The 71,228-nt window shown below is 48.4% G+C and overlaps 2 protein-coding genes across 3 annotated transcripts; one reads left to right on the top strand and one right to left on the bottom strand.

Moving 5' to 3' along the window:
- Nucleotides 1–28,886: 28,886 nt before the first annotated feature.
- On the top strand, nt 28,887–46,809 carry ZNF488 (zinc finger protein 488). 2 transcript variants are annotated; one of them, XR_007728645.1, is made up of 2 exons: nt 28,887–29,010; nt 32,414–32,554. XR_007728645.1 is itself a non-coding variant. In XM_050803159.1 (2 exons), exon 2 carries the CDS (start codon nt 43,530–43,532, stop codon nt 44,499–44,501), a length of 972 nt encoding a protein of 323 aa, XP_050659116.1. In that variant the 5' UTR covers nt 28,887–29,010; nt 43,370–43,529; the 3' UTR covers nt 44,502–46,809. The 2 variants fall into 2 exon arrangements, 1 of the variants encoding a protein (XP_050659116.1); XM_050803159.1 differs by lacking the exon at nt 32,414–32,554 and adding an exon at nt 43,370–46,809.
- Nucleotides 46,810–54,445: 7,636 nt separating this feature from the next.
- On the bottom strand, nt 54,446–64,381 carry RBP3 (retinol binding protein 3). The gene is made up of 4 exons (XM_050803183.1): nt 61,207–64,381; nt 59,198–59,388; nt 56,806–56,948; nt 54,446–55,233 (listed from the first exon to the last, which is right to left on the bottom strand). The coding sequence occupies exons 1-4, from the start codon at nt 64,258–64,260 to the stop codon at nt 54,878–54,880; spliced, it is 3,744 nt and encodes a 1,247-aa protein (XP_050659140.1). The 5' UTR covers nt 64,261–64,381; the 3' UTR covers nt 54,446–54,877.
- Between the last annotated feature and the right edge of the window lie 6,847 nt (nt 64,382–71,228).

Below are 71,228 nucleotides of genomic sequence, written 5' to 3'. Positions count from 1 at the left end.
AAGAAAGACAGAACTAAATAAGAAAATTATACTTGGACATAGACAACCAGAAGTCATAGTACATCCTGAGTGACAAGTGACTGACGAGAGGGACAGACCAAGCCCTTGGGCTGCAGGGAGTCAGAGGGGCTGGTCATCAGGGAAGGCTTCCAGGACGAGGTGTCCTTCGAGCAGGACTGCCAAGGGCAGGTGGGCTCGGCCCTTCACGTTGAGGCAGGGCTTGCAGAGTGCCTATGCCCCACCTGGTCCCACCTCTGCACAGGGTGCCCAGAGCAGGGAGTGGCCCCTGGAGAGCCTCACTGCTCCAGGCTGGTCCTGAGCCCAGCAGAGGTCTCTGCCAGGCTGGATATGAGGCCCAGGGATAAACGGGAGAGTCTGGGCTGCGTGCCTTCCTCCTTGGCCTCCTCCCTGGGCTCCCCGGAGCCCTTGTGGCTTGTTGGTGGCGGCCTGCTGACAGGGCTCATTCTGTTGCATTTGGGTTCCAGGCTCCTGCCTTGGTCTTTCCCTACTGTGACTGTCACCCTCCATGTGGGGGGGCTTTGTACAAGTCGGCCAACAGCTGACAGGTCAGGGCTGTGACTGCCAGGTCACGTGGGCAGAGGCAGCGGGCCAAGCTGGAAGCTGGTGGGCAGAGGGCACCTGTCATCTCCACTCAGCTGCCTCCAGGGAGGATGACGACTCACATCCTCACCTGGGGTTGACAGGGCTGCTCAGATGCCACAGGCTGTGCATGTCCAGGGGACATCATCAGAGGAGCACAGCTGTCACCACTGCTGCACGGCTGAACGGCTTTAAACCAGGAGCAGCAGAAAGAGACCCTGAGGGGAAGGGGAGCTCTCTACTCCACCCCCACCCTCAGCTCTGCGTGACGGAGAGGCGTGGTGGGGGACCAGAGTCCAGGACCAATCATGGAAGTGTCAGCGTAGTTCTTGCTTTGGGGTCCTACCAGCTCCCAGCCTTGTGCCAGGCCCAGCACAGCCCAGTGCCTTGGGACTCACGACGGGCCTGACAGCGTCCTTTCTGTTCATGGGAGGCACCTCTGGAGCTCGCTGGAATTGGACTATTTGCTCCTGGTTGTGTGCTCATGGAGAGCAGAGCTCAGATATGGACCATATGTCTGTCCCCACAGCATAGTGCCAAGGTGCTCTGCAGTGAGGAACAGGCAGGCCAGAGTGCAACTGCTGGAGGTCCTGGTGGTCTTGCTAAGGGCCTCGTGCTGTCCTCCCGGAGGGAGTACGCCCAGGGCTCTCTTCCTCTGCCCAGTAGCTGCAGTTGTACAAATGTCAGCCATGCCCAGCCCCAGCCCACGTCCTCCAGCTCAGGACAGACAGGGGTCATCACAGAGGCCCTCACAGGGCTGTCACCACCGATGCTGGGACCCTGGCTGGCAAGAAGACATTCTCTCCACATCCCAGACAGCATGGATGTGTGCTGGGATTTATCCTTTGGGGCCTAGGAGAATCAAGGGTGTTTGTGTGGACGACTTTTTCAGGCTATGGAGGTTCCCTTCGGCTCCCAGGGTGCTGTGGGATGTTGACACCCCCACTTCTTGTTCCTCATCCCCTATTACCTGGTTCCTCTTTCCCGTTTTGTTTATGTGGTAAATTACACAGATATTTCAGCTCCCACACCCACCTGGCATTCCTGAGATGAACCCTGGCTGCTCCTGGTCTATGGGCCAGGTTAGCTGTTGTGCATGCCCACACCACATACACACAGATACAACACCCACACCACAAACACACTATACCGCATACAACTAGCACACATATACCACAGACACAATATAAACACACTGTACCAGAAACATGCATGATCTACACACCATGTACATACCACACACACCACACACCATACATGATGCGCAACACACACTCACACAGCACATACACACACACAAACCCCACATGCAACCAAACACAACTTCTACAGCACACACCACACCACGCACACTCACATACCATATACCCACTATGGCCAACACACACACACACACACATCACAAAACACACCCCACACACCATATACCCACTATACCCAACACACACACATCACAAAACACACCACACACATCACATACCGCACATGCAGCACACACCCTTCTTACTACAGCGGGGCCTCCTCAGCGCTCACCTCCTGTACACACAACGGAGGGCTCCACACAGACTTCACCTCAAGACACCTGTGTTCTGATCTGGAATAGAGAGTAGGGTATAAAGGGGCAGGGAGTGTGAGCCTCAGGGCACGGCAGCCAGGCCCCCACCACCTCTCAAATCCACCCCACTCACTCTGTCCACTAGGTCATGCTGTTCCGAAACTCCATTGCCCACTGCAAACACGTGGTCCCGGCTGTGTGCAATTACTGTTATCAATTGCTGGGGGTGGCTTGGACCCCCGCCCAGGAGGTGAGGATGCAGCAGGTCACAGGCCCAGGGGACAGTGTCTTGCCCCCATGCTTTGGGGGCAGCAGAATGTCAGGCTCTGAGGGCCACAGCCTTCTCTAGCCTGCAGCCCACTATCAGGGATGACAACACGCTGTCAATCACTTTTGCAGTGGCCATGGGTTGGGCCAAATCACTTGGGGCAAGTTAGATGACTGTCCTCTGGGTGGCCCTGGGAAAGCCGCCTGGGACGCCTTTCTCCACTCAGCTCCAGAGTGGTGCTTGGTTACCAGTTCAGAATGACCTGGTCTATCTTATAATCAGCCACACCCAGGGTGTAAATGATGGCCCCCAGGCTCCAAGCCTTTCAGCCTAAGGCAAAGAGGCATTGAGTATTAGTCATCAAAATAGATGGAGCAAAATGCTGGTAACTGTGAACCCAGCTGGCTTCTTTGAGAGTCTCCTGAAACGCATTTGAAGGCATTAAGTATTAGTCATCAAAATAGGTGGAGCAAAATGCTGGTAACTGTGAACCTGACCAGCTTCTTTGAGAATGTCCTGAAATGCATTTAGCACCAGTGCTCCATCGGTCATAGCAATAATCATGCTGGTAACCTTGTTGTCTGCAGAAGAAGCAAGGAGTGACCTGCTCAGCAAAGGCACCAGGACTGACCTCCAGAAGCTCCGGGACCCCTGCAGTTGGCTGGGCCCGCAGCACAGCTCATTCCAAGGCATGACCAGGTACCCCCACTTCATCTTCCAGGGCAGAGGTTACGAAGACCCAAGCACCTGCCACCCAGAGACCCCTAGAGTGATGGGGGGCCTCGGCCTGGTACCCGTTTTACAGAGGAGGGATGGAGAGGGGTAGGGTCCTTCCCATCACTCCACCTGAACCCTCACCCACTAGCAGCCTGCACCACCTCTGCCTGAGGGCAGCTCCAGCCAGGACTCCACAAGCACAGGCCTGTCCCACAGGCGGGGGGAGGAGCAGTAGGGCTGTCCTGTGGGCAGAGCCTGCTGGCAGCTCTGCTGGCATCTCTGGGTCCAGGAGTTCAGGACTCCAGGTCAGTGGCACCTGGGCAGGGAACCCCATGGCCACCTCAATGCTTTCCCCATGAGCCCCGCCTTTTCCTGAGCAGAGCTGCAGTCCTGCAGTGGGGAGGGGAGTCGGGGGCCATGGACAGCCTTCTGTACCATCTGAGATACGGTCAGGGGATGAAAGTCACTCGGAGGGGAGACATAGAAAGGAGCAGGAAGACTAAGGTGTGTGCAAGGGGGCAAACCCCTTGGCTCTTCTCTTTTCCTTTTCACACAGCCCAGCTGGAGGGCAAGCACCTCAGGGTTATGAGCACCAGTGGTGCACACGCAGGATCCCACACAGTTCTCAGAACTCCATGGGGCGGGGGCTTACTATGCTCACTGCACCGGGGAGGGACCTGGAGTTCAGAGCAGGTTGAGCAACTTGCTGGAAGAAGCAGGGCAGGAATCTGCACACAGAGCTCTCTGAGGCCCACGCCCAGCTCTGTTCCCGCTATGGGACCACCATGGGAATAGCAGGAGCGCTTACCTCTGGAGTTGACACATTGAATCTGCTAATTTGCTTGTAAAGAAGTGAAGGTAATGCACAGTGAGCGACCCCAGTAATACCCTAAGAGCCTGAGGAACTAGAACACATTCTGTGAGCTCTAGTGGTCTGTACCATTTTACCTCCTTCCTGCATGACTGTGTGCCCGTGAGACTCAAGCTCCTCTGTTAAGGTAAGATGTTCATGGATTGTTTTTCTGAGAAAACTTTAAAAAGGTGATTGAGGCGGAGGGGATGGAATGTTACAAAACAGCTCCCGAGCTCTCCTGGAGCCACTGTCCACTGTGAAGACCTCCCTGAATGGAGGAGGGTGCCAGGCACATACAGTGTCGTGCTCATTCATTGCTGTGACTTGGACTAGAGATATTTTTGTTTTCTCTGCCTCTGATCTGGTAAGCATAGAGGGAGGAAGGGTGTGGGGTTAGGAGCTGCTTAGCTGGTACTCTGGGTATGGCCAGGCTTTCCCTGAGCTCATGCCTGTCTCAGGGCACTTAGGCTTTGGAGAGCTCATAAAGGCCCAGCATGAACCCTTCATGGTGAAGTGGGAGCATCCCATAGATGTGCAACTACAAATCAGGCCCTTCCAATGGGACCAACTTTCTTAACCCAAACTCTAACCCTAACCCTAACCCTAACCCCTAACCCTAACCCTAACCCCTAGCCCTAACCCCTAACCCTAACCCTAACCCAAGGGCATGCAACTGAGATTCAAGGACAGGCAATGGGACTGGCATTCCTCATCTTAACTCTAATCCTAATCCTAAACCTAACCCTATGGGCTTCCCTCGTGTTGGACACTGTATCCTTCAATATGCAGGGCTGAGTTTGGAAAAGGTCATCCTGCTAAGCCCTCAGCCCTGCGCCCAGCACCCACAGCTCCAGATCCCTGACCCTGACTCAATCTCCCCCACTCTCTTTATCCTACCAAAGTAGCAAATCTGCTTAATAAGAGTGCTACGGCTCCTTGACTTCCTGTGCTCCTGAAACAAAAAGACCAAAGGCTGAGAGAAGCGGCCCCAAAGGGTGTGCAGGCAGCTGAGCACTGCAGGCTGGCTCAGGGATTTGGCCTGTCAGCCTCTGTTAAAGCAGACAGGACTGGTTGGGCCAGGCAGAGCTGGCTCTGGTGGCAGGACTGGGACAGGCTAATCCAATGTGATGGGCTGAGCCAGCAAGGCTGGGCCGAGCATGGACCCTGAAGGCTGACTTCACACTGCGGGCGAAGAGTCCCTGCCATGTGGGGGAGCTCTAAGAGCCCTGGCTCAGGAGGGAAGGTGGCCAGGCCCTGCACAGCCCCTGCTGCCCCTCTCGGCCAACACCCAGAGTCCTTCTTCGTGAACTTGCTTTCTTCGCCCTCATGCCCACCTAGGTCTCCCTCTCCCAAACCCACAGCACACGATGCACAAACTCAAGCCTCCCCCCAGCTCAGGGAGCAGCTCTTCATCAAAGCTATAAGTGGGGCGCAGACCCCCATCCAGTCCTCAGGATCCTTGCCTCTCTGTCCGGAGCTGCGCGCCCCGGCCATAGCGAGTAATAATTGACGATTGACGCCTGAGCTAAATACATTTCCTCTCTATACCTCCTCCCTAGTTTTACCTTCTTCCCTGTACTATTATCTCATAAAAGATGGCGCTCTTCCTGCTGCTTCTTCACCCATTTTTCCCGCGCCCGCGAAAATCACTATCTGACGGCGCAGGCGCAACATGACGTCCGACCGAAGAAACCGAAACCTACCTAGCCACGCCCACTGCGGAGAGATCATCACCGCCTTAGCCCAACCCCTGCCCCTCCTAACGTATATAAGGCATTGTATTGCCGCCAATAAACGAGACTTGATCAGGACACTGTCTTGTCTCCATTTCTCGTGTCTCTTGCTCCCCAAATTCCCACCCCCTCTTCCAGGGCCTACATTGACGATCCCGCGGGAGGGGACACCTCTCTTCTGCGCTTCACCCTCTCGGTGCCCAGTTCCAGGCATTTGCGTCGGAAGTGTTCTTACCTCCCGCCAATCAGGAGCTGTGCAGTGCCTCCTGCTGGGCCTGGGCTCCCCTCTAGGCCAACTCCAGCTGCCTGAGCTTTCTCCTCCTGCCTCCCTCCAGCTCCCCAGCCTGGCCTGGGGCTCAGGACCCCACCCATAGGCTCCTCTGTCTGAGACCCACCTGGGGACCAAGCTCTTCTGCACTAAACTCTTCAGCACTCCGCCTGACCCTGACCCTGTCTCCCTCCCATAGAGAGGGCCAGAGCAGAGAGGGGCACACAGACAGCAGCGGCCAGCACAGGCAGATGTCTACAGGACTCACACACCTGCCCACTGGCCCCTGCACTCTGGGAAGGAGGCAGGGCAGAGGAAGGGCAGGGGACAGAGAAGGTCCAGGAGACCAATAAATTCGGGAGCACAGGGAATACAGGTAACAGTGCAACCAGTGGTCAGAGGCTTCAGGGGAACAGGCATTGGGGTCAGGGTGGGTACTGTGAGATGCCCTGACCAGCCTGTCCTATGTGCTGTCAGGCTCCCAACCAAGGTCTCAGGGAGCCCCTCAGCTCCCTGGAGCTCCCTCTGGCCCAACCTCTCAGGCCTCCCTTGGGGGCTCAAAGCAGCACTCCCCTGCCTGGGATGAATGTGAGCTGTGGGACGATGCTGCCCTGTGTGGAGTAGGCAATGAAGGACAGCTGCATTCTCAGGCTGGGGAGCAAGCACGTGGCCCTGAGAAGCCAGAGGCACCTGCTGAACAGGACCCAAGCGCAGCCAGGGTAGTGAGGCAAACTCCCCGCCTCCCACCCCAACTCTTCTGTCTTGGGGCCCCTTGCTGGACACAGTGAGGTGAGATAAATGCAGTGAAGGACTCTGAGGCCCATGGAGATGAGGGATCCACAAAAGAAAGTCAGGACGGCAACTTGCTGCATCCTCACAATCCCAACACCCCCCAAAGAAACTCGAACTCACACACATGCACTCACACACACACACACCACATACTCATACAGACACATGCACGTACACATATGCGCACACATGCATGCATACTACACACACACAGTTACACATGCACACACACACACCCCCCCCATGCTGAACAAGTGGGGAGATGCACACACAGCCCTCCCAGCTGGCCTCCCTTCTACTGGAAAATTCTTTGCCTCTTCACCCCATTCCCTCCTCCCCCTCCTCTCCCTCATCCCTCCTTCATCTCAGAGGAGTGACTGTCCCTATTGGCAGCCATGCACACAGCCTCCCTTTCCTCTCCCTGACCCTCCTTCCTGCCGGCTGACCCTCAGTAGCCCTCAGTGACAGTGCTACCATACGCCCCCAACGGAGCTCCCCGTGACTCCTGCCCTTGTTGCCCATTCATTTTACCTACAGTCGTCAGACTTTTCTTCCTTTCTTTTTTTTTTGAGACGGCGTCTCACGCTGTTGCCCAGGCTGGAGTGCAGTGGCGCGATCTCGGCTCACTGCAAGCTCCGCCTCCCAGGTTCCCGCCATTCTCCTGCCTCAGCCTCCTGAGTAGCTGGGACTACAGGCGCCCACCACCGCGCCGGGCTAATTTTTTGTATTTTTAGTAGAGATGGGGTTTCACTGTGGTCTCGATCTCCTGACCTTGTGATCCGCCCGCCTCGGCCTCCCAAAGTGCTGGGATTACAGGCTTGAGCCACCGCGCCCGGCCCAGACTTTTCTTCCTTAAGTGCCATCTTCATCATCCCACTCCCCTGCTCAAGAGCCTTCTCTGGCTCTCCATGGCTCACAGCAGGAAATCTCAGCTCCTTGGCCTGGCACAATGAGCCCCTGTGGCTTTGTCCTCAAGCTGACCTGCCCAGTCCTCTCCCAGCCCTCCGTGAGCTAACCTCATTCCCAGCCAAGCAAGACCACTCACTCCACCACAGGTCCCCTGTGGTGGGAAATATTTCAGGTTTTGCAGGGAAAATGTGAGGCTTGTGAATTAAGTGTTTTGTCTTTTCCATCCTGCAAGACCCAGTTCAAAGACCCACGTCCCTGGAAGCCACCCATGACTTTGTCTTTAGGAGTTCCTGCTTCTTCCTTTAACCTTCCATGTGAGTTCTTTGTCCCTTTCCTTGAGCCCTCAGCACTGTGTAACCCGGGGTTCTGAGACTGAGTCAGTGATTTACCTGCCTAATGTCCCTTCCCAGCCTGTGATGTCCCCAAGGGCAAACTGCAATCTTCCTGGGGCTCACAGGCAGGAGCCAGCCAAGCCTGCAGAGACCCAATGGAACCAGTGAGCGCTGGCCTCATTCCTGCTTCAGAATGCCACCTTGTGCTCTGTGTCCCCCACCGAGGGACTCCCACGCCCACCCCATCTGACAGGATGTGCTTTCTGCCTGCCAGAGGAAAAGCTTCCTGCAGTGCAGGGGAGGCTGTAGCTTTACTTTACATATTTCTCTGCAGTCTCTTCTGTATTGCAGAGCCATAAAGGTCAAGGCAGGAATTCAGGCTGCTGGGCCGGAAAACAAAGGAGACATGTGTCAAGGAGTTGAGGCACATCTGTCCGGTGGGCAGGAGTCTGCCCACTCCAGCCTCCTAGCAGTCTCTTAACAAGCTCCTCCGACCGCAGCACAGCTTTGGCTGGGGTACACCCCCAGCAACCATAGTGGCTCATCTGGGTGGTGACTTTCATTAGGGTGACCACCCAGACCTGTCTGTCTGGGACCAACAGGCTTTCAGGGATGAGGTGCATTTTTTGGCTAATAGTTGACTATTACCCTAGTCAGCTGACTAGGAGGATAGTTGACTGGTTACCCCAGCTGAGGGCCGTGTAGATAAGAACTGTGGGAGGATGTCCCAGCTGAAAAGCCCTGAGCAATTCTGATATGCTGGCTCTCCTTATTCCCACTTACCCGGGGGTTTATCCATCCCCTGCCGTCTGTGGTTGGATGGGGCAGAGCTCTTGGGAATCACCGTCCATCAGAATCCCCTTGAGAACAACAGACCCAGACCTGGTCTGTCACTCCTCTGTTGGACTCTTGGATTCTTGGGCATCAGACCTGCCTCTGGGGTTGGGGATCCTCTGGCAGCCTGTGCGTGACCTGCTAACCTTATTCATGACACCTCCAGATCCTGCTCACTGCCCCACATTTCCCAGCACCCACATAAGCAGGTAGTGATGTTCCCTGTGGGAGCCTGGGACTCAGGCAAGGGAAGATGTGCACTTTAGGCCATTTTACTTCCCATATTTCTTATCAGCCTGCAAAGCCAAGCCACTCTGGGCATGGAGAGCCTTCTCCAGCAGACACCACTGGAGAGGGAAGAAGCACACCTGGCCACTGCTGTCCTGGCGTCATCATCTCCCCAGCAGCAGGGAGAGCCACACGCCCTTATTGTCCCGACTTTCAGATCTTACTGCTAATATTCTCCCACTTAGTCCCCAGACAGAGAGTAAGCAACCTGAAGGGGGCTGGAGCCTTGTGAGACTTCCATCTAGGTGGGGTTCAATCACATCTGCCCTAGCCGCCCAAGATGCAAAGGTCTTTGCAATCCCACAGCTCCGTTGGTAAGTACAGCTTTGCAGAAATGGGAAATATTTCAAGTTTTGTAGGGAAAATGTGAGGCCTGTGAATTAAGTGTTTTGTCCAAGGTCTTGGAGATGGCATCAGGTAAAACTAAGGCTAGTGCCCTCATCTGAGTCCTTTCTCTGTATCTGCGTTGCTTTATGGTCTTTTGTGTATTATGTGCTCAGGGGAGCCTACCAGGAGGCTCTTCACCCCTCCAGCAAAGACCATGTCTATAAATGTTTACCTCCTCAACATCATGCTTATATGTGGTGGTTCTAATGCATCCAAGAGCAGCCTTCTCCCTTCCACTCTTCTACTGCTTCCTCTAGCCCGCATCTAAATCCACATACTGTATTTTCATTTTACTGATGAAAAACTTGAGGCTCTGACCGGTCAAGCAATTTGTCACAATTTCCATAGCTGGGAGGTGCGTCTGTCTGCTAGGCAGATGTCTGTTCTTCCTCACCTACTCCACTGGGAAGGGGATCAGGGTGGGCACTGACCCCATCATGGAGGATCTAGGCAGGGCCTTTCATAAGCTCTCCAAAGCCTGAGTGCCCTGAGACAGGCATGAACTCAGACAAAGCCTGGCCATACCCAGAGTACCAGCTAAGCAGTCCCTAGCCCCACACCTTCCCTCCCACTGTGCTCACCAAATGTGGGATCTGCACATGCAGCTCGCTGAGGCCCACACCCAGAGGTAGATGCACCAACAGAGGCAGGTAGTGACATTCCCTTGTGGGAGCCTGGTCCTCCCTTGCCTGAGGATCTAGCTCCACAGGGAATGTCACTGCCTGCCTCCACTGGGGCAAAAGTAACTACGGTTTCAGACTGAATTTTAAATCATTATAACTAGGCTCAAAGACATCTTTATTATTTAAAATGGAAACCGTTACAATCAACACATTTTTGCCAATGAGAAATAAGTTTGTTTATTCCTGCAGTGTAAAAATCCATGCTTTGGGATTGGACAAACTCTTGAAAAGCATTTTCTGCATCCTGCTGGTTGTGAAATCATTTTCCCTGCAAAAAGTTATCGAGATGCTCGAATAAGTGGTAGTCAGAGGTCAGGTGAATATGGCAGATGAGGCAAAATTCTGTAGCCCAATTCCTTCAACTTTTGAAGAGTTGGTTGTGCGATGTGCAGTCCAGCATTGTCATGGAGAATTGGGCCCTTTCTGTTGATCAATGCCGGCTGCAGGCATTGCAGTTTTTGGTGCATCACAACCACGAGCTGAGCATACTTCTTAGATGTAGTGGTTTTGCCAGAATTCAGAAAGCTATAGTGTATCAGACCAGCAGCAGACCACCAAACCATGACCATGACTTTTTTTGGGTGCAAGTTTGGCTTTGGAAGTGCTTTGGAGCTTTTCCTTGGTCCAGCCACTGAGGTAGTCATTGCTGGTTGTCATATAAATTCCACTTTTTGTCACACGTCACAAGCAGATCGAGAAATGATTCATTATTGTGTAGAATAAGAGAAGATGACACTTCAAAACGACCATTTTTAAAATTTTTTCTCAGCTCATGAGGCACCCACTTACCCAGCTTTTTCACCACTCCAATTTGCGTCAAATGCCGAATGACTGCAGAACAGTTGATGCTGAATTCTTTGGCAACTTCTCGCATCATTGTAAGAAGATCAGCTTTGATGACTGCTCTCAGTTGGTTGTTGTCTGCTTCCAATGGCCAGCCTCTATGCTCCTCATCTTCAAGGCTCTTGTCTCCTTTGCAAAATTACTTGAACCACCACTACACTGTACATTACTTAGCAGTCCCTGGGCCAAATACATTGCTGATGTTGCAAGTTGTCTTGGCTGCTTTATGACCCATTTTGAACTCAAATAAGAAAATCACCCGAATTCACTTTTTGTCTAACATCAGTTCCACAGTCTAAAATAAATATAAAATAAACAGCAAGTAATAAGTCATTAGCAAAAAACATAAAGTGAGAAATGCACATTAAAATGATGTATAACATAACCACATTTATTTAAGAATGTATTCCAACATCAAACAGCAAATTTTAAAATGCAAAAATCAGAATTACTTTTGCACCAACCTAATAGCATGGATCTGAACCCAGGTCTAGCTGCAAAATCATACTTTACCCATTGCACTTAGGGTGTCTAGGTGACACTGTAGTATCCAACAATACTGGAAAACAAAGCACTGGACTCTCAAGACTCATCCACAACACAGACTTTGCCCTTGGCAGTTCCCACACTAACATGCAAGACAATCCCTTTTCCTGACTAATGATAACAGTTTCCAATTTCCTTCTCTTTACACTCTCCTCTCTTTTTCCTTCAGCAAAAAGGATCTTCCAATGAAGGTTTATGGGGAGTGAGAATCTTCATCCCATTCACCGACTCTGGTAAAATTTCCAGTTTGAGATGATTTTGAAGAGGGGTCTACATTTTAGACCACAGTGGAAGCCAGTGCTCTTGGGTGGTGAAGGGCCACATGAACTGACAGGTCCCTAGAAGGAGGTGACATGGGCTCCTGTCACACAGAACTCTACTTATGGTTTAGTGCCCCAGTCTTTCATGAGAACAGAGAGACTGGGATCACCAAACATTTGAGAACACCTCTACCATTACAATGTGAGACCAAAACATCATAGTGATATAACCACACCACAGAGATGGAAGTGGGTAGGATTGAATCCTGTAGGAAAACTCAGCTATGAGAAAGCTAAATACTCTTAGCCCATAGGAAGAAGTCAACAGAGAATACATAAGCTGCCAGCAGCAAGAAACAGCAGTCAGTACAAGCATATTTTAAAAAACAAGGATGTAAAATCAGAAGTAAAATCTAAAATACTCGCAAGTGGCTGCTTCTGGGGAGTGGGATCAGAAGTGGGAAAGAGTCGAATCGAGCAGGAGCCTTGGGTTTTTTTTTTTTTCCCTGAGCCTTCATAGAGTATTTGATATTTACATTTATCTTCAAGCTTTTCCTTAATTAATGTAAAAATGAAATTACAAGCAAAAACTAGCAGTGTGGAATGATGTCAGCAAAATGGTGGCTTGAATGCTCCAAGCCCTTGCTCCCCCATAGAAACATTGAAAGAAAAAAATCAGAATCTGTGTGTGCCAACTTTTCAGGGACTCAGGAAACCACTAATCAAAGATTTACTGCAATATACCAGGTGCCCAACTGAGAAAAAGCTACCTTCAAAATCACAGGAAAGTTTTGTGGTGTTTTTGTTGGGGAAAGGAAGAGAGATCAGACTGTTACTGTACCCTAGAACTTAAAGTATATATATACACATATATAAAAGAATAACAATAAAACAGAAACAGAAGAAAAAAAAAAGAAAAAGGAAGACATAAGAAACTCCATTTTGATCCATACTAAGAAAAATTGTTCTGCTTTGAGATGCTGTTAATCTGTAACCTTAGCCCCAACCCTGTGCTCACAGAAACATGTGCTGTATTGAATCAAGATTTAATGGATTTAGGGCTGTGCAGGATGTACCTTGTTAACAATTTGTTTGCAGGCAGTATGCTTGGTAAAAGTCATCGCTATTCTCCATTCTTGATTAACCAGGGATACAATGCACTGCGGAAAGCCTCAGGGACCTCTGCCCAAGAAAGCCTGGGTATTGTCCAGGTTTCCCCCAACCGAGACAGCCTGAGATATGGTCTTGTGGGAAGGGAAAGACCCAGCCCGACACCGTAAAGGGTCTGTGTTGAGGAGGATTAGTGAAAGAGAAAGGCCTCTTAGCAGTTGAGATAAAAGGAAAGTATCTGTCTCCTGCTCATCCCTGGGAATGGAATGTCTTGGTGTAAAACCTGACCATACATTCTACTTACTGAGATAGGAGAAAACTTCCCTATGGCTGGAGGTGAGACATGCTGGCAGCAATACTGCTGTGCTACTCTTTACTGCACTGAGATGTTTGTGTAAAGTTAAACATATATCTGGTTTATGTGCACATCCAGCCACAGTACATTTCCTTAAACTTATTTATGACACAGATTCCTTTGCTCACATGTTTTCCTGCTGACCCTCTCCCTACCATTACCCTATAGTCCTGCCACATCCCCCTCACCAAGATAGTAAAGACAGTGATCAATAAATACTGAGGAAACTCAGAGACCAGTGCTGGTGCAGGTCCTCACTTGCTTAGTGCTGGTCCCCTGGGCCCACTTTTCTTCCTCTGTACTTTGTCTCTGTGCCTTCTTTCTTTTCTCAGTCTCTCATCTCCACCTTGTGAGAAATACCCTCAGGTGTGTAGGGGCACCCCCTTCAGTTTTCACATATCCTTTCCGCAACGCTTTCACAGCATATTGGCCGTTTTGGTCTTGAGTAGTGACCCAGTTCCAAGTGGTTGTCTATGAACTAGAGGGAGCAGGGTAGCTCTTACTTGCACATTTCTGTGTATATCTGTTCTAACCTGGCTGGAGGACACTCAAAAGACTAGCTCCTTCTACTCTATCTCATATAGCTCAGTGAGAACACAACTAGAAAACGTGGTAGGCACTTCTTGTAAAAGTGATGACAAATCTACAGGGGACAAAAAACCCCATAGAAACCTGAGGAAAGAGAGTTTGGGTGAATACACAACAGACCATCGAAGACCCCCAGGAGAAGCTAGGTGTGACTCTTTGGGAAGTAGGATGTTTAGGATAAGTTGTGTACACAGGGGAATTTAGAAAGTCATGGACATGCCCAGGCAAAATGTATGCTTAGAGAAGTCCACACTTGAAGCTTTCCATAGACTTAGAGCAAATCTAGTTAAGTTGTGAAGGAGTGCCCAGAACAAAACCAATCTGCAGAGACAGGGAAACGTGGCTGTTCTTTCTGTTAAATTTTTTAGTGGTTTTCCTTTTGTCTTAGCTCCTGGCATTCAAATAAATCTATCAAAACATCACCTGAACATGAACTACAGAAGAAAAAATTTCAGTGATCCTACACAACCAGGAATGGTCTTTGTAAAAATAGTTTGAAAAATTTTCAAAATAAACAAACTACTACAGGATTCTACAATTAAAAAACCAAAAATAAAAACAAAAACAATCCATTAACTCATGGGGAAGTGGGAGGGATATAATTTTTAGAGTTACTACTTTATAATAATCAAACACCCAACTTTCAACAACAACAAAAACAAAATAAAAAACACAAGACTTAAAAAGAAATAGGAAAACATAGTTCATTCAAAGGAACTAAATAAATGGACAAAACCTGTCCCCAAAGAAGCCAATACTTTAGACATACTGGACAAAAACTTGAAACATCTATCTTAGATATGCTCAAAGAGGTGAGGAAAAACAAGAAGAAAGAAAGAAAGAGGCTAGCCATGGTGGCTCATACCTATAATCCTAGCACTTTGGAAGATCAAGATGGTAGAATTGTTAATTGCAGGAGTTTGAGATCAGCCTGGGCAACATAGTGAGACCCCATCTCTAATTAAAAAAAATAAATAACTGGGTTTGGTGGTGCATCCCTCTAGCCCCAGCCACTTGGGAGGCTGAGGTGGGAGGATCGCTTGAGCCTGGGATGTTGAGGCTGCAGTGAACCATGATCATGCCACTGCACTTCAGCCTGGGAGACAGAATGAGACTTTCTCCAAACAAACAAACAAACAAAAAAGAAAGAAAAGAGAAATAAAGGAAATCAGGAATTATTGATTTGTTTAAAGAACTGAGATAAAAAAGCTATTAATAAAGAATTCCATGCTCTGCAATACTGTCTTCTAAAAATAAGGAATACATTTGACACATTAACAAATAAAAGCTGAGGGACTTCATTACCACTTGTCTTATAAGAAATGCTAAAGGGAATCTTTTAGGTGAAAATTCAAGGGCACTAGACAATAGCTAGAAGCCATATGAACATAGGTTTCTGGTAAGAATAAATACATGAGAAAATATAAAAGTCAGTAATATTGTAATCTTGGCTTGTAACTCTATTATTTTTCCATAGAATTTAAAAGGCAAATGCACAAAAATCATTATAAATTGGTTATTGGGCACATAAAGCATTGATAAAGAGGGGCACAAAGCTATACTCAAGTCTGCTGTTTACAATTAAAGTGAAGTTGAAGTTGGTAGCAACTCAAATTAGATAGTTGTAACTTTAGGATGTTACAGGTAATCACATGTAATAAAAAAGGAAATATCTATAATATGATATAATACAATATACACAAAAAGGAATAAGCAAGGTATCAAAATGTGTCATTGCAAAAAGTTACCTAAACACAACTGAAGACAGAAATGGAGAAAATGAGGAACAGAAAATCTAGAACATATACAGAGAACAAATATAAAATGACAGAAGTAAGTTCTTCCCTAGCAGTAACTCATGCTCTAACTACATGCTGTCCAGAGACTCATTTCAGATCTAAAAGCACAAATATGTTGAAAATTAAAGGATGGAAAAAGACATTACATTCAAATGAAGACCAAAAGAGAGTAAGGATGGTCACACTAATATTAGACAAAATGGAATTTAAGTTAAAAAAAAACTGGCAAAAGAGACAAAGCAGGACTTATATTAATAAAAGGGTCAATTCACTAAGAAGATAAAACATACAAACAGATATGTAGCAAAAATCAGAGCTCTGAAATTTATTAAACAAACATTGACAGAATTAAAGGGAGAAATAGAAAGACTTACATTAATAGTTGGAGACTTCAGTACCCTACTTTAATCAGGTATAGAATCAGACAGAATGTAAGAAAATATAGAAGTAAGAAAATATAGAAATATGAAAATAGAGGACTTGAACATCTCTTTTAACTAAGTGTACATAACACACATATACAAAACTCTCTGCTCAAAGATAGCAGAACACATGCTTTTCTCAAGTGCACATAGGATATTCTCCCAGATCACATGTACAAGTCTTTAAAAGTCTAGAAAATTTTAAATCATACAGAACATCTTTTCCAATCACAATAGAATAAACTAGAAATCAATATCAGAGGGACAACTAAAAAATTCATCAATATGTAGAAATTGAACAAAATATTCTCAAATAAACAATAGGACAAAGAAGAAATCACAAAGAATATTAGAAAATACAAATGCTTCTTGGCGTACAATGGGGTATATCCCATTAAACCCACTGCTAAGTCGAAAAGTCGTTATTGGAACAATCATAAGTCAGGGACGGTCTGTACCTTGAGATTAATGACTATGAAAACACAACATACTAAAACTTATGAGATGCAAGGAAAGCAGTGCTAAGAGGGCAATTTAAAGCTCTAAATGAATAAGTTAGGAAAGCTCTTCAATCAATAAACTGACTTTACATCTTATGTAACTAGAAAACCAAAAGAAAATTATATCCAAAGATAGCAAAGGAAAAAAGAAAAGATTATAGCAGAGATAAATAAAAAAGAGAACAGAAAAATAGAGAATATCAATGAAATCAAAAGTTGGTGTGTTTTTCTGGAAAGGTCAACAAAATTGGCAAACTTCTATCTTGGATGACTTAGAATAAAAGAAGGATTACTCAAATTACTAAAATCAGAAAACAAGAGTGGGACTATAACTACCAATTTAACAGAAGTAAAAAAGACTATAAGCACATATAATAAACATCTGTACACCAACAAATGGAATTAAATAGATAAAATATCTTTTATGAATTTGGGTGTTCTTTTGAATCTGGGTGCTCATGAAGAATATGTTGCTCTTTTTGAATATGGGTACTCATGAATAATATTTTGCTCTTTATGAATCTGGGTGCTCATAAAGAACATGATTTAATTTTGATAGACTGTGTGTTTCTAGGAATTATCCCATTTCATCTATTTAATTCTATTTGTTGGTGTACAGATGTTCATAGCATGTCGTTATAATCTTTTTTATTACTGTTAAATTGGTAGTCATTTTACCACTCTCATTTTCAGAAATAAGACTGCACACCTACAACCATCTGATCTTTGACAAAACTGTCAAAAACAAGCAAAGGGGAATAAATTCGCTATTTAATAAATGTTACTGGGATAGCTGGCTAACCATATGCACAAAATTGAAACTGGACCCCTTTCTTACACCTTATACAAATATTAATTCAAGATGGACTAAATACTTAAATGCAAAACCCAAAACTCTAGAAGAAAATCTAGGCGATACCATTTGGACATAGGCACGGGCAAATATTTCATGACGAAAACACCAAAAATAATTGCAACAGAAGAAAAACTTGACAAAAGAAACTATCATCAGAGTAAACAGACAACCTGCAGAATGGGAGAAAATTTTTGCAACCTATCCGTCTGACAAAGGTTAAATATCCAGAGTCTACAAGGAACTTAAACAAATTCACAAGAAAAAAACAACCCTATTAAAAAGTGGGCAAAGGACATGAACAGACACTTCTCAGGAGAAGATATTCATGCAACCAACAAACATATGAAAAAAAGCTCAACATCACTGATCATTAGAGAAATGCAAATCAAAACCACAATGAGATACCATCTCATGCCAGTCAGAATGGTGATTATTTAAAAGTCAAAAAACAATAGATGCTGGTGAGGTTGCAGAGAAAAAGAAATGTTTTTACACTGTCCATGGGAGTGTAAATTAGTTCAACCATTGTGGAAGACAGTGTGGTGATTCCTCAAAGACCTAGAGGCAGAAATACCATTTGACCCAGCCGGTATTCCATTACCGGCTGTATGCCCAAAGGTATATACATCATTTTACTTTAAAGTGTCTACTTTAAATGTGTCTACTTTAAAGACACATGCATGTGTATGTTCATTGCAGCACTATTCACAATAACAAAGACATGAAATCAACCTAAATGCTTATCAACGATAGACTGGAAAAAGAAAATGTGGTACATATACACTATGGAATAATATGTTGCCATAAAAACGAATGAGATCATGTCTTTGCAGGGACATGGATGGAGTTGGAAACTATTATCCTTAGCAAACTAATGCAGGAACAGAAAATCAAACACCACATGTTCTCACTTATAAGTGGGAGCTGAATGATAAGAACATATGGACACATGAGGGTGAACAACACACGCTGGGACCTGTCGGTGGGGTGAGGGAGGGAGAGGATCAGGAATAATAGCTCATGGATGCTGGAGTTACTACCTAGGTGATGGGATGATCTGTGCAGCAAACTACCATGGCACACATTTACCTACGTAACAAACCTGCACATCCTGCACGTGTACCTTAGAACTTAAAATAAAAGTTGATGAAAAATGAAAAATAAAAAATTTTTAAAAATTGTGAAGAAATAGAAAATCAGAACAGACCTATAATAGTAAGGAGACTGAATTAGTAATAAAAACCTCTCAACAAAAAAAAAGTCCAGGACCGGATGACTTCACTGGTAAATTCAGCCAAATATGTAGAGAAAAATCCTTTGCAAACTCTTTCAAAAATCTGTAGGTGGTGGAACACTTCTAAACAAAATCTATAAAGGCCAGCACTGCACTGATACAAAAGCCAGACAAAGACACTGTACGAAAACTATACACCCAAATCCCTTATCAATATTAGTGCAAAAATCCTCAACAAAATACTGCAAACTGAATTCCATAGTTTATTAAAAGATTTGTATATCCCCAACAATGAGATTTATTTCCATAATTCAAAAATGATTCAACATTAAAAATAAGTATTATATACTTCATTAGTAGAATGAAGAAAACTACATGATCTCCATTGATAAAGAAAAATATTTGATACAATTCAATACCTGTTTTGATTAAAACACTCAAATTAAGGGCATAGAAAAGTTCTTCAACATGAAAAAGGCCATATATGAAAACACACAGCTAAAATACTCAAGGTGAAAGATAAAAAATGTTTCCCTAAGATCAAGAGCAATACAAGGATGTCCATTTGCATTGTGTTCATTCAACATAGTATGGGAATTCAAGCCAGAGCAATTAGGCAGGAAACAAAAATAAAAGGCATCCAAAGTGTAAAGAAGAGACAAAATTGTCCCTGTTTATGAATGATATGATCTTACATGTAAAAACCCTAAAGATTCCACAAAAAACTGTTAGAGCCAGTAAATAAATTTAGTAAAGTAGCAAGATACAAAATTGGCATGCAAAAATTAGCTGCATTTCTATAGACTAAAAATAAAAAATCAAGTGTAATTAAGGTAATAATTCTATTTACAATAGCACCACACAAATAAAATACTTAGGAATAAATTCAGTGAAGGAAGCAAAAATAGGTATATTGAGAACTACGAAACATTGTTAAAAGAATTTAAAGATAGAAATAAATTGAAAGACATTTTATGTTTAAAGATTAGAAGACTTAATGTTGTTAGATTGAGAATAATAGCCAAAGACATTTACAGATTCAATGTAATCTTTACCAAAATCCCAACAGCATTTTTGTTGCAGAAATAGAAAAATCTATATAAAATTCACATGGAATCTCAAGAGATTACAAATACTACCCCTTAGCCCCCCTAAAAATCTTTAAAAGGAGAAAGTAGAGTAATTGTATTTTCTGATTTCAGTATTTATTACAAAGCTACAGCAATCAAAACAGTGTGGTACTGGTCTAAAGACAGACATATAGACCAATGAACAGTATAGAAAGCATAGAAATAAATCTTTATGTATATGGTTGATTGATTCTTCAAAAATGTTGCCAAGACTATCTAATCTGGAAAAGCACAGTAGTTTCAACAAATGTTGCTGTGAAAACTGCCTGTCCACATGTAAAAGAATGAAATTGGGCCCTTACTATACACCATTACAGAAATTAATCCAAAATGAATCAAAATGTAAATATATGAGATAAAACTACTAAAATCTTAGTAGAGAACATAGGAGAACACCTTTATGACATTGGATTTGATAATAATTTTTTGGATATAACACCAAAAGCACAGATAACGAAAGAAAAAAGTCAAAAATTGAATTTGTCCATGGCAATTACATTTTTATGCATCAAAGGATAGTATCAAGAAAATGAAAAGACAGTCCACAGAATGGAAAAGAGCATTTGTAAATTAAGTATCTGATAAGAGATTGATATCCATAATATATAAAGAACTCCTACACATCAACAACAAAAATCAAACAAGTCCAACAAAAAATAAGCAAAAGACTTAAGTAGACATTTCTCCAAAGAAGATATACAAACGTCCAATAAGCACATGAAAAGAGGCTCAACATTACTAGTCATTAGGGAAATGCCAATGAAAACCACAATGAGAAGCAACTTCACATCCATTGGGATGGCTAATATCAAAAAAGAGAAAATAACAAGTGTTGGAGAGACCATAGAAAAATTGTATCCGCTGTGCATTATTGCTAGGAGCATAAAATGGTGCATCCACTGTGGTAAACAGCTTGGCAGCTCCTCAGAAAGTTAAACATAGAATTGCCATATGATCCATGAATTCCACTTGTAAATATGTGTATGCCCAAAAGAAGGGACAGCAGAAACTCAAACAGATATGTGTATGCCAGTTTTCATAGCAGCATTATTCACAATAGCCAGATGGTAGAAGCAACCCAAGTGTTCATCAACATATGAATGGGTAAACAAGAAGTGGTACATATACATACAGAGAAATATTATTCAGCCATAAAAACGGATGAAATTTGATAGATGGCATAACATGGCTATACCTTGAAAACCTTTTGCTAAGTGAAATAGGTCAGATAAAAGAAGTCAAATATTGTATGTTTGTATGTATGTATACAATTGTATATATGTATACAATTGTATATTGTATAATTGTAGAATATATACAATAATATATACAATTATGTATGTATAATATTGTATGTATGTATACAATTATATATCTTATAATTCCACTTACGTGAGATACCTACAGTGGACAATTCATACATACAGGAAACAGAATAGAGATTACCAGGGGTCAGAGGAGGGAGAAATGGGTGGTAATTGTTTAGTGAGTACAGACTTTCAGTATGTGAGGATGAGAAATTCTGGAGATGCACGGTGGTGATGGGTGCAAAACTGTGAATATACTTAATGTGAAGGATTGTATACTTAAAACTAGTTAAAATGATCAATTTTATGTTGTATATATTTTATCACAATTAATAACTTTAAAAACCTAATAGCATGGATTGTGGATCAGGCAGACACAAGTTAGAAGACCCAAGTCTGAATCTACTGAATGTCTAGGGCATGCTACTTAACCTCTCTGAGCCAGTTTCCTCCTCTCCCCAGGGCTAAACATCTTCCCCAACCCTACTTCATGGCTAGTGGTAAAGATAAGCGGGAAATGTGGGCTGGTGCAGGGGACCCCACAGCGCAGGCCCCAGTGCACGGTCACTAGGTCAGCCCGAAATCAGAGACCCAGGCTGAAAGAAGTGAGCAAGGAAGCCAGTAGGTGAGCAAGGCGTGGAGACTGAGGACTTGTCAGCCTGGAGCAGGAAACATTCCTGGGGAACACAACAGTACTAAGCAGGAAAACAAAATGAAATGAAAAAGAAACTTCCTGCATTAATAAGAGGACAACAAAGTCTATTTATTCTAGATGAGGTCATTTTTGGGGAAGGATAAAAATGGTGCTTCGTGCAAGGAAGTATCTCTCCAAAAGAGTGGGCTGGCTCAGAAGGGTGTGTGCCCCAGGTCACTGGGTTGCATGAGCAGAAATAAGGGGTCCCTGCCCCACGCAGGATGGGAAGAGATTGGGCTTGACCAGCTTTAAGGCCCTCACAGTCTCCAGGCCCTAAACATTCTCTGAACTGTTAATCTTGAAATCCAGCAAACAAGGCAGAGCAGAGGGAACACCATTCAGGCAAAACCCCAGTTTCCCCACCCCATCTTCCCATCACCTGCATTTACGGAGGTCGGACCATAAAAGCTCTCTGGGGCCACCACCTAGTTAGGGAGTCCAGTGAGCTGTCGGGGTCCTGAGCAGTTTGGGAAGAGGCCCCTGGAATCTTGTGGGCAGCAACACCTGGTGCAATGGCAGCCCGGGGCAGGCCAATGTGTGGGGCAGCCAGCCAGCACCTGCTGTCCAGTACCTGAGGTTGGGAGCACTGGAGGACAGAAGGACAACAGGGCTCAGCCAGGACCCAGGGGTCCATCCAGTCCTCACCCTGTGCACAGGCTGGAACACCTGGTGCCTCACTACCTAGCACATAAGCATGGCTAGCTCCTTGAGGGGTTGGATGTGCTCAGCACCCTGCTTGGCATGTGGCAAGTGCTGAATGTTATTTCACATTCCCCACCTGTGCCCAGAGACCTTCCCCATCCATCCCAGGCCTGAGCTGTACCCCCACTGAGGTCCCAGGCAGAACACTAGGGGAGTGGGTAGGGGACATGTAGCAGAGGGCAGCTGAGAGGACCCTTTGGACCCTCACCACCACTCTGGAAGAATGGACTCAACAAGGCTGCCAGCCCCCCATGAAGTCCATCTGCTGTCTAAGTCCAATCAGATGCCCAAGAGGGGAATCACCACCCCGAAGGATCAAGGGGCAAGGCCTGTCCAGGGCATCTGTGCTAAGGATCAAGGGGGCAAGACCTGTCCAAGGCATCTTGGAAGTCCCTAAGCTGAACAGGCAGGAGGGACTTCCAGCAAGCAGGAAGCCCCAGCCATTGTTGGCTTTCCTTAGGAGCTGGTGGGTTGGGGTTTGTGTTCCCCAAGCATCAGCATACAGGGGGAATTATAAAAATCAGAGGGAATTCGACCTGCGATGCTGGAAACAGCCAAGCACAGGAAGCCTGAGTCTTGTCCCACTACCTGCTTCTGGGGACTTCTCCAACCTCCAGGGGTCACCCCTGACCAGGAAGCCAGATAGAAAAATACCTGAGCTACTCATAGTCCAGGATTGTAGTGAGGTTGCCAGAAGGGCAGGGGAAGGGCTTTGGAGACCAGAAAGGGCTTCAACATTCTCCTGAAGATTACACCACTGCTACTAGTGAATAAGCACAGCGTGTATTCCCACCCAGCAGGAAGAGTGGGAAAGGGAACCAAGACAATTTCTCCAAGGCTTAACACTGGCCCCGTTTCCTACTTTGAGAGCCAGAAGGTGCCTAATGCACAGCCCAGCTTTCCCAAGGCCACCCCAAGACAGACCAAACTGTTCCTGAAAGTGCAGGGACTGTCACATGGCTCTCCAAGTTGTAGAAGGAGCGCTTTTATTGCAGTATTCCAGAATCGTCTCCTTGTGGCCTTAGCTATGGATTGCACTCTGATCTTGGTAGTCTTGGAAGTTTATGGAGACTGGGTGCGGGTGGTGGCAGAAGATTCTCCACCCAGGGCTGCAGTACTTGAAGCTCCCCAAACTAAGTGGCAGAGAAGGCAGCAGCAACAGCAAGAAGAGTGCCAAGAAGGGCTCACTATGGCAGTAGCTCCCCATTTTCTGGCTGCTCCTGTGACCCCACCTCACTCTTGGGTCCCTGTGCCAGGGCCCAGGTTGGCTAAGCACAGGCTACCTCTGGCCACCTTCTCTGCTGCCTCCCCTTGTGCCCAGGGGCTGCAACCCTCATGCTCTGTCACCAGTGCACACTGAGGTCCTCCACCTGGAAACTGCCCAGGTCACAGAGACTAGGGTCAGCAGCTGGCTCTGGGAGACTTGCCTCCAGCTACCTGCCTGGCTCTCCCCCTACCCTGGGGGCAGAATTCTCTATTATGATTGATAGGAAGGGTGACATGGTGACTGTGACCTGCAGCTCTGCCCAATGTTCTGCATGTTGACAACACCAGGGGGAGTCATAGGATCTATAGAGGGGGTGTAAGACGAAACCTCTATTTCCCTTACAATAGCCCTGACACTGTCCCTTAAACCCCTCCCCCCCACCCCAGATCCTGCCTTTTTGTTTACTGGAAGAGTTAGCCCAGGTGACGTAGGTGAGGACGTCACTGTGCGTGAGGAGGTCAAGGACTGGGAGGCCAGAATGTTGGCAGCGAGAGGTCATTTGCATGATACTGAGGTCCCCCAGGGGATGGCAGACCTGGAGGGAGATGGAAACTGCAGTGTTACCAGTGTCCTTTGAATGAAGGACATTCTGGTTCTGTACTGCTGTGCACCAGACCACCCCACACTTAGGGACACAGAACAAGGCCCATTTTATTACACTCACAGGTTCTGAGGGTCAGGCACTCAGGCAGAGTGGGGAGGGCTCCACATGTCTGGAGCCCCCAGTGGGAAGGCTTGAGCAGCCTGACATGACTTGAAGGATTGGACACTGGAATTTCTGGAGGCTCCTCCACTCACACTCAAAAGCTGGGCTCAGCTGGAACTGTGAATGGAGACTCTGCATGTGGCCTCCTTGTATGACCTGGGCTTCCTCTCAGCATGGTGGCTTAAGGATGTTTGGGCTTTAACAGGTGGCTCAGAGCTCCAAGAGTAAGTATTTTCAGTGAGCAAGTCAGAAATTGTAGTGCCTTTTATGGCACCACCTTGGGAATCACACAGTGTCACTTCCACTGTACTCTATTAATCCAAGCAGTCAATGGGATACAAGAGTCAATGGGAGGGAACACAGGCCCCATCTCTAGGGCAGGAGTGTGAATGAGTTCACATTCCAGTGTCAAAACTGCTGTATGACCAGGGCTTTGAATGGCAGAGAGGGTATAGTGGGTGGAAATACACGAGCACAACCAAGTGGGATTCAGAAGTCAAACTATTACTGTAAAACATTTGTAGAGATACCTTAATCAATTTTATTGTCTCCATTTTTGTATGCACAAGAGTGACATATAATTTTAGAAAATTTCTAGCAAGTCTGTATGTTCTGGCTCTGTGTTCCTACCCAAATCTCATCTTGAATTATAATTCAAATTGTAACTCACATGTGTTGGGGAAGGGACCTCATAGGAGGTGGTTGAATCATGGGGGTGGTGTGCTGTTCTCATGATAGTGAGTGAGTTCTCACAAGATCTGATGTTTTTGTGAGGGGCTTTCCTCCCTTCATTCTGCATTTCTCCCATTATTCTCCTTCCTGCCATCGTGTGAAGAAGGACGTGTTTGCCTCCCCTTTTGCCATGATTGTAAGTTTCCTGAGGCCTCCCCAGCCACGCTGAACTGTGAGTCAATTAAATCTCTCTTTCTTTTATAAATTGCCCAGTCTTGAGCAGTTCTTTACAGCGGCATGAGAATGGACTAATGCAATAAATTGGTATCAGGTAGTGGGGTGCTGCTATAAAGATACCAAAAGATATGGAAGTGACTTTGGAACTGGGAAACAGGCAGAGGTTGGAACAGTTTGGAGTGCTCACAAAAAGACAGGCAGGATGATGTGGGAAAGTTTGGAACTTCCTAGAGACTAGTTGAATGACTTCGACCAAAACGCTGGTAGTGATATGTACGATGAAGTCCAGGCTCAGGTGGTCTCAGTTGGAGATAAGTAACTTCTTGAGAACTAGGATAAAGATGTCTCTTGCTATGTTTTAACAAAAAGGCTGGTGGCATTTTGCCCCTGCCCTGGAGATCTGTGGAATTTGGAACTTGAGAGAGATGATTTAGGATATCTGGTGGAAGAAATTTCTAAACAACAAAGGGTTCAAGAGGAAGCAGAGCATAAAAGTTTAGAAAATTTGCAGCCTGAAGATGTGATAGAAATGCAAAACTCATTTTCTGGGGGAAATACAAGCCTGCTGCAGAAATTTGCATAAATAATGAGGAGATGAATGTTAATCATCAAGACAATGGGGAAAATGTCTCCAGATCATCTCAGAGACCTACAGCAGCTCCTCTCATCACAGGCCCAGAGACCTAGGAGGTAAAAATGGTTTTGTGGGCCAAGCTCATTGGCCCTCACCTCCGCTATGCAGCCTTGGGACACAGTGCTCTGCATCTCAGCTGCTTCAGCTGCCAAGGTAGAGCTTGGGCCATTGTTTCAGAGGGTTCAAGCCCCAAGACTTGGAAGTTTGCACATGGTGTTGGGCCTGTGGGTGCAGAGAAGTCAAGAATTGAGGTTTGGGGTCAGACGTGGTGGCTCGCACCTGTAATCCCAGCACTTTGAGAAGCCAAGGCTGGCAGATCACCTGAGGCCAGGAGTTCAAGACCAGCCTGGACAACATGGTGAAACTCTCTGAACTAAAAATACAAAAATTAGACTGGCATGGTGGCAGGGGCCTGTAATCCCAGCTACTTGGGAGGCTGAAGCAGAGAATCACTTAAACCCAGGAGGTGGAGGTCACGGTGAGCCAAGATCATGCCACTGCACTCCAGCCTGGGTGACACAGTGAGACTCCATGTCAGGAAAAGAAAAAAAAAAAGAATTGAGGTTTGGGAATCTCTACCTAGATTTCAGAGGATGTGTGGAAACACCTGGATGACCAGGCAGAAGTTACTGTGAGGGCAGTGCCCTGATGGAACCTCTGTTAGGGCAGTGCAGAAGGGAAAAGTGGGGTTGGAACTCCTACACAGAGTCCCCATTTGGGCACTGCCTAGTGGAGCTGTGAGAAGAGGACAACTGCCCTTCAAATCCAAAAATGGTAGATCCACTGACAGCTTGCACCTTATGCCTGGAAAAGCCACAGGCACTCAAAGGCAGCCCAAGAAAGCAGTTGAGAGGAGAGCTGCACCCTGCAAAGTCAAAGGGCCAGAGCTGCGCAAGGCCATGGGAGTCCACATCTTGCACCAGCATGACCTGGGTGTGAGACATGGAGTCAAAGGAGGTCATTTTGGAACTTTAAGGTTTAATGACTGCCTTGTTGGGTTTCAAACTTCATGGGGCTTGTAGTCCCTTTGTCTTGGCCAATTTCTCCCATTTGGAATGGGTGTATTTACCCAATGCCTGTACTTGCATTGTATCTAGGAAATAACTCTCTTTTGAGTTTACAGGCTCATAAGTGAAGGGACTTGCCTTGTCTCAGATGAGACTTTGAACTTGGACTTTTGGGTTAATGCTGGAATGAGTTAAGATTTTGGCAGACTGTTGGAAAGGCATGACTGTGGTTTGAAATATGAGGAAATGAGATTTGGGAGGACCGGGGTGGCATAATATGGCCTGCCTCTGTTTCCCCACCCAAATCTCATCTTGAATTGTAGTCCTAATTGTAATACTCATATGTAGGGGGAGGGACTTAGTGGAAGGTGATCAAATCATGAGGGTGGTTGCCCTGTGCTGTTCTCATGATAGTATAAGTGAGTTCTCAGGCAATCGAATGAGTTTGTGAGGGGCTTTTACCCCCTTCACTCTGCACTTCACTCATTCTTCTCCTTCTTGCCACTCTGTGAAGAAGGACCTGTTTTGCTTCCCTTTCCACCACAATTGTAAGTTTCCCGAGGCCTCCCCAGCCATGCTGAACTGTGAATCAATTAAACCTCTTTCCTTTATAAATTACCCAGTCTCAGGCAGTTCTTTATAGCAGTGTGAGAATGGATTAATACAGTCTAAAATATATCTTTCTTTATATAAGTTAAAAATTACAAGTGATGAAAAGCATTGAGTTGGTTGGTTGTCAGTTTTTCCCCCCTCTTTTGGAGTTGTATTTAGTATAATAGAATATCTTAAATTAGTGTTGTTTTATAATCAATGAAATTGGGTGTACTTCTATGCTGTACTAATATGGGTGTTACTATATGCTGGGGGCATATTAGGGTTCTCTTGCTTCATGCCTTCCGTGACACTTGTTATTGTTATATTTTAACACTTATACCTAATGATTAAACATCTCCTTGTGGTTTTAATTTGCATTTTCTAATTACTCTAGAGACTTCCTTCGTTCACATGATTTTGGTCGCTAATGGTTCCTCCGAAGTGCCTATTCATGTCTGTATCCATTCTTTGCTTTGGGTGTTCCTCTCCTTCATTAAAAGTATATATCCTGGATACTAATCTTTTATCAATTGCTGCAAGTATCTTCTTTCAGTGTGTGGCTTGCTTTTTCACTCCGTTTGTTGTTTTTTTAATCAAAGTATAAGTTCTTAATATTAACGCACTTGAACTGTCATTTTCCACCACGGCCCGAGTCGCGGAGCCCGCCTTCCTGGCAGAGCGCTGCGTGGTCACAGCTGGGGTCTGGGGAGCAGAGGCTGCGGGCGCTCCCGGGGGTTGGCGGGGAGAGCTGGGCGATTTCGGCGGGGGGAGGTGCCGCTCGAGGGGCCGCCAGGCTGCGCGGGGAAGGAGGGCCTGGAGGCCGCGGGGGTCCTCGGCGCAGACTGGAGCCGCAGGCGCCGCGCGCAGCCCCCGTCCGCCTCGCCGAGGCCCCGCGGGCCCAGGAGCGCGAGGTCTGGCGCCCAGGACCAGAGGGGGTCGGCGGGAGCAGGCGCCGCCTCCAAAGGACGCCCTCGCCCTCCTGCAGGCGCTGGCTCCAGACCCTGACCAGCCAGCTGGGAGCTGAGCCGGGGTAGGGCCGGACAGCCCAGAGGATCAGAAGGGGGTTTTCTCCCGGTGTTGGGCGTTCTTTGGCCAGCAGCGCCCTCCCACGCCGGGGTCGCCCACCCGCAAGCCCCGCCCCGAAGGCTGGAGCTTCCCTGGGGATGGGTGAAGCCGAGGCCACGCCCTGAAGGCGGGAGCGGCTTTGGGGCGGGACCTGGCCGCCCTCAGGGCTCCAGCGCCAAGTTCAGAGCCACGCGCTGTGCTCTTGGCCGGGAGGAGGCTGTGCTGCCCCAGCACCTTTTGCTTCACATCTCCAGAGAGCCCAGGTGAGGCGCGCCCTCCTGTCTGCAGGGACAGAGCCGCGAGCGGGCGCGGGCGGCCGGGTCCATCTCACTTCCACTGCCTTTCCCCAGGACAGGGTTGTTGAGTCCTGCCTTTGACTGTGGGGTCCTTTCCTTCCCAATGTCGCCAGCTTCCTCTAGCTCTCTCGTGTCGTCTCCGAGTCTCATCCCCGTTTCTGTTCCCTTTCTCCTCTCTCACTTTTTCTCCTCTATCTCTTCTTTATTGTCTTCCTGTTTTCATTTCCTTCCGTGTCAGTCTCTCTCCCTCTCCCTCTTTTCCTCTCTTTCTTTATCCTTCTCCCTCACCTTCCCCCTCTCCCCGCTGTTTTTTCAGCACTCAAGAATTCTGCCTATGATTTTTTTTTTCCTCCTAGGGTGACTTTCAGGCTGCAGTTGTTTTCATCCCTCCCTCTGCCCCTCCCGGGGTTTATCGTGTATTGCTCTGTTATTCTCAGCCCAGGCTTGCGCTGGGCAGTAGGGTAAGAACCATGCATCAGCCCCAGATCCTTTCTCCAACAGATTATATCCAAAGATCTGGACGTGTAACCTGTTCACTGCCTTTCCTGGGAAACAAAACAATGCCAAATGATCACATTATACTGAGTTTTTAGAATGAGCTGAAAGAACATACCTGGTTTTAGAGGCAAGGGGTTGATTGAATCCTTTCCTTGACATTTTGCCTTTACTAATAGACACAGACAGCACAGCAGGAAGCTAAGCCGTGCAGAAGCATTTAAGGGAAGTTCCCACCCACACCTGCCTTCTGGGCAGGTTATGCAATGCCAGGTGCAGGGGAGGGAGGGGACAGGATTCAGAGCAGGGTTGTGGGAAGACAGTGGGAGGCCAGAGCTTTGCACCTGAAACATCTGAGGGCCCCTGGAAATAAGAAATTAACAGTAAATTTCTAAAATATGTAGTTGCCAATGCCACTGATGTACAGAAATGAACTTACTTAATTACTCCTGAGGGAGACGTTAGGCATTTTATGGCAGTAATTATGGCATTTGAAATTAATGATTTTATGTACATTAAATAGGAGGGCCAAGGGGAAAATAGTTCCTGTTAGTGTCAAAGATTGTCATAGATGCATAAAGGACGAACTCTAGAAAATCAAGCCTCATTCATTTTTGAGGGATAAAATAGAACTATATCGAGGCAATTTTTTGTTTCTTGGTTAAAATGTAATCTTATCAGAGATATGTGATTTAATTTTTAATGATATTTATGACACATAATATTTATGTGTTCAAACACACACAAATACATAATATATATGCACTAAGTTATAAAAGAGCCTTTGTTTGTTTGTAAAGATCTTAATTACCAATAAAGCTTGAAGCTTTTGCTTCTTGGAAATAATTTAACATGATATTGTAGTTTATTATGACCTTTAATGAAAATTCAACTCATTTACTTTTGATTGATACAGAAATGGAAATTTGGCCATAGATAAATCACACAGAATTAAACAGAAATTAAGTATGATGAAGGTACATTGCAGTGTGTTCAGTGAAAGAATTTGCATGTGCTAGATATTTTGGACAAATTCATAGGTATGTGTGTGGAACTGTGATTTGTGAGGCTCTTTTCTGGTTTAAAAAGTTAAATTGCCTTTTATATCTAATCCCTGATCCCCAATATGTGAGGATTCTCGGGGGAGGGGTAAAAGACTTTGCAAATGATTTAGAATCATCATGTCTGCTTTGCTTGGCAGATTTCTTTTCGGGTATCCAAGAAGTGGCAACTTTTGTTTGAAACATGTAATCACACCAATTTTTTTTTTTAAAAAAGGATGAATTTCAATATTTTTAAACTGATCGTTCCTCATTAGTGGTCAGTGTCTCTGTAAGAACATCATTGTCTTTTTATCCTTAGATGATGCTATTGTTGGAACCTGGGAATGTCAAAAGGAGTAGCTGAGGTAAAATCATGGACTTTTTCCCAGAAGGCTGCCAGTGGAATTGGGACCACCGTCTCAGGCTCCACCTTTATTCTCTAGTTGTATTAGGAAAAGAGCTGCTGTTCCTTGTGCTCTTGCTGCCTGGCATGTACAGAGCCCTGTTGAGTCCCGTCCGTGAGTGCCTGAAGTGAAGATCACTGTTCTTGTTTTACTTATGAAGAGATGGAGACCCAGAGTATTTGTCTGAGGTCAGGCAGGTAGTAGCAGGGCTGATTTGGAACACAAGTTGTGCCCTGGAGCCTGAGTGACCAGGGCTAATTCAGTCCCGTTATGTGACTTCCATGTTGCTGCAGCCCTGGCACATGTAACATCTAAAATATCACTCCACACAGCACCAGCCATTGCCTATTGGCATTGTTTGGCAGAACACTGCTCCCTGTTCTGTGTCCTGGCCATCCTCAGTCATATCCATGGTAGACTCTCCATCTGCACAGCAGGGCCCCATTGAAGCACTGGATTTGCCCTCTGCTTTCACTGGCCCTGCTTCTGCACAGTCTCAGGTATCTGAGTGGGTGATGAGATTGCATCCACCCCTATGAGGGTCCACATGGCCAAGTTATGTTGCACTAGGGCCACTCTCCCTGCTTCCATGGGTACTGGCTGTGTCCGCAGTCTCCTGCACTTAGCTTTCCTGGAATGCAGCAGGCATTGCTGCTAGAGGGGTCCAGGCATAGCTGGCCACAGAGCTTGTAGGGGCTGACCAGGAATTGCTCATCTCCCCAGTGCCACCAGTCAGCCTCTGGGAAAGCCTGGATCACCTTCCGTGTTTAATTTCTTCAGTGCGCCAGAGCCAGGAGAATTCCTGGAAACAGGTGTATTCCCTTTCTTAGGAAACCCCAGGACCTCACAATCCAAATGCAGAAAAGACCCATAGATGATTGTCCTCTGGAATCTTCCAAAAGGGTCTGGAGCTTCTCCAGAGACTAGGGACACCGAAGGATTGGAAGACAGGAGGCATTTTCTGCTGTTGTGTGTTTTAGCTGAAGAGAAAGGCAGATGCAGCAAAGCACTGCATGGGGGAGTTGGGGGTACATGGTGTCTCTGAACAAGATCTGGTGCCTGACCTGCAGCTCAGAACAGCTTGAGGCTGGCTAGTTGGCTTGGGTCAGGGGGTGACTTCAGACATCTCAGGAAAAAGAGGTTATCCAGCTGTTTGCCAAGAGTTCTTTCTTCTGTAGGTGTAGTGGGAAGGAGAAAAATGCCCAGGCTGTGTGGTCATTCATTAAACACTGTTGTGCGCTGGTCCCTGAGAGCTCAGGAGTAATGGGAAGGCCGCCATAGGGTGGACTCTATCCCTTTGCACTCTGTGATAAGAAGTGATACCCCTAATGTTTACGGAGACAGGTTTCTTAGCACTTTCTCTATATTCATTCTTCTAATCTTTCCAACAACCCAGTGAAGAAAACACCAAGGTCACCCTCTTTATAGATCAGAAAACAGAGGCCTGGAGAGGACCCACACCTTGCCCAAGGTCACAGGTTGGAGAGAGCAGAGCTGACCCTGGAGCCCGTGCACTTAACATCTATGTGGATGGAAGACTCCAAGGTTACCTGAGACAACCTGGTTAAGGTATAGACAGGTAATGTGGGAGAATGTGGCCAGTGGTTCCTAGATGAGTGAATGATCAGTGTGCGGTCAGGGTCCAGAGGATGGGTGATAAACTGAGAACCACAAGCTCTTAACACCGTGGGGTATGTGAGGCTTCATCTCCCAGGATGCAGCACCTGCTGAGTTGGGCAATAGGGGATCCTGGTTGATGGCCCAGCTGGGTTGGGAGCCTTGGGGAGATGTGCTCTGTGTTGGTGGGGAAGGCCAGGCATGGTTAGATCCCCTGTAGAAATTGGGGAGCTCAGTTTCAGAAAGTTTCAAAGATCATCACTTGATTTCCGTGATTCACGTGATCTGAGGGCTCTGAAAGTGGTGGGTTAGTCCTGGAATGAAATCTGCTTTTTTTCAAGTAGGAAAGACATGGGGTGGCCATGAGAGACATCTGTGTGGCTCAGAAAGATGTCTTGCTGAGGTCAGAGGGACAAGAGCCAAGGAGGACAAGAGGAGCCCTTCCCAGGACACTCACAATGACAGAGTGACAAGGGCCAGTAAAGAGTGTCAGGGGGCGAGAGCCCGGGTGTGAACTGAGCCTACTGAGGAGAGCTGACGACCACAAAGCATCTTTTCATATCATGTTCAGAGCCAGGAGAATAGGGCTTCATAGATCCATCGCCGTCTAGGGCAGCTGGTGTCTGTGAAGGGGAGGAAGGTGCAGCTGCACTGTGCCCACAGTGGTCTGGACAGAGGAGGATCTGCAGGTGCAAAGGGTGCAGGCCGGTCCTCGGAGGAAAGCAGGAGCCTGGCAGCCCTGGGCTGCTGTGGGTGTGCCTCGGGGCCCTGACCCAGAGAACGCCCTGGCCAGGGCATGGTGTGACCTGGAATGGTATTCCCTCATCTGAGGTGCTGTCTGAGAGGTGTTGAAGTTGAAGCCTGGAGGTGGATGAGACTCAAATCTGATGTTGGCCCTGGGAAAGATCATAGAGTAAGAAAAAGGCTGTGAGTCTGTAGGCAAAGGAGAGACGGGCATGAGGAGCTGGCAGGGGCTCCCTGGGGACAAGTCATGCCAGACTCATGTCATTTTCCACCTTGCAGGTCTTCAGTCTGGCCCTTGTTCTGTCGGGGTTCTGGAGGACATCCTGTGCCCTGGCCTCTCTGACCTTACTCCATGCGGTGCTGATGCAGTGACAGCAGTGACCCTCACGGGTCCCGGGTGGGATGAAAGGTCCCCGGATAGTTCCCAGTTTCATCTCCTCATTTTCTCCATCCTCCTGCTCCTTCTTATTAAGATCTGGATGTTAACATTGATGGATTATGAAGCTGGGTGGGATATTTAATTCAGCAGTTGGCGGTGTCCAGATCCACAATGGTCTCTAAAAGCTGAGATGCTGCCCTGAGTTTATCAGGATGGCATTTGGCAGATTGGAGATAAGTGCACCTGAACTGAGACACATAGCTTCCCTCATATGGTTTTTATGAAAATGAAATGAACAAGGTGCCTTATTTCATTTATTAATACTATCGTTTGTCATGTCGACACTTACGTAGCCGATAAATGGTGACTCCTGTTCTCATACCCTGAAGCATCCTGATGGCAAATGTTCCATCCTGCTGTAAAGGAGATTGGCTTCATCCCGTTAGTCACACATGGGAAGGTCTGGGATGGACTGGAGAGACAGCTTAGCCCGAGCCCATTTTACAGATGGAAACCTGAGGCTCAGAGAGGTTGAGCGCTTTGCTCGGGGTCACAGAGAGGAGTGATGTTTCTGCCTCTGCCTCTTTGGGAGACACCGGCTGACATTAATCTCTGACGTCGGGCACCACCTCTGAGGAATCCACTCAAAAAGGGCATCAGGAGTGGTGCAGAGCCTGCTGCCGCGTGTGGTTTGCATCCTCTCCATGCGACAAAGGACCTGGACTTCCAGAAGTCACACAGGGTGGTTTGCAGGGCAAGGCGGGGTGGCGATGTTCCACAGGAGCTGGGCAAAAGCTTGTGACAAAAGGGCACGCTGAGGTTTTGTGTTCACTTTTCTTGCTTTCTCTCTGATTTAGCCTGTGCTTTCACTCTGTGAGAGGGTTGGCCTCTCTGTCTCGTCTCCTTGAGAGCTCCTGCAGGAAGTGACTGGACACAGGTACATCCTTTCATGGGTGGGCAGGAAGCAGGGAGAGGAAGAAGCTGATTTGGCCCAGGTTATATTTATGCATAGCAAGCCATGGAGGCCCCATTGAATAAGGCTCTCATCCACTCCTAGATTCTCCCTGAACCCTGGGATAAATATTTTCTAAGGATGAAAATTCTGGAATGCTGAGTGGGGTCTGGCTTTGCCAGTACCGCTCACCAGCGATGGGGGCACTTGGAAGAACTTGAGTTCTGGTTTCCAGAACTTGAGGGTGGGGCTGGTGAGGGTGGGTAGGGATGGGATGAAGGCATCCCAGCTGGCTGATGCCACTTCCCCATGGGTGGCACCTTCACATGTGGTCACTGCATGTCTTCCCTTCCACACCATGGGCACTTCCAGGGTGAGGCTGAAAGCTGGTCCACCCATCGGTGTCCAGTTTGGCACAGGCAGACAGTTCACAAACCTCTGACAGGGGAGCAGAGGAGAAGCGAGTGGATTCATGTGTGGGGAGAACCAAGAGTGAGCACTTCTGGTGAGTGGAGATGAGGTTACACATGCTGTCTCTAGGGGCAGGGCCAGGTGGTCAGGTGACTGCCCCCTAGTGTGCGGGTGGGGGCCAGGCACAGCCAGACCCATCCTGCCAAGCCTGCATGTGCATTGCTCCAACGTTTGTCCTTCTGTGCACCTATGCCTGCAGAGCCCCTGTCCCCAGGTGCCTGAAGTGGCCTGGCACTCCTGAGGGTCAGGAGAGAAAATGAGTATGGCAACTAGCAAGGAAGGAAAACTGCCCTCAACCAGGGTGCAAGCACAGTCGAATTAAGTCAGAGCTGGCAGGCGGAAGCCCTGTGTGCTCTGTGAATGTGGCAGCTGCTGCTAGATGCTGACAGGTGCAGGGGCAGGGCTGAGCCAGCGCCTCTGGGTGGCAGCCGTATGTGGTGTGTGTGTGTGTGTGTGTGTGTGTGTGTGTGTGTGTGTTCCGTGAGAGAGTCCTGGAGGCATAGCGCTCCAAGCTGAGGTGAGTTGTCACATTCATAGCAATCAGGATTCTTTGGATGCAAACCACAGCGACGGACTCTGGCCAACTTTGTCAAGAAGGAATTAATTAGAAGGTTATGGTGGCAAGTAGATCACAGTGTCAGAGGGAGAACTGGAGAAATAAGCTCAAAAAAGACCAGGATTGAGCTATTCAGAGAGTTCCAGTACCAGGCACACATAAGCAGCTTCTCAAACTGAAACTGGGTTTGGTTAGGAAGGATGCTGAGTAGCATAAAACAGAACCAAGCCATCTGACTGTTCTCGTCATAGAGATTGTGTATTCCTCCTTTCCTGACAGCTGGTTTAAAAACCTGGGCAAAGGGGGACCCTGCAGTCCACCCCACTCTTCCTGAGATGCCCTGTGGGGGCTGCAGAGATAGATCAGACACAGGCTGTCTCTTCCCCACGAACCAACAGAATAAATGAATGACTGTCTCCCCTAAGAGATATGGTCTGGCTCCCTGTGGCTAGACCATGTGGTCTTACCCGTAAACAGTCCTCACACTCTCGATTTACGTCTAACCCACTCTTGTCAATGCCTGGCATTGGTGTGTGCCGTTCTCTCTGCTCTCTCTTTTCTTTGTATCTGTCTGCCCTTTGGAGGCCTCCTGCCTCTTCCAGGAGGGCCTCTCATTATTCTGGTGCCCAGAATTAGAAAGTATATGGGGTACACGCTGTGGTGTGCTGGTAAGTGTTTAACAACTGGTTCTCAGCATGTAGCTCCAACATGAATTTTGGGTGATATTTTCATGTACAATAAAGTGTAAGATGAAAGTGGAACAATGAACATATGTCAGAACTTCACTTGTTTGTCAGTGATCTAAATAACTTCTTTCGTAAATCACATAATAGTTTCAGAATACTAGAAGAATAGTCCCTCAGCTTTTTGTGAGCTATTCACAATATAACAGCTATCGACAAGACAACAATTTCAGTTTAATCTGCATTATTGACAATTTTTTTCCCATTACTTTCTTAAGTCCAGACACTGAACAAAACAAGAAATCAAGCCTTGATTTATAGCATTTCCATAAATGATCCCATTCTGACTGATTTCCTGATTTATGGCCACTCACGATATCCCTGGATGTGGTGTGACGAGGAGTGGACAGTGGCAAGCTCCCGCACCGGCAGGCAGAGCGGCGTCCACAGCGTAGGCAACCGGAATGTGTAGTAGAATGCCTAGGAAGTGGTGGGTTCTGACTATGTATTACTTGTGTTTTTAATACAATTTCTATGACTGTAAGTTTGTATAATTTAGTTTTGAATAATGTCTGAGTTAAAACAGCTAACTCAAAACATTCCTGATCATCTCACAAGCCAATGTGAGCTGGCTCCAGCACACCACTGGCCACATGCCAAGAAAATCAAGTTGCAGGCAGAGAGGAAAATCTTCAGACAGAGTTGCATGACTGTGTCCTCTCAGTTTCCTCAGGGGGTGAGCTTTATTAAGTGCCACAGTAACAGATCCTGTCATTGGTTCAATCAACAACCATTTCTAACCCCATCACACTTGGTTTTCCTGCACTGCAGAGGTTGGGAAGCTGAATCCATGTTTCCCAGACTCCTTTGCATCCGGGATGCAGGCCTTTGGCATAGATCCCCACAAGCAGCCAGGTACATCACCCAGCCCTGGATGTGCAGTCGAGTCCCATGAGCTGAAGTCTTTGGCAGGCAGGTGATGTCTGTCATTCACAGTGGCAGAGACATCTGGTCTTGTGGGGTGGCTGTGGTGGAGTTTGTAGGAGTTTGATCCCTTGTGATAGGTGCTGATACCAGCAGAGTTTCTACTAGACAGTGCCAGGGCATGGTTAGGCTTTTTTCTCTGGCTATCCTGACCCTTGGAGAGCACCCAAACTTGGTCTGTGTCTCTCACAGAGATTTAATGAGCTGCATGATACCCTTTAATAAGTTCCTTTCTGTTTAAACTACCTGGGTAGAGGTCGCTGTCTGCAGCTAGGAAGCCCTGATTGCTGGAACCTAAGGGATGTGAGAAATCACTGTGGAGTGTCAAGGTAACCAGGGATCTGCTCCTGGGGCCTATTAATCCACCTCTTTTAGAAGGAGTCTGCAGTCCTGTTTGTGTTTGAATATTCATGAATGTTAGAAGAGCAGCTTAGTCTGGGTATGGCTATGGCTGACAGAAGTATCAGGCTATTGCACAGTTGATTATTAGATCTGCATTTTTTACCCTTTAGCTTGTCAAAATAATGTCTAAAAAACCAGATTGATCACAAGAGATGCATCATAATGCCACATAAACATATCACTTGGCGCCTTATGGTATTTAGGACCATAGAGGCCACCTGGTCCAGCCTCCTCATTTTGCAGCTGAGCAAGGTCTTTGAAGGACAGGGACCTGTCCAAGGCCCTCTCGAAACACTGAAGCTGAGACTCATACCCGAGTGTCTTAACTTTTGCCCACCCCACGCTGTTTCTCAGTCTTAACCAGCAAGCTTTCCTTGTTATTTTGGTTTGTCTTATGTCTAGGTTTGATTTGGCAGCACGTTTCAACATCTGGTGAAGGCGTGGGAATAAAACAGTGTAGGTGGGTGGAACACCTAAGAGCGGAATGTTTGGTGTTCTCTTAGGGTATACTGGGCAAGGCCTGCTGGGCCGTCCTTCCTCACCATGCTGCCTGCGTTTATTCAGTTAAGAAAGTGGCACATTTTGTGTCTTTGAGAATGCAAGTATTTTAGTTAGGAGAGTGATGTTCCGTCTATGGAAGACTTTGTCTGTCTCCATCATAGGCTTGGAGAGGGTGTCCCGTGTCCCAGCAGCATGGCTCTATATAGTCGTTGATTCTTTTGTTTACTTCTCCATGTCATTCATTTTGTTCCTGTCCCTTGACCACAAAGAAATAAATGAACATTCCTGAGGCCCTGACATGGGCCGGGCGAGGTGGGAGCCTCCTTCTGGATATTATTATCCTGTTTAAATGCATTATTTTCCCACTCATTTCACGATTGCCCAATATTCAGAGAAGTTACATTACGCAGCTGAAGCTCCATAATAAGTGCATGGAGGTGAGATTCGAACCCACGTCTTTCCCATTCTACTTTTTGTGCCTTTCTGTTTTATTTTGCTTCTTGGTATTCCTGTGTATTATTAATAGTCTGAAGCTTGGTAATAGATGCAATAGTCATTAGAGTAAAGCAAATACGGTATCGTGCTCTCTGAAGGATAACAGGGACATTTTTGTTTAATTGCTATTTTGATTGTTCTTTTAAGAGTGTTCTCGAGGAAGGAAAACAGAGGGAAAGACCAGCAAAGCTCACTGTGTCTAACTTTTGCCATATGCATGGACCTAATTTCTCACTTGCCAAGCAATACAGGCTTTATTTTTGAGACTTCTTGAGGGTGGCTGAGTTCTGCATGCTTGCTGGGGTTGGAAAAATCTGGTGTGATGGGGGTCAGTGGCTCCATGACATGCCAAGGCGGAGTAAGCCACAGAGCTCAGTCTGCCATAGGTGTGGCCTCTTTCCTTCCTCACATCTGTGTCAACACCTGGCAGGAGGTGCCTGATTCCAGTGGGGAATGTTAAGCAGCCTCTGCCCATCCCTCCCACCCATCAAGAGCCTTGGACACAGATGAGGTAGAACGCCCAGATGGTGGCTGCCAGGGGAGTGTGTCCACCTCTTACTTGGGCCAGGCGTGTGGCAGCTCACTGCAGCAGGCGTCCCGTGGGCGAGGTCGGTGCTCTGCTGATGTCTTTGATATTTTTCTTTATCTGGCCTAGTCTGAAACTAGTACTTTCCCCTGCCTGTGACCCCTGACTTCATTTGCAAAGTTTTGTCATGCACTTTCTGAAATTTTCATGACAGAGAGCGCTGGAGAAATTTGGGGCAGTGATAGAGATGGAAGAAGGTTTTTAGCTGGGAATCTTTATGCATTTTCTCTGTTTTCTCCTTCTCTTTATTTTTTTTCTTGACCTATGCTTCACACTGGTCTCTGTCTTCTCCATGCTCAGAAAACAGAGGAGGCTTGAGCTTCCAGCAAAGACCTTGCCACATATTACTGGAGACAGGCCAGTGCACGGCAGGGGTGGGTGGGGAGGGCCAAGAGGAGAGTGTCCCTCCCCTGAGCGTCACTGGCTCTGTTCTCGGCCAGTTACTCTTTGTCTCCACATTTTAGGTTCTCTTCCTGCATTCAAGCATGGGCAAGGCCAGGGCTGCTATTTCAGGACTGCGTCCAGCCCTGAAGTTTTCTCTGGGCCTCCACGGGGGACCTTCCTGCTCTGAATTCCACATGCATCCTCCAGGCCACGCCGCAGGCCACACTGCACACTCACCCTACTCTCCAGCCGTTTCCAACTACTTAGAATTCAGTTTTGAGAGTCACCAGTCTTATGTAGTCTGGAGCCTGGCACATAGTAGGTGCTTTGTGCATGTTTACTGAGCGAATGAACAGAAAATGAAATGCACTTTGCCTAAAAGCTGATCTGATCTGATCTGAGTGCCCAGGCACCCTTCTTCCGAAGCTCTCCTTTTGTTCCTGTGGCCCAGGGAATGCTCAGTTCCAGGCTTGGCAGAGGTGAGGTCTCTCTAGGCGGCATGAAACAGACTGTGAAGCCCCTATGAGAAATAGCCTGCCCTCTGGGCAGGCCCCTCCGCTCCCAGGAGACTCCAGCCAGAGCACTCCAGTGTGGGGCCTAGGACTCCTCTTTTCCAAGGGAGAGTAGACAGCAGGGGGAATTCACCTCCGAATTATTTCCTGGAGCAGTTACGAAAGTAGCATCTCTGAAGTCACAGAGCCTTCAGCTCCACTGGGCTGTGAAAATCCCTTACAGAATTCTGACCCCAACCAAGCAGAAAAGGGCACTGCCCCCTTTAAAACAGTTGACTGCAGAACAAAACAAAATGCTAAAATAAGACTAGTTTGAAAATATTGGAAAGTTAAGAAAAAACTCCCCCAAATTCCAATACTAGCATCATCATAGTATATAGCATATTACATATATAGCATATTATATGGTGTATTATGTATACATTCTATGTATACTATATGTTATATAGTGTATGTACATAGTATAAATTATTTTTCACATACGTATTGCTTTGGTATGTTTTCTTTCATGTTTCTGTTTATTTGGTAGATAGGCTTTTTTCCTGTTTTGTTTTACAACATGTTTATATCTGACACTAACATTGTATTCTAAACGTTTTTTCCCATACTATTGCATAGTCTTTATAGCCACACTTAAAACATGAATCATTTCTTTCTAAAAACAGTCAGGTCAATTTTATTTTGGCTTCTAGATCCTGCCCCTCCCTGAGCACTCTCCCACTGCAGAACTGTGTTAGGCTCAGTTCCCCAGAGAGCCCTCAGGTTCTCCACACTGCAGGCCCCATGCAAGCTTCTTGTGAACCCTGGGCAGCCCCTTCTGGGTCCTCAGAGCTCAGTTTAGATGCCACCATTGCCTGTTTGCAACACTGGCACATGTGCAGGTCCCTGTGTTCTGTACAGCTGAACTCAGGACTGCCTTATCACCACTGTCACTACCGCACCTCGCACAGGACCTGCATGCTGGGTGCTCTCAGCGAATGCTTGCGGAATGAACGGAAGAGGGAATCAATGAACAAATGACCTGGTGGTCGTTTTCTCTGTTTCCTCCTGGGGTTTTTCCTTTGGTGTATGCATTTTGTGTGTGTGTGCATAGAATAGGTAACACCAAATCTATAATCTTTTTGTCCTTTTGCCTCCTCAGCATTTGATCATAAGCATAGTGAGCATCACTGTCCAAGGCTGCACGGTGCTTCGTTTTGCATATGCATCCTGCTTTGTTCACCATGTCTCTGGAGTTACTCATTTACTTGCTTGTTGCTTTCACCACTATAAACCACCACTATAAACCATGATCAGCATTTGATCATAAGCATAGCGAGCATCACTGTCCAAGGCTGCACAGTGCTTCGCATTGCGTATGCATCCTGCTTTGTTAACCATGTCTCTGGAGTTAGCATTTATTTGCTTGTTGCTTTCACTACTATAAACCATACTTCATTTCCTTCTCCTGTTAGGCAGATCTGACCCCTCAGCCTGCCTCTCCTAGCCATGGTCAGACTGTTGTTAGTCCAGCGCCTGAGGGAAGGTACTTTTGGAGTTCCAGGCCCTTGTGTGACCCCCACCCTTAAGGTGACTGTTGACGCCCACAGGCCAATCAGCTGTATTCTCAGAGAACTCTGAGAATACAGGCTGGTGGGCTATTCCCTAAGGAAAAACTGGGCGGATTCTCACTGGGGTTGGAACTAGGGTCAAGGGGAGATAAGGAAATGGGAAGAGGCTGGATGCCCTTGGTGGGGCTTCATAGTTTGATCTTACTTCAGAGTTGGAAAGCAAAGCGCATCCTTCAGCCACAGCTAGTGGTTTCCCCACTTGCGCCTGAGCCGTGGACTGGGCAGGGCCAAGTGCCTGGCAGGGAGCACAGGGTAGGAGCAGGAGGTGGAGAAGCTAGGAGGCAGGCTGCAGTCGGCCCGTCGCCCTTCTCACCATGCGGATGTCTCCTCCCTTGGCCCTGTGGGAATATGGAGGGCTCACATTCTCCTCTCTGTGCAGGAGCAGGTCATAGGCCACACTCTTTGGGAGGACAAAGTTGACTTCTTTCTAACAGTTGCTGTCCTGTCATTCATTCACTCATTCATTCAGCAAAGGCTTCCTGAGCTCCTGTCCTGTTGCATGCATGATTAAGTACTGCAGATGTGAAGGCGAATTGACATATTTGGGTTCTTAGAGTTTGCCTTCTAGCAGACCACAAACAAGTAAATACAATGTTGCACGTGGTGCATGCAGGCCTTTGGTGCCCAGGACAGTGGCGGCATGGAGGAGGGAGTGTTATCTGTGTCTGAGAGCACTGGGGAAGCCTCTAGGGGAGGCTGTGCCTGAGGTGCATTTTGGAATGAGTTCACAGGTATGGTGGGAATAAAGCCGTCCACATGTACTTGGGAGTTGGGGGAAGAGTGGGGACACATGACTCTCACAAGAAGCATGGCTCTGAGAAAATCGGAGACCATACAGAAGCTGACAGGGAATGTGATGTGGACAAAGGGGCCGCCAGGCCCGGAGGCAGGTCTGGTAACCCGAGGAGCAATGGGTTGACATTAGGGTCAGGACAGAGAGGGCTGCGTGAGGAGCAAAGACCATGAAGTCCATGATCCTCCAACACATCGGCCCTAATGCTGCAGCCTCCCTGTGCCCTCAACACTCAGCCAGGGCCAGAGGGAGCTTGAGCATGGAGCAGGGGCTGAGGGCACGTGGCTTCCTCATGATGGAGTCTACTTGTTGACAGATGACCCAGAAACTTCTGGAGGACCCCTAAGGCCCTAACGCAGTCCCCAGAGCAGGCTCTTTCCATTCACCTCCAGACTGTCCATTTCATGCTGGTTAGTCCCCAGGAACCACTTCTGACAGGGGAATCCTACATTTCTCTCTGCTGAGCTATAGGGGCCGCTGCCCTTGGGCATTTTCAGCAGAGACCCCTGTCCCCACTCTGCCTCAGGGAGGTGGGCCCTGGAGGACGGTGCCATCCATGCTCCTTGTCTCCTCAGAGGTGGTGTGGTCAGCACACCCATCCCACAGACCGCGGAGGAGGCCTGAGCGTCAGGGTCCTGTCTGATGCCAGCTCATGATGCACTGTGCCTGAGTGATGGATGCCCATCTCACTGCCTGTCACTTCCTCTCTCTGCAGGGCCCTGTGGCCGAGTGTGTCCAGCCCAGTGTCACAGGGAGCTTCCACATCTCATGGCTCCTTGCTGGGCCAAGCCCTCCAGAACCCCAAACCCGTAAAGACTGATGGCTGCCAGAGTGGCCACCTTGCTTATCCTGTGGCCCTGGCCCTGGTGATCACCATGGCAGCTGGGAAGGGAGTCCCGTTGAGCCCATCGGCTGAAAACAGATGGCGACTTAGCGAACCTGAGCTGGGCCGGGGCTGCAAGCCAGTGCTGCTGGAGAAGACAAACCGCCTGGGCCCCGAGGCTGCTGTGGGCAGGGCAGGCCGGGATGTGGGCAGTGTGGAGCTGGCACTGTTGGCAGCCCCAGGCAAGCCCCTGCCTGGCAAGCCACTGCCCCTGAAGGCGCGTGGGGAGCAGAGTCAGAGTGCCTTCACGGAGCTGCCGAGGATGAAGGACTGGCAGGTGGATCCTCAGGCCCAGGAGAGGGAGCATGATGACCCCACAGGCCAGCCTGGCGTCCTGCAGCTGACCCAGGACGTCCCCAGAGGCCCAGCCGGCAGCAAAGTCTTCTCTGTGTGGCCCAGCAGAGCACGAGGTGAGCAGAGAAGCGCCTTTAGCAAACCAACCAAGCGACCAGCAGAGAGGCCTGGGCCAACCTCAGTCTTCCCTGCAGGGGAATGTGCAGACACCCTGGGGGAGCTGTCTGGACTCCTCAACACCGCAGACCTCGCTTGTTGGGGTCGACTTTCAACTCCCAAGCTTTTGGTTGGTGATTTCTGGAACTTGCAAGCATTGCCACAGAATGCTCCACTCTGCAGCACTTTCCTGGGTGCCCCCACACTGTGGCTGGAGCACACCCAGGCCCAGGTGCCCCCACCCTCGTCATCCTCCACCACTTCCTGGGCCCTCCTGCCACCCACCCTCACCTCCCTGGGCTTGTCTACCCAGAACTGGTGTGCAAAGTGCAACCTGTCCTTCCGCCTGACGTCCGACCTGGTCTTCCACATGCGGTCCCACCACAAAAAGGAGCATGCAGGGCCTGATACACATTCTCAGAAGCAGAGAGAAGAGACCCTCGCCTGCCCTGTGTGCCAGGAGCACTTCCGGGAGCGCCACCACCTCTCCCGGCACATGACTTCTCACAGCTAGCAGGTGGGCGCAGAGTGACCTGCTGGGTGCGGCAGCCAGCCTTTGGCCGAAGGGGGCTCCCTGGGCCTGCCTTGAGGGGGATGTCATGGTCCTTTGCAGAACTGCCACCTTTGACATTCATAGATAAACAGCTCAGGCATAATTTGAAAAAGCCACACCTACATGATGTGTTTTGAGGGAAATGAAGTCCTGAAATAAAGTGATGGGCTTTGCAAATCCAGGGTAAAGGCCCTAACAAGCACAGAAGCGGGGGCGACTCCTGGCACACATCATGGGCTTTGGAGGCACCCAAGCCTGGATTCAAATCTGGGCTCTTTCACATACCGGCTGTGACCCCAGACAAAGAGCTTTAACCTGCTGAGTCCCCATTTTCTCGTCTGTGAAGTGGAGATGATAACACTGTGTCAGGCTGGCATTCAGGTCACATGAAAGGCGTGCGGAAAGTGGCCAGCATTCTGCCTGCAGACCCTGAGCACTGAGTCAACGAGGTTTGTGATGATGTCTGTACTAGTCAGCTATTGTCATTAACAAGATCTCCATGGCATACAAGCTAAAGCATCTGTCTCAGTCATGAGTCTGTGGGTTGGCTCAGATTAAGCTGAGCTTGGCTGGGCTTGGCAGCAAGTCTCAGATTTGATCAAGTCATGTTCGTTTTCTTCTTCGGCTGGTGGGCTACCCAGAGCGGGCATGCTTCTTTCGCGGTTATGCCAAGAACACAAGAGGGTGAGTCTAACAAGCACACTTGAAGCCTCTGCTTGGTTTGCATTGCCAACGTCCTCTCAGCCCATACAAGTGGCAGAACCAGGCCCAATACTGAGGAGTGGAAAAGCGTAGGCTGCCCTTGATGAAGCTGTGACACGGGAGTGAGCATCCATCCCCTCCACAGGAGGGTGAAGAATTGGAATAGGTAATTCCAGCCAACACCTGGTCCATAGTTCTTTACGTTGTGAGTATATGAGTAGAGGGAAATAGAACCCCCTCCCCACCACCTACACACATGCCCTTTTACCTTCCAAGAATAGGACATGTGCAAAAACTAGGCTTCCAGATTGTGAAGCTGGGGAGCATTCTAGGTACCATTTATTATCTACTGCATTTCTGTCAGTAGCTATTGTAGGTACCCGCATCGGCCCTTGTTCCTAAGGATGTGTGGAGCCCAGGCTGTACTCTTTGACATTGCACAGGTCAGTCTGCGTGAAAGCCCTTTGTGGGGAGTTTCCAAGCCAGTGTCGTTTTTGCACTGGTTTCCACCTCACTGTCAGATACTGTTCTTTGGATGTGCAGTTTCCAGCCCCCCAGCACAGAGCTCAGGCTTGTGGCTGGGAATAAGCCAGGGTGAGCAGGTGGGGATCTCAGCCAGCCTCCCAGACTGCACCTCTTCTCTTGCTCTCCTCTGTCCACCCTTCCAGGCAGCAGCACTCCCATCTGGCTGCTCTGATGTCCTCGCTGCCTCCATTCCTGCCTCTCGCCATGCTCCCATCCATTGCCCACATGCACACAACCAGATCATCTTCTGAACGTGTAACTCAGATGATGCCTCCAACCCTGTGGCTGCCCTTCACACTTACAGGCCTAAGGACCCAGCAGGCCCCAGCAGGACCTGCCAGCTGCTTCACAAACAAGTCCTTGCCTGTTGTTAATTGCAAACACTCATTTCACGTCCCTGTGTGCCACGCAATAGCATAAGCACTGGAAGAATACAGATGTTATAGTGAGTCCTATCATAGCCCTGGGAGGCAAGAGCTATTTCCTTTCCATTTCTACAATGAGTCAATTGCAGATGATGCTATAACACTTCCAGTGTTTCTGACACTCCCCTGAAGCTATGCCTGTTACCTTCATGGGCTGAGCTTGCCCTTATGAGGCCCACAGGTGGCAGTGGGCAGAGGGCACCCCGCTATACCACCTCGCTGCTGTTCTGCTGTCTGCTCCCGTGTTCTGACCGCAGCTCTCATGCCGTTTTTCAAGCCTGGGCTTCATTCAGCATTTTCTCTCTAGCTCTTCGTGGTGCCGCTCCTGCTGTGGTTCCACAGGGCTTCTTCTCACAGGTCAGCTCCTTAGAGAAGTCTCCCAGATTCCCTGTAAAGCAGCCCTGCAGCCTCTGTCACTCCCAGCCGCATCACCCTGTTGCTTCCTTCACAGCATGTCTCACCATCTGCAACCATCTTTCTGTTTGTTGTCTTGTTGATTTGCTGCGGCCACACTGTCAGCTCCTTAGGGGTAGAGATTGGTTTGTTTACTGTGCATCCCTGGTGCCCAGAACAGGGCATGGCGTACTGTTGGTGCATAATAAATATTGTGGAAATAATTTCTGTGTGAGAAGCTGGGTCTGAATATGTGTGCAATCTTCCTTTGGCTGTGGAGGGTCGCAGGAGGCTGCCATGTAGCTGGAAGCCTCCATGTGTACTGAGCTTCCTTCACCTACGCTGTCTCCCTGGCCTGGCAAGGGATTGAGTGAGTGGATCCATTTCCATTCATTTATCCAGCAACCCTGGGCACTTTGAGCTGAGCCTCAAAGACAAGTATGTGCTGGTGATTTGGTGATGCAGGCAGGGGAGCAGTGGCTGAGGAGAAAGATCAGTCCAGAGTCTGCAATTGTGTCAGGGTGTGAGGAGGAGATGGCGGGGCAGGGTAGGAGGGCCTTACAGGAGAGCAGTTTGGACCAAGGGGGCTGAGGGCTTGGCTCGGAGAGGCACTTTGGGGGTGCTCTCCAGCTGCAGTGGGGAGTGTGGCCTGGAGGAGGGAGCCTGGACCCCCTCAGCTCGTTGTCTTCCACATCTAGAAGAGGGAAGGGTGCTCCCTACAGATGCCAATAAAGCATCCACATTCCCACAGGGACACTGGGAGGTCCCTTGCTCACTAAGACAAGACAAGGAAAGTTCAGCCTTGCCGGCCCCTTTAGGTGCTGTGTGGGGGTATCATTTACACACAGAGAGGCTGAGCACAGAAGGCAGCTGAAGCTACGGGAGCCTCCCTGTGTGCTGTCTTGGGTGAGGCAGGAAAGGGCAACTCAAGGTCTCGGCATGAGGCCCCACACTATGCACTTGACACACAGCAGCCGGGAGGCAGATTGTTATTAATAATTCCCACCTACTGCAGATGACATTAAACTCCAAGAGGTCAAGGACGTTCCTAAGACCATGGGCTCAGGAGCATCAGTGCAAGAATAAGACTCCAGGACCCCAGATTGAGCTTTTTCATGTCCTTTTCAGCCTGCTACCTGTCTGCCCAGTCCAGTGTGGTCATGTGGCATTGTGGATGGTTCAGGAACTGGGACAGCAGCGGGTGTAGGCTCCCTGTCTCAAATTCCAACTCATACTCGCTACTTGTAAACACACACACTTTCCTATCGCCCTTCTCTCCAGCACTTTCACTATCTTGCATACTAACTCTTTCACTGATTTATCTTGCTTACCGTGTCCCCTATCACTAGAATGTAAGCTCTGTGAGGGATTTTTGGTGGGTTTTTTTTTTTACCTGCAGCATTGCTGGCATCTAGATAATGTAGGCACATAGTAGGTGTTCAACAGACATTTGTCGAATGAATGAATGAATGAGATGCCTGGTTCTGGCCTGGCACTTGCCACATCTCAAATCAGCTTCTCGGGAGGGTTTTAGGATCTATCAAACGCTGTGCACAATTGTCCTTCTCTGGCTTAATTGATTGGTTTGTAATTTCTGTGAAATCTCTTTGAAAGACAGAAATATGCCAAGACATGCAGACACTTAGAACTGAAGGGAATTTAGATTTCTAGACCACCCCCTCCCTGTACAACATTGGACTCTGAGGTCCACAGACATGAGCTGATGTGCTCAGTGTTGCAGGGCAAGTGGTGGTGAGGCCAAGGTTAGAACCACTGAGAGGTCTGGACCTTGCCCCATCCACAATCTGTGAGGAACCTCAGCTACACCAAGCGACGGTTTACATTGCACGTGAATAGAACGGCCTCACATGCAATTATTACTAACCTCGACCAGTTATACCATTCCCAAGCAGGATAGGCATTTAGGAAAACTTGAAGCTATAGAAAACAGCACACTATCTTCCCCCAACTCTGATTTTTAACTTGGAGTTAATTTTGGTAAAAATGGATGTAGATCCAAATTGCTCACAGCCATTTAAATGGACAAACTCAAAAGTGATTTGTGGAAGCGATGGGTTTACAGCTTGTTAATATTGTGGTCCCTAATTATCACCAGGCTGGGTTCCCAGAGTCTGGGAGTCAAATTCTCTCTTAGCCCTTCTTCATTTCTGCCCTCCTGTATCTACTGGAGAGTAGACATGGTAAATCATGGTTTTGCCCAAGCTCTCTCTACCACTTCTATGGTCTGAATGTTTGTGTCTCCCAAAATTTATTTAAAGTCCTAACCCCCGAGGTAATGGTATTAGGAGGTGGGGCTTTTGGGAGGTTGGAATTAGTGCCCTTACAAAAGAGGCTGGGTGCAGTGGCTCACACCTGTAATCCCAGCACTTTGGGAGGCCGAGGCGGGCAAATTATGAGGTCAGGAGTTCGAGACCAGGCTGGCCAATATGGTGAAACTCCGTCTCTACTAAAAATACACACACACACACACACACACAAAATTAGCTGGGTGTGGTGGTGGGCACCTGTAATCCTAGCTACTTGGGAGCCTAAGGCAGAAGAATTGCTTGAACCCGGAAAGTGGAGGTTGTAGTGAGCCAAGATTGCACCGCTGCACTCCAGCCTGGGTGACAGAGGAAGACTCCATCTTGGAAAAAAAGAAAAAAGAAAGAAAGAAACCCCAGTGCCTGAGCACAGTGGCTCATGCCTGTAATCCTAGCACTTTGGGGGCTGAGATGGGAAGATTGCTCAAGGATAGGAGTTTGAGACCAGCCTGGGCAACATAGTGAGACACCCCTCTCTACAAAAAATACAAGAATTAGCTGAATAAGGTGGTGTGTGTGCCTATAGTCCCAGCTACTCGTAGAAGGCTGAGATGGGTGGGGTGGGTGGGGGAGTTACTTGAACTCAGAAGTTTAAGGCTGCAGTGAGCTATGATTGTGCCACTGCATTCCAGCCTGGGCAACATAGTGAGACCCTATTTCTAAAAAATAAAAATAAACCGCAGAGACCTAGTTCCCTGCTTCCACCTTGTGAGAATGCAGCTTAAAGTTGCCATCTCCCAACTAGGAAGATGGTACCAACCGCCAAAGCTGCTGGCACCTTGATCTGGGACTTCCGAGCCTCTAGAACTGTGAGCAATAAATTTCTGTTGTTAATAAGTCATCCGGTTTATGGTGTTTTGTTATAGCAGCCTGAATGGACTAGGCAGGCACCTTCTATATGCCAGTTAAGAGTTGGCATGAAATGTTGCCACAATATATCACATCAGCAGATATTAATTTTACAATCCTGGGTAAGAATTACTGCATTCCTTAAATTCTCTACGTCTAATTGAATCAGCTCAGCACCCCATCCTGTGGTCCTGGTGAGATACTCACCCTGTCACTGTTGAATTCCTAACCTGACTCTCAAGCTCACAAAAGCTCCTCAATGCCCCACCTCAAGATCGTACCCTGTCCCTTGGTGCCCCAGGGTGTCCCCTTGCTGTTCTGGCCAGCTTTGCCTCTCTCCTCCACTCTCCTAGGGTCTAGGGCCTTGGTGGCTTTCTGGCAAAGCTGTTGGTAGGCATGTGACCCAAAGACACTGAGTCGATGAGCAGAAAGTCTTGGCTGACCTCGCGGAACAGAGGAGGTTTTATCTACAATAGCTGGAAACATGGCAAATTCTATCATAATAAATTATCTCCCAGTGACAGCCATTCAATTCAGATTTACAAAAGTCCTCAAAATATGCTAATGAGGCTAAACTAAGACATTCTGAATTCAGATTCAGTTTGGTTCTCAATTTTAACAAAGGTCAGCTTTTCTTTCTGTTGTTACCTGGGAGAGAAGTAAAACCACTACAAAGTTGGGCTCCTAGAATTCAACTTCTTGCCAATTCCTGCATCTCTAGGCCAGGCATCCTAAGCTCAAAAGTCTATTGAAGTAGGCTAATGAGTGGATGGACCTGCCTGTAAGTGGCAATGGTGGGGAGCTCAGTGCCTGGGTGAAGACTGCACAGCCAGGCTGGATGCAGGCCTCAAGAAAGGCCAGAGTTCAGGTCTTTGTATGAAATTCGTTGTCAACTGACTCAAGAGTTTTGCAAGCACTGATGGATAACCAAAGTGGCATGGATTCATGGAAGCATGTCAGTGGTGGTGATGGTTCAGGGTTGCCACCAGCCGGTGATCCCTTAACTCTGTTATGCTCCCAGCTTTGGAACAGGCCGGTGCTGGGCCTAGCGCTTCTAACCTCAGCCGTACCACCCTGTTCCTGTGAGCACGGAGACAGAGCCTTTATCAGGGGTGAAAGTCGACCACAGTAGCCCCCAGACCAGCCTTGCACTCCTCATACCCCTGGAAAATGATGGCACCATCTGGAGGCAGCAGGCCTTCCTACAGGCCTCTTCCCTTGAAAGAGGGAATCAGGCACCCTTGTCATTTGCCTAATTTTGTTGTGTTTTTAGAAGTCATGTGGTAGGTCTACAGATGGCATAGCAAGATCAGAACCTCATAGAATAAACCTTTTATTTGAAAAATAAGCTGTTCTCCAACATGTGTTGGGTTGTGATACTTCCTAGGAGAGAAGTTTCAGAAACCGTTTTGTTTGTTTGTTTTGTTCTGTTTTTGGAGACGGAGCCTTGCTCTGTTGCCCAAGCCAGAGTGCTCGATCTTAAATCACTGCAACCTCAGCCTCCCAGGTTCAAGTGATTCTCTCACCTCAGCTTTCTGAGTAGCTGGAATTAGAGGCACCCGCCATCACGCCCAGCTAATTTTTGTATTTTTGTAGAGACGGGATTTCACCATGTTGGCCAGGCTGGTCTTGAACTCCTGACCTCAGGTAATCTGCCCACCTCGGCCTCCCAAAGTACTGGGATTACAGGCCTGAGCCACCGCGCCCAGTTATGAAAGGGGTTAGGGGAGGCAGTGCCTGCAGGGAGAATGGGAGGGGTTCTCTGACGTTTTCTTTCCATTCATCTTGCCATCTCGTGTTTTCCTGGGGCAAGACGGAGGAAGCCACTGTCGTCTGATCCCATTGCTATTCTAAACTGCTTGGATTACGAGGCTATTTTTAGTGCTGGCCACCCCGGTCAGCAAAGCAGAGAGGGTACCTAGGCCAGGTGGCAGCTAAATCCCATAGGAACCAGGAGATGGGAGGTGGGTGCCCCCAGGCGGGGATCTTGGCGGTGGGTTTCCTGGCCCGGAGTGTGAACCGGCTGTGTTGCTTTTCTTTCTGAGTCACATCGTTTCACCACACCACAGCTGTGTGGGTAACCAGGGCCCTCTGGCACACAGTCAGGGCCATCTACTGTGTGGGCCTGTGCGGGGCAGACATGGACACAGGAAGAGGAAGCTCCTCCCTTATTGCTTCAGTCCAGCCTGAAAGCAGCAGGCCCACAAGGGTCCCCAGGTGGCGCCTTTGCATTCCCTATGGATGAAGCATATCACTGCAATAGTCCCTGGTTCCTCCTTCCCTGGATGGGGGTCACCACGTCTCCAGCAAGGACTTGGAGGTGAAGGTCACCTTTTCCTTCCTCTCCTTACAGAGCCTGGCAGAGGCATGGCTTGTTGCTGACTAAGAGCACCTGGAAATGAGCCCCCAGCACCCAGAGTCACCACCCCCACCATGCCCCCCAGCTCTGTGCTGTCAGTCCCTGGTCAGACTGCAAAGATGCCCATGAGTGGACTGTGCCCATGCCCTGCCCCTGCTGCTAACATCTGGTCCCCCAAGTCTTCTCTGGCGTTGGGGACCAGGTCTGAGACAGCTCTGTTTCCACCAGTTGCCCTGTGGCTAGCCTGGCATCCTCAGGATCTGCCCTGGAGGGGAAAGAAAGGCAGGGAGAGATGGACCCAGTATACCCTGAGTTCCTTTCTCTACCCAATGGCTCTGGCTTGGTTGCCCAGAGTGTGGCCTGGCCTTTGATGGTAAACAATAGGGAAACTCCTCGGCCTGTCTTGCCCCAGAGAGCCAGCTTTGAGTCCCTGCCAGGGCCTTTATAATCCATTTATTGTACATGCTGTCATGTACAATACTGAGCTGAGCTGACTCCGAGGGGCACTCCAGCACCCCTGGATGCCAGTCAAATGAACCCCTGCTTGGTCCTGGTTGACTTACCTCTCCATCACATCTGCAAGAAAGACAGATAAAGATGACCTTCCAGAAGTGTCTGCATCACCTAACAATGCCCTTCCAGTGAAGATGAACCCCTAGCTGCAGGTCAGGCCACAGAGATGGGGCAGGAAGCTATGTCAGGGATTTAGGCACAAAACTGGGACCCCAAGACAAGGCAAAGAAGATGGCAGGCTGGGTGCAGAGCAGAGTGACATTAACTCAGGTATTAACTTACCTTGGGTCCTGATCACTGTGGACACTGGGTGAGAGGTGTGGGGGACAGAGAGGAGGGAATCCGAGTGTCTGGAAGGAGGTGTGGCTATGTGCAAGATGTGAGCTGGAGGTAAGTAGGATTTGGCAGGGTGCAGGCCATGAGCTCAGACCAGGGCATAGAGAGTTGAAGGGGCCCAGGGCTCATCTGAACAGAGACTTCTAGGCAATTCTTGGCCATCTGGGTGTCCCACCAGAAAAGAGACCTGATGGGATTTTGTTTTCCTTTTCCTTTTCCTCCAGTCTTGTGCCTGCAAGCAGGTAGCAATGCAAGAAGGCTTGCATTTAGGAAGGCTGAACCTGTACTTTGCTATGCAGAGGACTTTCGCTCCTGTCTATCTCAAACCCCCTTTCCAGATCAGGCCCAGGGCCTCTTCATGATGTGGTGGAAACAGAAGGATCTTTGGAACTGTACAGAGATGGGTTCAAATCCCACCTACCCTTTAACCCGCTGCACCAGACTGTGCTGTTTATTACAGAAAAGTCTTTGGTGGATGGAAGCAGACAGGGATTTCATGAAAGACCCCGGATGGTGCCCAGTCCTAGATGGGTGGGCTGGGGGACCTGGCTGAGCAGTGGGTAGGGACAATGGGTCACTCCACCAGGACCACAGCCAAAGTCACACCGGGAAGTCTGGGAAGCACCTCTTGAGGGTGCTGCTGCTGTCCCCGCTAAGCATAGGGCATGGCTGTGCTGTCCTTATACACTAGGCTTCTGGCAGATGGCCACCGCCCAGGCTCCCTGGCCACTTGCTCCAGATTAAACGTTCTGCATAGGAGCTTCTGGTTGACCAAGGCAGGACCACATGCCCATGCCCTACTGCCAGGAGGGCTGGAACAGTGGGCTTCCAGGGTGTTCAGCTTTGTAGCGGAGAAATTATGACAACTAACATTGGCTGGGCACTAGATTGACTCACTTCATTCTCACAACTCCAAGTGTATTATTATTTCTCCCATTGAACAGATGAAGAAACTGAGGCCCAGAGAAGTGAAACAAATTGCCCAGAACCACTCAGCTGGGGAAGTGGCCGGGCTGGTTTCCCACCCAGGCAGGGCTGACATCACTGTTTCCTACCAGTTCTTATGGGCAGTGATTCTCTGATCACCCAAAGGTGCTGCAAATGCTGGGTGGCCCAAAGAAGGACACAGGTCCACCGTGCTGGCTGTGTGACCTTGGGTGAGCTGCGGAGTTTGTCTGTGTCTCAGCTGGCTCCTGGGTAGAAGATGAGAGTGGCCAGCTATGCAGCCGGCGTGAGGCTCAGAAGAGACACAGCCAGCATGTGTACATCACCAGCAGAAGGGCTGCACCAGCCCTTTCCTTATTTAAGATCCACAGGACCTTTGCCACCTGCTGACCCCATAGCATCTTGCGCCACATCTTAAACAAAGTCAGCTGTCCATAGAGGCCAGTAGGGCAGATCCGGAAGATCCAAATAATGTGAATGGAAAACCCATGAAAAAAAGAGATTTAACAACCACTGGTGATCACTAAATTGTGGTTAATGGCTCAGTTATATAATTTATTTTATCTTCTTTATTTTTTATATTTTGGAATAATGACAACTGCATCTGAAAATAATGATATATGCACATTATTGAGTATTTAAGAAAAAGAGCAAAGTATGAAGAAGAAAGGTAAAAATACCACCGCAAGTTCTACCACCTAGAAGGAACCTGTTTTAAAATTTAGGTTGTTATTGGAAAGCCATATATATATACATATACACACACACACACACACACACATATATATGTGTATGTATGTGTGTGTGTGTGTGTGCGTATACACACCTCCAGCTCTAGCCTAACCAGAGCTCAGTAGGCCCCTCTGCTGCCCCTGGGAACCTCAGGCCGGGCCACCTGCAGGAGTGCCCTTGGTGTGAATCCCAGAGGTTCTGTTTGTCCTGGGGCTCTGCCTACGGGGCCCTTCCCTATGGGTGGTCCTGCAGGCCTGGGCTCCGCTTCACCCTCAGTTGGTTGTGCTGGAGCATCTCCTTGGCCCTGGTGAGAGCCTCTTCTGCAGGGACAACCATATGGGGTGTCACCCCCACCCCTTCCCAGGAGCTGCCATCCGAGGCCCCCACAGAACGGGCCGTGGGGATAGTGAGGTAGAGGTTGGTGTCATCCACGTGGTAGGTCTGTGGTGGCTGGCAACCCCCGCTGGTCACCTCCCCGATGACCAGGGCCCGGCCCAGCCTCTTCATGATGTAGGTGAACTCCTCCGCAGTGCCGGCCGTCACACTGCTGGTCAGAATGACCATGCTCTTCTTGGAGCCATAGCGTTCACCTGGAAGACATAAGGCCCTTCAGGATAGGGGTCATGTCAGGACCCTGGAGCACCTGTCTTCTCTATCCTGCCTGGGCCTGCAGTGATGGAGGAGGCCCTGGGGTTTCGGTCTGTGCCCTTGTGTCCACTTGTGAGCCACTTGACTTCTCTGAGCCTTGATTTCTGCATCCGTAAAATGGGGACAAGAATACATGCCTAATCACGAGGATTTCAGTGCTTGACAACTCCCAACGAGGCCTTTTTATGCCAAGTGATAGGAAAGACTTGACTCTCCTGAGAAAGGGACGTCCTCTCTCTTCATGAATAATGAAAACACTTAAACTGACCTGACTTCCTTTTCACTTTGGACTCAGAAAAACCCAATTTGTGATGTCATAAGAACAACCCTCTAGGACAGCACTGTCCAACAGGAATGCAACGTGAGCCAGAATGCTGCCCATAGATGTCATTTTAGGTTCCCTAGTAGCCATGTTGAGCAAGCAAAAAGAAATCCCCGGTGTTAATTTTAATCATGTTTTGTTTAAGCCAATGTATCCAAAATACATCCATTTCAAAATGTAATCAAATAAAATTATTAATGAGGTTTTTTTTCGTAATGTCTTCAAAATCTGGTATGCACGTTACACCTCCAGCACATCTCCACTTGGGAGAGCCACATTTCAAATGCTCGGTGGCCACAGGTGGCTTGTGGCTCCCATATTGGACCTCACAGTTCTGGGACCTCACTATCTGTAGAATTGAGTCTATCTTTAACTTCCAGTCTTGAACATCTATTTGAATTTAGAATTCACCTGGTTCTGATTTGTATTTACACTTCGTAATATTATTGAATGTATGTCCTAGAAGCTACAGCAAAATGCCTGTGTATTACAGAAGCATGGACATGAAAATGATGGGGTGTTTCTCCGGTCACAGGCACACCCCCATTGATCTCTCCAGTCCTTTCTCGTTGGACAGGAGCACAAGTTCCTTGGTCTTACACGCTGGGCAGGGAAGATAGATGGAGGCCGTCCACCCTGGAATGGGGCTTTGAGAGTCATGGTTCTGTAAAGCTAGCTCAGGGCCTGCCTTTGCTCCTGTAGCCACAGCTCTGTGTCCAGGGCAGTTAACAGAAGCCTGATGAGCATCATGACCTTTCCAGGCAAGTTTGTGGCACTGCAGCTGAGAGCTCAAGTATGGTGAGCACTGGAAATGCCCATTGGGGTTGGTAAGGGGCGGGGAGAATCCTTCAAATTCTGCATTTGTCCCGCAGGCTGGTGATCATAGTGCTTAAGCCTGGGGGAAATTTTGGTATTAGACAAACTAATATTCACATTTTGGGTTCCATTTATTAGCTGCATGACCCTAGAAAAGATACTTGACCTAGTCAATCCCCACTGTTTTTTCCTCTAGAAAACGGGCATAGTGATACATGCTTTTCAGGGATTCGAGATCATGCACATCTAGTGCCTGGACTAGGACAGGGCTTTACAGTCTGGTTACTATGACTTTTACCTACACTCAAGCTGTCTTTCCCTGGTTTCCCAGAAGCTTCTAGAATGACAGTAGAAAGGGGAAAGCTTCTCCACGTACCTACAACCTGGGCGTGTGTCCAGAGTTCACTGATGGAGTCATCAGGCCGGCTGTAGATCTTATCCAGCAGAACTGGTGGGCCTTCATCAAAGAAGTAGGAGCACAAGATGGGAATGGAGGATGTGGGGCCGCCGATGTTGAACCTGAGGGACGGGAAGCGGAGCCTGTTCAGGGGCTGAGCTCACAGTGAGGCCCTCTGTGCCCCTCGGGGAGGCCAGGATCTTTGTCCCATGGACGGTTCTAATTCTTGGCAGCCTCAATGTACTGCCTCTTCCTCCTTTAGAATACCATGGGTTGGCATTTTCCAGAGTATTTCCAAGAGTACTAGTCTCTTGAGAACAAGAAACTTTGTGGTCAAATATGTTATCCTTTCCTTCTGCTATATAATTAACACATGTTAATATATTAAAGGACCAGTCGGGTGCAGTGGCTCATGCCTGTAATCCCAGCACTTTGGGAGGCTGAGGTGGGTGGATCACAAGGTCAGGAGATCGAGACCATCCTGGCTAACACAGTGAAATCCCATCTCTACTAAAAATACAAAAAATTAGCCGGGCGTGGTGGCAGGCACCTGTAGTCCCAGCTACTTGGGAGGCTGAGGCAGGAGAATGGTGTGAACCTGGGAGGCGGAGCTTCCAGTAAACTGAGATCGCGCCACTGCACTCCAGCCTGGGCGACAGAGTGAGACCCCATCTCAATAAAAAAAAAATATATATATATATATATATATATATATGTGTGTGTGTGTGTGTGTGTGTGTGTGTGTGTGTGTGTATATAAAAGGCCCTGACAAGTCCTGCAGTCAGAAACTTGTTGATCAGTTTCCCCCATTTATTGACCATGGACTGCTCCCCTGCACCCATATCTGCCTATGAGTGGAACACATTTTGGGAAACATTGTTTTTCCCGGTTGCATTCTGTGACAATCTTATGACACCTACCGGCTGTCTTAGTTCAGGTGTCTTAACAGGGCACTTAGTGTGTTGAAATATTCAGGCTTGTGGAGCCACATTGGAAGAAAGGGAGCCTGCATTTCTCCCAGGCCATTTAGATTTGTCCCACTGTGTGACCTCATTGGGGCCCTGTCTCCCCACTGGGGCTAGTGACATGTTAAGCAGCCTCATCCAGTTGATGGCCTGGGATGACCTGGCTGGGTTCTGGGCCTGCGATGTCAGTGTCTGAACCTCCAAACAAACCTCAGGGGTGGAAGGGTCTTTAAGCAAAGTGCACTTGCAGGTTGGGGCCATCTCCTCTTTAAAAAGTGTAAATGGCATATTCAGAAGAAAGGGACTTAACATGAGTGTCATTCGGGTGCTCAACAGAACTTCTAAAGAAAAAAATGATCAGAGAGACCACAGGAGCCTCAAGCTCGGGCTGTGAACACACACAGAACTGGAGCCAGGGCTAATGTTTTAGCCTTAATGTTCTTTCTTCTCCCAGGGAGGAGAAGCAGTGGGTGCAGGACTGAGAGCCACCTAGTGACCACTAAGAACCATGTGAGTGAGCACTGAGGGCTAGAGAACTGGAGCTGGGTGAATGCTCCTGCTCTGCCACCCCCTGCCACTTCTTTTAGACAACAGAGGAGCGTGCAAGGGTCCCGTCTGAGGAAGGCAGCCTGCCCATGGAGGGTGCCGGGGCATGTCCACCAATGGACCCCAGAGTCACGGGATGCCAGGTCTGGCCACTGCCTGAGGGTGCTCATCCACCTCCTACCCTGGTCCATGATGTAAACTCACGACATATGAGGCACAGTTTTACAGAAACAGAGGGGAGGTGGCTAGCTGAAGACATCCTTCTGACAATCATTTGGTGATGCAAAGAATTCTTTTGATAACAATAGTGATTAATTTCTAAATTCTCCCTGTGCGATTTCCAAATTCTGCCTGTATGACGATTCATGTGACCAGGGTTGTCATGAGTTGATTTTGTATGACGTGAGGCGCCTTCCCAGGTGGGAGGCCTGGCTGTCTCACATGCCACTGGCCATCAGAATCACCTGGGATGCCTGTCAAATAGAGATTATCGGGCCTGTCCGCCGGAGCTTCTGAGTCAGTAAAGGAGGAGTGGGGCCCAGGAATCAGTGTTTTTAACGTCTCCTTCCTCTCCTTCCCACTGAATCCTATGACCAGGCAAATTTGGGGTAATTCTCAATCTGGAATGCACATTGGAATTGGAGAAGTTTACAAAAACGACCAGTGCTGGGCCCCGCCTGCAATGAAACAAGAACCCCTGGGCTAACTGGCTGGAGCCCTGATAGGCAGGAGGCCTGGCCCCCCTCAGGCCCTCTGCTGTGTTGCAGAGTTCCTTTTCTTCCCTGCCGTGGCCCATAGCTTTGACTGTCCCCCGGCAGTCCTGCGTCCTGGCTGGGAAGCACCGACCCCTGGCCACTGACCTCATGTCGATGATCATGGCATCCGTGTGCATGATCTTCTTCCAGATGTGCTCCACCAGCAGCTTGGAGACCTGGGTGAGCAGCTCACCGTCCCCAAACATGTCAAACCTCAAGTAGCCAATGTTGTCCTCAAACACATTAGTGTGGAAGGAAAACTTGATCAGCTCTTCAAAGACTTCAGGGGAAGGGATCTGTAAGAGTTGGAGGTCCTACTCAGTGTCAGGAGGAGCAGCCGGTTTTAGAGTCCAGGAAAGCAGGCACCACGGATCACCTTTATGTCATGGGAAATATTAAGGGCATGGGACAGGAACTGACATTTCTGAAGGAGTTAGTAGATACCAGGGACTTTCCCAGTGGCATGTGTGAGATGTGACATGCCATTGGGACATGTGTGATCCATGAGCAGCCTCCTTGCAGAGGATGCTCCTGTCTGCCACCCACATGCCCTGATGTCCTGAGCTAGAAGGCCCAGAAATGGTCTCCCCTCTGACCTCTCCAACCTCACCAGATACTTCCTAATGCCTCCAAGCTCACCTTCCCCTCCACTGGGGCAGGATTGGAAGATGTTAGTTACCTGTACCAGGCGCCTGGCCCTGTACTAAGCACTTTGTAGAGCTTATCATCATCCTCACAGCCACCTGTGCAGGAGATAACATGATCCCCATCTTTTCCACGGAAAAACTGAAGCACAGAGAGATTAAGTAACTAGTCTCAGGTCACACAGTCAGTAAGTGGTGGAGCCAGAATCTGAATCTACATCTGACCCCAAATCGTGAACCTTGGCTCTACTGGAAAGGAAGGAGCAGTTGATTTGGAAATCGGGGATCCTGCAAGCCTAGCACAGGCTACTCCCACGTGGATGCACTTCCTCCTCCCTCTCTAAGGCTGCTGGAGGGAGGCAGGACTTGGTGAGCTTGACTGGGACCAGGAGCCTTCGTTGACAGAGACACCGCCCTCCAGGCCCTGCCCCGCCCTCAGTCACAGCTCTCTGGCCCCAGGCCACTCTCCTCTGCTCCTCTCCGGGCCTCAGTTGTGAAAAATGGGGATGACAATTCTGTAGCAGATGCTTTTGGCACTCTCAGCCCCCTCTGCTTTCAGCTGCCCCCGGCCCCACTGACAGGCTCTCCTATAGCACAGCCTTGTCTTTTCACCCTCAGCTCAGGCCTTCTCCAAGAAGGGGGAGCCTGCCCCACCCTGAGTGATGTCCTCAGGGCAACTCTTGGCCAATGTGGGACAGGAGCCACTGGGCCCCACCTGCAGAGGACTGTGCCTGGGAGCATCCCCACACTCATCAGTGCCCTTGCTTCAGCAGAACAGCTTTGAGGCATCTGCTTGTCAGCTTCCCGTCTCACTCTCCCTGCTCCCTCCTTCACACCTGCTTCAGCAATGGCCTCCCAGACAAACTGCCTGCACTCAAGCCCTGGTCTCAGACCCTCCTCACAAGGGATCCCACGACAAATGCTGCCCTGTACAATCGTGATGATGCAGCAAAACCACAGGTAGAACAGCGTGGAGGTGTGAGTGCTGCCTAGGTGGAACTCTCGGCCAGCGGTGGGGCACTTGGTGAAGCCCACGGCCACCTCTGCCAGGTGTTGGCCTCTTCCCCAACACTGACAATGAGAAGCCCTGCCATCACTCACCTTCCACCCAGCCAAGGCTGAAATGCCTTCTATCCCAGGGGCTTCCAAACTGGCTTCCTGTGAGTATTGGTTGGCTTTCAAACTGGCTTCCTGTGAGGTGGGTGCAAAAATAATTGCAGGCTTTGCCATTGAAAGTACTTTTGCACCAACCTAATATGCATGTTCAACAGAGGTGTTCAGCAACCCCAGGGTCACAGAGAGTGGATGGAACAGGTTGAGAAAGAGGAAAGGACTTGACTGGTCAAAACTTAAACATGAGAACAAATCTAAAAGCCATTGTCATGCACTGTGCACAGAGCCCGGCCTGTGCAGACAATGGGCCAACTCACTCCCGGGACTGGGCTCAACCAGGTCTCCCTTGGGTCTCACCTGCATAGGGACAATTCCAGGAATGCGGTCCTTGGCATTCTCAGGGATATGGGCTGCCTTCAGGTGTGGGTCTCCGGAGAGCATTTGCAGGTCGGCCCCCAGGATCTCGGCCAGGGCCACTTCTGAGGTCACCCTGGAGTAGCGGCTCTGCAGACCGCTCAGTTTGACGGCCATCTTGGCCCCCAGCTCGGCGGAGGCATAGTTATCAGCCACCAGCTTCCCGGCCGTCTGCAGCACCGTGGGCACCTTGGCACGCAGAGCCACTATGTCCTGGGCTGTGGAAAGGGCTTCGCTCATGGGCACAGTGATGTCGGGCTCCACGCCAGCGAGGTCCCAGGCCTTGCCTGTGGTGGCACTCAGGGCCATCTGGGTGGGCATGGATGCGTATAAGGGGCTGCTGCCCACCTGGTAGATGCCCACAGAGAGTGCCCCTCCAGCTGTGGGCTCCCCAATGACCGTGGCCCGCTGCAGGTCCTGCATGGTGTGTGCAAAGGCCTCGGCCGCAGAGCCACTGGTGTGGCTCATCAGGATGTAGAGATCCTTGTGTGAGCCATAGCGCTGGCCCGCGACCTGAGGCAAGGTCCACACCTCCATGACTTTCGAGGTGGCCCTGTCAAAGACAGAATACAGGTGCTGGCGGGGTTCTGCCTCAAAGAAGTAGGAACAGAGCAGCGGGATGGCCGTGGAGTAGCTGCCAGGGTTGTAGCGCAGGTCGATCACCAGCGCAGCGGTGTCCACCAGCTGTTGCCATACCAGCCGCACAAGCTGTGGCCCCACGGCCTTCACTGTCTCCAGTTCAGCCATGGCGTCAAAACGCAGGTAGCCCAGCTGGCCGGGCAGCACCTCTGTCTTAAACAGGGCCTCAATAAGGTAGGTGAGCTCCTCTGGAGAGGGGACAGCAGGGGGTGGTGGGGGTGCTTCCTCTACCACCAGCTCACCAGGGCTGTGGAACACTAGCAGGCGGTGGTCCCCAGACACCTCCTGCAGGTCTGCTGTGAGCTGAGAGGCCAGAGACTCCAAGTCCACAGCTGTGCGGTAGGCGCCCTGGGCCAGCTTGGCCCGCAGCAGGGCACTGGTCTGGCCCACGACTTCTGGGCGAGCATAGTGGGCCTCCAGCAGGTGCCCTGTGCCCTCCACCAAGGCCCCCAGGCTCTGGTGGAACTCCAGCACTTCCTGGGCTTTGTCCAGGGCCTCCTCCGCCAGCACGATGGCATCAGGCACCACTCCACCACCCAGCCAGGCCTCGCCGTGATTGTCGATGAAGGTGAGGACCGGCACCGTAAGCGCCAGGCTGCCTTCCGGCGTGTCTAGCAGCGGCACGGTGCGGGTGTGCAGCAGGTTGCCCGCGGTGATCTCACCTACCAACGTGGCCCAGCCCAGCGACTGCATGAGGAAGGCGAACTCCTCGGCGGCCGTGGCGGTGCGGTGGCTGGTGAGCAGATACACCCCACGTTGGGTGCTGTAGCGTGGGCCCGGGAGCTCCATGTGGCTGAAGTGCTCCTGTGTGATGTTGGTGCGGCGATCATAGGTGGTGAAGAGGTGCACGGGGCCAGCCTCGGGGCCCTGGAAGTAGGACAGGAGCAGGGGCACAGCGGAGGATGGCCCTCCGGGGTTGTGGCGCAGGTCCATGATGAGGTGCTCCGTGTCCTGTAACGGCTCCCACACCTGGCGCAGGACATATGGGGCCAAAACACCCAGCACGGAGGCGTCAGCAAAACTATCGAAACGCAGGTAGCCCACGTTGCCCGGCAGCACCGACACCTGGAACACAGACTCCACCAGTGCTTGCCGGATAGCGTCGTCCTCAGGCAACTCTGGGGCTGCCCCTGGTGGGTCTTCAGCTGCAGCATCGGTCACGGGCCCAGAAGGGGTTTCTCTGGGCCTGATGGCTCGCACCAGGAGCCTGGGATCCTCGGATGCAGCCTGCAGGCCGGCATTGAGCTTGCTGACCAGATCGTCTTCGGAGACCACCGTGGAGAAGTCCATGCTGGCCAGGTGCTGCAGCAGGGTAGGCACACGGTCCACCAGCGTGTAGTAGTCCTTCAGTGCCTCCTGGAGGCAGTGGACCACCCCCGGAAGGGCGCTGCGAAGAGTGAGGATGTCCAGGGCTTTCTCCAGGGCCTGCTCGGCCGGTGTCCCCACACAGGGCAGCACTCCGCTGCCCTCCCACGTCTGGCTGCCTCCACCCAGGGGCCCCAGGGACCTGGACACGGGCACGGTGAAGAAGAAGTCAGACTCCCCTATCCTCAGCTTCCGGAGGTCCAGGGCCCCTCCTCCAGTCCGCTCGCCCACCACGATGGCCCTGCGCATCTGCTTGAGGATGTGCGCGATGTCCTCGGCCACGCCTCTGGTCTGGCTGCTGGTGAGGACCACCACATCCTTGTCGGCACCGTACCTTTCTCCCAGGACCTGGGGCAAGGTCCAGATCTCCGTGGTGGTGTTGGAGGGGCGGTTGTAGATAGTGTCCACGTGCAGGATGGTGTTCCCTGGGTGCAGGTAGGAGATGATGTAGGGAATGCCGGAGATCTGGCCTCCCGTGCAGTGCCGGAGATCCAGCACTAAGGCGGAGGTGCCCATGAGCTTCCCCCACACGTGGGCCACCAGGAACTCCCCCATCATGCTCAGCACCTCCTGGCCCGGAACGCTGTCCACCCGCAGGTAGCCCACATTACCCTCCAGAACCTCATGGCGGAGGCCCCTTTGCAGCCAGGCAAGCAGTTCCTCTTCTGAGAGACTGGTGAGTGCTGGGACTTGTGGGGGAGGCTCGGGGGTGCTGGGCTCATAGGAGATGACCAGGCGAGGGTCGTTCAGGGAGCTCTGCACCCCAGCTGTCAGCACACTGGCCAGCGTCTGCGGGTCTGAGATGCTCAGAATCTCGTGGCTCTTGATGGCCTGCTGGATGGCTTCCTGCATGCCCAGCAGGTTCTCTGGGAAGCAGTAGTTATCCAAGAGGACCTTGGCCATGTCCAGCACCAGGCTTGGCTGGAACAGGTGTGTGGGGCCAGCCAGGCCACTGAGCAGCATAGACATGAGCAGAACCCATTCTCTCATCATGGGACCCAGGGGGAGGCCTGGCTCTTGCACAAAAGCCCCCTGGACTGTATGCAAGGCCGTGGCCCTGCTCTGTGCAGCTGCCTTCTGCCCTTGTCCTCCTCAGCTGGTGGACAGAAGGTCTGGGGCTAAACTCCTGAGTTGGAGCAAGGCTTCCAGCTCCAGTAAGCCTTTAATCCTGTCTAATTCAATCACATCAACCCTGGGTATCGGGGAAGAGTGGCCAGGGTGGTTTGACCCAGAAGGTACATTGCATCTTATCTTGCTGTGCTGCGTCTGCATATCACAACATTAATCGCTGCCATTATTTTAGCTCCTGCCACATGCCAGACACTGTGCTCCATCCTTTACAAGCTGACAGTTTCCACCAGAGCCTTGCAGAGTCCAGTTATTAACTTGCAAGTCCTCCTTGGAGAACTGGTTCTGCCACTGTCTCTCCCGTGGCCTCAGGGAAGTGTCTTAATTACTTTTTGTGTAGATTAAGTGACAAAATATGTGTAAAGCACTTCTTCCCAGTACCCAGCAAGTAGGAAGCACTCATTACTGGCAAGTTCTCTGTATTAGATATTATCTCTGTTTCATAGCTAAAAAAAAAAAACAGGCCAGAGAGTTTTGTAACTAATAGAAGCCCATTGTTTTAGGTGGGGACAGATAGGGGTTGCAGCAAGAAGAAGCCCTTGGGGCTACAGTTGGCCCATATAGTACAGAGGCTGAGTCTGAGGCTGGCATCAGCCTCAGAGCCTGAGATTTATTTCTATGTACCATTAATGCCTCCAGGGAACAGAAGGGGTCCCCCTACAGCTTTCTAATGCTAGGAATGATGTGTCTGGACCATCACGTAGGGTGTGGAGTATAGAGGCGCCCACCTTCCAGATGTCACAGGACTAGTATTCCCATGCAGATGAGGTTAGCTCTGAGAGTTAATGGCTAGAGGTGACTCCTGATTCTCGAAGGCTCAACCCACAGCCCGCAGTTTGCAGGGAGAATCAAGCAGGAAGTCTTGGGTCTCTGTGGTCCCAGGCTTCACATGGAATCCAGATCATTCCTTCCAAATGCATAGAGCACAAGAAACAGGGAAAGGTAGATTGCTGGACTCTTCAGATCCCAGCTCCTGCCACTTCTCATAGAAATAATGTGGGTGCTGCTTGCAACTGACTGGCTGCAGAAATCCAAGAAGTCCTGCTATGGGGTCAGAACCTGGAAGCCCTGCTTTGCCACTGAATGCCCCTGGAAATGGGCACTTCCCTCACTTAACAGACAGACAACTACTGCCCAGACAGTGGTCACAAGGCCAGGGCAGAGTGTCGGGAGAGCTGTCCCAAGCTAGCTCCGGTAACACTGCCTTGGCTGAGCGGGCAGCAGGCAGGCACGCCTGTGTGCCTCAGCAGGCAGCTGGAGAAGGTGGTCTCAGGGACGTGGGCTTTCTCTGCACAGCTGAGATCCACAGTCTGCTCTTTGGAAATCATTATCTGAGGATGTTTACCAACTGCTTTATGAAGGCCAAAGAGGTCAATTAGCTAAAACAAACATATTTTTAGCTCATTAGGATTTGTGTAATGCTCAAGTGACATATGGTCACATCACTCCACCGTATGCAGCCAATGGAAGTGAGCCTGATTTACTATGAGAATGGGGCGGGGCTGGGATGCTGCCAACACCTCCGGATGAATGCACTCCTTGCATATCCTTAGACCTGGTGGGAAGGCTGGGCCTTTCTGCCTCCACTTGGAGAATCACAGTTCTGAGCATGCACTTCCGTGTCCTCAGAGGGCACTTGTCTGCCATTGCTTGAGTCCAGGCAAAGCTTCTGGCCCAGGAAGGGCTTGGGGGAGAACAGGAGTAAGACTGTCTTTGGGGAAAGGATTAACTGTAGTCTTACTAGATGTAGTTTCAGGATAGGATGTCTGGACCTATCACTGGGATTTGATTTGTGTGGCTAGCCCCGAGCCTTAAGAGGGACATGAGAAAAAATCAGCCTGTTGCAAGTCCCTGGGCTGCCTGAGTTGGAGGGGCATGGGTAGAGAGGCAGTGCATCTCCTGTGGGTAAGGCCCAAGCAGGTGGAAGGGCAAGTTCTGTCCTCAGAGTTCTCTGAGCTCCAGGGGTTGTGGGGGGATGTAAGCCGATGGCGGCCGGCCTCCTTAGCTCATGAGGAGAGTATGTTCTGGGTAAGTCCCCAGAGTGAAAGCCTAGAGCTCTACGTCTTCCCATCCAGTCCCCGACAACTGTAGGCCCAGGGTGGGTTCAGAGAGTCCATTTGATCTTGGGGGCTGAGTTTCGGAGTTGGAGGGGGCTGGAAGGCCCTGCACCCCCTCACTTATACAAATGTCCTGTGGGCAGAGCTGTGGAGGGCAGCTTAGAAGCCACCCTGAACTGAACTGGTGAGAACTGAATAGGTGAGTGGGTGAGACCTTGATAAGGTGACATGAGACCATGATTAGGTGACTCAACTGCTCTGAGCCTTGGCTTCTTCAAAAGGGAAAAACAGAACAAGGAGAAAAGCCTCAGTATTGCTGGAGGATTAGGTCTTACCATCCTAAAAGTTTTGAAAGGAAGTTGAGGACATAGGAGTTGGTGACGGGCAGCTTGGCTCTGCCTGGGATTAGAACACCCCTGTGGTATTAGGGAAAGTCATTCCAAGAGGCTGGGGCTGCCCTGGAGACCTGGAGTCCTAGGGCTTCTTAGGCTCCAAACCTTTCCTGGGCCTCTACATATCTAAGGAGAAATGCCCAGACCCAGGCTCCAGAGACCAGCCCTGCAGCATCCGCAGCGCAGGTTAAGAGGGGGACAATGACACATCAGGGCTGCTGCAGGGATGGTCAGGGAGCATGCGGAGCTGGGCAGTACAGGAAGGAGCGACTTGCCTACTGCATCACAGATGTTGTCTTTTCAGTGTATTGTTGTTTTATGTCTGTCTATTGTTTTATGTTAGTTTTCCCGTCAGTGTTTTATAATGGAAATGTTCAAGTGGTACAGCAAATATCTATATACTATCATTTAAAGAAACGCTTTGACATGTTCACATTTTAAAGAACTTATCTGAGCAGACAGCGATTCATGAATCCGGTAGCTCCCCACAAGAGGTGGTTTGGGGCTCTGCAACGGAGCACAAGGGGAGACTTCCACAGGGTGAAGGCGAAAGTGGAATAAATATTACAGATGCTTTGGTTGCTTAGCGTTTCTGCCCTTGCATGATTTGGAACATCCTGGTGGAAAGTTCGAGACCATGTAACTGATGTCCAGTTGGCCGTCAGTGATTGACTGGGCTTAAGCTTCGGGTTCTTTTAAATTAGCTGTTTACAGGAAATGAGTCTGAGTTAGGTTTCAATTTGCTCTTGTAGAAAATCAGGGCATTAGAGTTACCTTAGTTTAATGGCTGCCTCCCTAGATTCCACCACTAACATTTTATTACCCCTTTCTCATCTCAGCTCTGCCTTACCAGCTTCCTCTACCCTGCAAGCCTCCTCTCCTCTGCAAGCCAACACATTTTTTAATGCACTTCAAAGCAAATTGAACCTTGACTTTTTATTCATTTTACTTTATTTTCATTTTACATTTTTCTTAAATCAGAGGAGTAAAACATACTCATTTTGTAGTAATGTGCAAACAAACCTTTCCCAAGTCTTTTAAAATCCAGCCTCCTTTAGTAACAAATAATCAGCATTGAATATGTAGCCATTGTCACCTGTCTCTGCGTACACGCAGGGAGGTGCACGTATAGGAGAGATCCATCCACACATCTATAGGCAGACCATCCATTTGTCCATCCTATTGTCAGCCCTTTATTAGCATAGATGGTAATTTGCATTTTGTTTTACTCACTTAAACATACAACATAAACATCCTTCCTAGTTGAAGTATACTCATTAAATTCATCCTTTTAATGGCTACATATAGTCTGGGGATTCCTAATCCAAAAATCTGAAATCTGAAATGCTCCAAAACCTGAAACTTTTTGAGCACCGACACACCACCACAAGTGGAAAACTTCACACTTAAGTACTTAACACCAACTTTGTTGCATGCAAAAAATTATTTAAAATATTGATATAATTACCTTTAGGCTGTGCGTATAAGGCATACATGAGGCATAAATACTGTGTTTAGACTAGGGTCTCACTCCCAAGATATCTCATTATGTACATACAGATATTCCAAAATCCAAAGAGAATCTGAAATCTAAAACACTTCTTTCTCCAAAACTTTCAGATAAGGGATACTCATCCTACAGTAGTTCTTGATGATTTACTGATCTGTTCCCTTTGTGAGGCATATTTTAAGTTGTCTTTGTTTTTGCTTCAATATTGTTTCAGCGATATTGTGATAAATGTTTTTGAACACATGTTCTTAAGGGCCTAAGGTGCTTTTTCGTTTGTGGATAAATTCCCAAACCTGGTCTTGCTGAGCCAAAGGGCATACACACTTGTTTGTTTTCTTTATTGTGTTTTTTCGGTACCTTTTAAATTATCTAATAAGTGTGTCCTTTTTTTTCCACAACTTAATTGATGTATAATTAACATATAATGAACCTATTTGAAGTGTATCATTTAGTCAGTTTTGACATGTGCGTACCCCCCCAAAACTCTCACCACCACCTGGGCGACTTATACTGCTGTCGCCCTCAAGTCTTCCTGGTGCCCCTTTGCTCCCCAGTCCCCTCTGCATTCCCATATCCAGACAAACATGGATTTACTTGCTGCCAACACTATAGATCAGCTTGCAGCTTCTAGAATTTGCTATAAATGAAATGATACCATGTGTATTGCTTTTTTATCTGTTTTATTTTGCCCAACATAATGATTGTGGGATTCACCCAGATTGCTGAATGTACCAATAGTTCATTTGTTTGCTGGGTAGCCTTCCATTGCACAGATGGACCCCAATTTGTTATCCATGCACCTGTCGAGAGCCCTTCAGGTTGCTTCCAGTGTATGAATATTACAAAGAAAGCTGATATGAGCCGGGCATGGTGGCTCACAGCTGTAATCCCAGCACTTTGGCTGATCACCTGAGTTCAGGAGTTCGAGACCAGCCTGGCTGACATGGTGAAATCTAGTCTCTACTAAAAATACAAAAATTAATTGGGCTTAGTGGCAGATGCTTGTAATCCCAGCTATTTGAGAGGCTGAAGCAGAATTGCTTGAACCCAGGAGGCAGAGGTTGCAGTGAGCCAAGATTGTGCCACTGCACTCCAGCCTGTACTACAGAGCAAGACTCTGTTTAAAAAAAAAAAAAGAAAGAAAGAAAGCTGATACAAATATTTGAGTGCAAGTCTTTGTGTGGATGTATGTCTTTTTTTTTGGCTGGAGTAATACAATACCTAGGATAGGAATGTATATTTAACATTTTAAGAAACGACTCAACTGTTTTCCAAAATTTAAATTTCTACCAGCAGCAAGAGACTGCCAATTCCTCCACATCAATGGCAACAATTGGTAAGGGGAGACATTTACATTTTAGCGTTCAAATAAGTATGTTGTGGCATCTCATTGTGATTTTAATTTGCAATGACGTTGAGCATCTTATTATGTATTCATTTGCCACTTGTATGTCTTCTATGGTGAATTCGCTGTTCAAATCTTTTGCCCATTTGTTGGGAAAGGGAGGCAGTTGTTTGTCTTATTATTGATGAAGTAAAAGTTATTTTTATATTCTGGATGTAAATCTTTTACCTGATATATGTGTTGCAAATATTTTCTTCCAGTCCACGCCCTGTCTTTTCATGCTGTCAACAGTACCTTTTGAAGATTAAAATGATGAATCCAAATTTATCATTTTTTTCCCTTTATGATTCATGCTTTTAGTGACACAGCTAAGAAATATTTGCTGATCTCAAGGCCACAAAATCTTTCCTTTAGTATTTTGTTCTAGAATTTCCATAGCATTAGGTTTCACATGAGTCTATGATCTGTTTTTAGTTAATTAGATATCCAGTTGACCCCATGCTAGATGTTGAAAAGACTTTCCTTGTTCTAGTGAATTGTATTGGCATCTTGATAAAAAAGTGATTGATCGCATCTGTGTGGGCCGATTTCTACAGTCTATTCCACTGCGTTCATCTATTTGTCTGTTTTCTACCCACATCACACTCTCTTGTTTACTACAGTTTATAATATGTCTTGAAATTATGTAATCTGAGTCTACCAACTTTGTTTTTCTTTATCAAAATCATTTTGGTTATTCTAGTTCCTTTGATTATCCATATAAATTTTTGATTCAAATCATTGACTTTACAATCAGACTATTGATTGGGATTGAGTTGAATGTACAAATGAGTTTGACAGACAATTTATCTCTTAACAATACTGAGTCTTCCAACCCAAGCATATGTTATATCTCTTTACTTACTTAGGGCTTCTTTGATTTATTTATCAGTGTTGTGTGGTTTCACTATATAGATCATGCAAATATTTTGCTAGGTTTATACCCACGTAATTTGTGGGGATATTTTTTGGTGCTATTGTAAATGGCATTTTTTTCTTTACATTTTAATGTCCAGCTATTTTTTCTGTTTTGATATATTTTGCAACTTGCTAAACTTCTTTATTTATTCTAGTATACTTTTGGAAGAATCCTTGGAATTTTCTAAAAGGGTGTTCATGTTGCATTTCTTGATTGACAACTTATGGATGCTATTTTTTATTCTTGTCTTATTGCCCTTGCTAGGGTCTCTAGTGCCTTGTTCATGATCTTAGGGGGAAAACATCCAGTTTACCATTAAGTATAAAGTTAACTGTAGATTTTTTTTGTAGATGCTCTTTATCAGTTAAAAAATTCTTTTCTGTTGCTAGTATTTTGAGAATTTTTTAAAAATCATGATGAGTTTTGAATATAGTCAGATGCATCTAGTAACATGATGTTTTTTCTTCTTTAGTTTGTTAACATAGTTAATCATATTGACTGGTTATCTAATCTCGAACCAGCCACTCATTTATGGGTTAAATCTCACTTGTTCATGATGTATTAGCCTTTG

This window comes from Macaca thibetana, chromosome 9 (assembly GCF_024542745.1).
Source record: "Macaca thibetana thibetana isolate TM-01 chromosome 9, ASM2454274v1, whole genome shotgun sequence".
NCBI lineage: Eukaryota > Metazoa > Chordata > Mammalia > Primates > Cercopithecidae > Macaca > Macaca thibetana.
This window is presented reverse-complemented; position numbering and strand designations above follow the sequence as displayed.

What these genes read in the sequence shown, in the direction of transcription:
- ZNF488 (XM_050803159.1), top strand. Translation starts at nt 43,530, where the DNA reads ATGGCAGCTGGGAAGGGAGTCCCGTTGAGCCCATCGGCTGAAAACAGA.
- RBP3 (XM_050803183.1), bottom strand. Translation starts at nt 64,260, where the DNA reads ATGATGAGAGAATGGGTTCTGCTCATGTCTATGCTGCTCAGTGGCCTG. An exon ending in CTGGAATTGTCCCTATGCAG is followed by an intron (nt 59,389 to 61,206) that starts GTGAGACCCAAG and finishes CAACTCTTACAG; the next exon opens with ATCCCTTCCCCTGAAGTCTT. An exon ending in GACACACGCCCAGGTTGTAG is followed by an intron (nt 55,234 to 56,805) that starts GTACGTGGAGAA and finishes TATGTCTTCCAG; the next exon opens with GTGAACGCTATGGCTCCAAG.